General features: G+C 31.9%; 10 protein-coding genes and 1 non-coding gene across 17 annotated transcripts; 4 read left to right on the top strand and 7 right to left on the bottom strand.

Annotated features, from left to right (window-relative positions):
- Positions 1 to 13,104: 13,104 nt before the first annotated feature.
- On the bottom strand, positions 13,105 to 17,716 carry LOC115725728 (vacuolar cation/proton exchanger 5-like). Of its 4 annotated transcripts, none has more exons than XM_061117727.1 (13): positions 17,436 to 17,716; positions 16,929 to 17,075; positions 15,770 to 16,033; positions 15,607 to 15,674; positions 15,480 to 15,508; positions 14,979 to 15,175; positions 14,668 to 14,880; positions 14,431 to 14,565; positions 14,066 to 14,182; positions 13,917 to 13,970; positions 13,723 to 13,839; positions 13,523 to 13,619; positions 13,105 to 13,439 (listed from the first exon to the last, which is right to left on the bottom strand). In XM_061117727.1, exons 2-13 carry the CDS (start codon positions 16,968 to 16,970, stop codon positions 13,417 to 13,419), a joined length of 1,356 nt encoding a protein of 451 aa, XP_060973710.1. In that variant the 5' UTR covers positions 16,971 to 17,075; positions 17,436 to 17,716; the 3' UTR covers positions 13,105 to 13,416. The 4 variants fall into 4 exon arrangements, with proteins under 4 accessions (XP_060973710.1, XP_060973712.1, XP_060973711.1 ...); XM_061117729.1 differs by having other exon boundaries at positions 16,953 to 17,075; positions 17,436 to 17,657; XM_061117728.1 differs by lacking the exon at positions 17,436 to 17,716 and adding an exon at positions 17,286 to 17,305.
- A 2,373-nt stretch (positions 17,717 to 20,089) lies between these two features.
- On the bottom strand, positions 20,090 to 23,460 carry LOC115694833 (high mobility group B protein 10). 2 transcript variants are annotated; one of them, XM_030621927.2, is made up of 6 exons: positions 22,982 to 23,460; positions 21,432 to 21,510; positions 21,196 to 21,358; positions 21,002 to 21,085; positions 20,557 to 20,924; positions 20,090 to 20,484 (listed from the first exon to the last, which is right to left on the bottom strand). In XM_030621927.2, exons 1-6 carry the CDS (start codon positions 23,215 to 23,217, stop codon positions 20,404 to 20,406), a joined length of 1,011 nt encoding a protein of 336 aa, XP_030477787.1. In that variant the 5' UTR covers positions 23,218 to 23,460; the 3' UTR covers positions 20,090 to 20,403. The 2 variants fall into 2 exon arrangements, with proteins under 2 accessions (XP_030477787.1, XP_060973709.1); XM_061117726.1 differs by lacking the exon at positions 22,982 to 23,460 and adding an exon at positions 22,037 to 22,952.
- Positions 23,461 to 28,416: 4,956 nt separating this feature from the next.
- Positions 28,417 to 29,162, bottom strand: LOC115694770 (photosystem I reaction center subunit V, chloroplastic). Its single transcript, XM_030621856.2, has one exon. The coding sequence runs from the start codon at positions 29,082 to 29,084 to the stop codon at positions 28,593 to 28,595; it is 492 nt and encodes a 163-aa protein (XP_030477716.1). The 5' UTR covers positions 29,085 to 29,162; the 3' UTR covers positions 28,417 to 28,592.
- Positions 29,163 to 29,326: 164 nt separating this feature from the next.
- On the top strand, positions 29,327 to 29,398 carry TRNAW-CCA (transfer RNA tryptophan (anticodon CCA)). Its single transcript has one exon. It is a non-coding gene; the product is annotated as a tRNA-Trp (tRNA).
- A 1,605-nt stretch (positions 29,399 to 31,003) lies between these two features.
- LOC115695720 (protein AGENET DOMAIN (AGD)-CONTAINING P1) lies at positions 31,004 to 32,108 on the top strand. Its single transcript, XM_030622790.2, has 2 exons — positions 31,004 to 31,611; positions 31,766 to 32,108. Exons 1-2 carry the CDS (start codon positions 31,192 to 31,194, stop codon positions 31,838 to 31,840), a joined length of 495 nt encoding a protein of 164 aa, XP_030478650.1. The 5' UTR covers positions 31,004 to 31,191; the 3' UTR covers positions 31,841 to 32,108.
- Positions 32,109 to 34,615: 2,507 nt separating this feature from the next.
- LOC115695719 (uncharacterized WD repeat-containing protein C2A9.03) lies at positions 34,616 to 38,774 on the bottom strand. Its single transcript, XM_061117725.1, has 11 exons — positions 38,644 to 38,774; positions 38,040 to 38,133; positions 37,738 to 37,866; positions 37,452 to 37,622; positions 37,266 to 37,352; positions 36,414 to 36,548; positions 36,185 to 36,295; positions 35,847 to 35,938; positions 35,641 to 35,746; positions 35,329 to 35,415; positions 34,616 to 35,244 (listed from the first exon to the last, which is right to left on the bottom strand). The coding sequence occupies exons 3-11, from the start codon at positions 37,831 to 37,833 to the stop codon at positions 34,825 to 34,827; spliced, it is 1,305 nt and encodes a 434-aa protein (XP_060973708.1). The 5' UTR covers positions 37,834 to 37,866; positions 38,040 to 38,133; positions 38,644 to 38,774; the 3' UTR covers positions 34,616 to 34,824.
- A 147-nt stretch (positions 38,775 to 38,921) lies between these two features.
- LOC115695718 (exocyst complex component SEC15A) lies at positions 38,922 to 42,294 on the top strand. The gene is made up of 2 exons (XM_030622787.2): positions 38,922 to 39,062; positions 39,756 to 42,294. The coding sequence occupies exon 2, from the start codon at positions 39,770 to 39,772 to the stop codon at positions 42,137 to 42,139; it is 2,370 nt and encodes a 789-aa protein (XP_030478647.2). The 5' UTR covers positions 38,922 to 39,062; positions 39,756 to 39,769; the 3' UTR covers positions 42,140 to 42,294.
- Positions 42,295 to 45,947: 3,653 nt separating this feature from the next.
- LOC115724611 (actin-related protein 8) lies at positions 45,948 to 51,991 on the top strand. 2 transcript variants are annotated; one of them, XM_030653932.2, is made up of 12 exons: positions 45,948 to 46,527; positions 46,615 to 46,700; positions 47,800 to 47,870; positions 47,956 to 48,023; positions 48,116 to 48,177; positions 48,279 to 48,376; positions 48,699 to 48,780; positions 48,921 to 49,063; positions 49,142 to 49,290; positions 49,594 to 49,727; positions 49,823 to 49,941; positions 50,029 to 51,991. In XM_030653932.2, exons 1-12 carry the CDS (start codon positions 46,166 to 46,168, stop codon positions 50,104 to 50,106), a joined length of 1,452 nt encoding a protein of 483 aa, XP_030509792.2. In that variant the 5' UTR covers positions 45,948 to 46,165; the 3' UTR covers positions 50,107 to 51,991. The 2 variants fall into 2 exon arrangements, with proteins under 2 accessions (XP_030509792.2, XP_060973707.1); XM_061117724.1 differs by lacking the exons at positions 45,948 to 46,527; positions 46,615 to 46,700 and adding an exon at positions 47,329 to 47,346.
- LOC115724610 (pentatricopeptide repeat-containing protein At5g66520-like) lies at positions 50,161 to 51,993 on the bottom strand. Its single transcript, XM_030653930.2, has one exon. It carries the CDS (start codon positions 51,991 to 51,993, stop codon positions 50,317 to 50,319), a length of 1,677 nt encoding a protein of 558 aa, XP_030509790.2. The 3' UTR covers positions 50,161 to 50,316.
- A 339-nt stretch (positions 51,994 to 52,332) lies between these two features.
- On the bottom strand, positions 52,333 to 54,581 carry LOC115724612 (GPI-anchored protein LLG1). Its single transcript, XM_030653934.2, has 3 exons — positions 54,134 to 54,581; positions 53,999 to 54,055; positions 52,333 to 53,018 (listed from the first exon to the last, which is right to left on the bottom strand). Exons 1-3 carry the CDS (start codon positions 54,225 to 54,227, stop codon positions 52,654 to 52,656), a joined length of 516 nt encoding a protein of 171 aa, XP_030509794.1. The 5' UTR covers positions 54,228 to 54,581; the 3' UTR covers positions 52,333 to 52,653.
- Positions 54,582 to 57,507: 2,926 nt separating this feature from the next.
- LOC115725318 (phosphatidylinositol/phosphatidylcholine transfer protein SFH13) lies at positions 57,508 to 62,047 on the bottom strand. 2 transcript variants are annotated; one of them, XM_030654797.2, is made up of 15 exons: positions 61,732 to 62,047; positions 60,805 to 60,915; positions 60,633 to 60,722; positions 60,419 to 60,536; positions 60,240 to 60,339; positions 59,852 to 60,118; positions 59,648 to 59,725; positions 59,468 to 59,572; positions 59,245 to 59,394; positions 59,046 to 59,144; positions 58,844 to 58,957; positions 58,601 to 58,769; positions 58,117 to 58,508; positions 57,955 to 58,029; positions 57,508 to 57,855 (listed from the first exon to the last, which is right to left on the bottom strand). In XM_030654797.2, exons 2-15 carry the CDS (start codon positions 60,818 to 60,820, stop codon positions 57,835 to 57,837), a joined length of 1,794 nt encoding a protein of 597 aa, XP_030510657.2. In that variant the 5' UTR covers positions 60,821 to 60,915; positions 61,732 to 62,047; the 3' UTR covers positions 57,508 to 57,834. The 2 variants fall into 2 exon arrangements, with proteins under 2 accessions (XP_030510657.2, XP_030510656.2); XM_030654796.2 differs by having other exon boundaries at positions 60,419 to 60,722.
- Positions 62,048 to 68,970: the final 6,923 nt, after the last annotated feature.

Genomic DNA, 68,970 nt, shown 5'->3' with positions numbered 1-68,970 from the left:
GAAAATTTTAACAAGTTTTTTTCTTACTCATACACACGTTAGTTTTCTGTTACAATCTCACCCTACACATCACCAAAAATAGTGAAATTTCACGGGGACAAAGCCAAGACCGTTGTGCATCACTTTTCTCTGGGACACGTTGAGAGAAAAATTATTTTTCTTGAACTAACGATCATTTTAATCCAAAATATTGAAAATCTCACATTTCTCATAGTGGTACCCCTTTGTGAAATGTGACCCGGACAAATCTCGGAATATTTTTTTGCCACAAGTCACAACGAATTCGTACTACTAAGACCTGAATATGAAGATTGGTTTTGGGTTAAAATTTGTTGAAATGGCCCCCTAATTTAAAATATTCTTCTTTTTAGGGGAAATTTTAAAAAGTTTTTTCCTTACTCTTACACACGTTAGTTTTCTGTTAAAATCTCACCCTACACATCTCCAAAAATCGTGAAATTTCAAGGGGACCAAGCCAAGACCGTTGTGCATCACTTTTCTTTTGGACACATTGAGAGAAAAATTAGTTTTCTTGCACTAACGATCATTTTAATCGAAATAGTGAAAATCTCACATTTCTGATAGTGGTACCCCTTTGTGAAATGTGGCCCGGACCAATCTCAGATTATTTTTTGCCACTAGTCACAACGAATTTGTACTACTAAGACGTGAATATGAAGATTGGTTTTGGGTTAAAATTTGTTGAAATGGCCCCCTTATTGAAAATATTCTTCTTTTCAGGAAAAATTTTAACAAGTTTTTCTCTTACTCATACACACGTTAGTTTTCTGTTAAAATCTCACCGTACACATCACCAAAAATAGTGAAATTTCACGGGGAAAAACCCAAGACCGTTGTGCATCACTTTTCTCTGTGACACGTTGAGAGAAAAAAAAAATTTCTTGAACTAACGATCATTTTAATCCAAAATAGTGAAAATCTCACATTTCTCATAGTGGTACCCCTTTGTGAAATGTGCCCTGGACCAATCTCGGAATATTTTTTGCCACAAGTCAACCCGAATTCGTACTACTAAGACCTGAATATGAAGATTGGTTTTGGGTTAAAATTTGTTGAAATGGCTCCCTAATTTAAAATATTCTTCTTTTTAGGGGAAATTTTAAAAAGTTTTTTCCTTACTCTTACACACGTTAGTTTTCTGTTAAAATCTCACCCTACACATCTCCAAAAATCGTGAAATTTCACGGGGACCAAGCCAAGACCGTTGTGCATCACTTTTCTTTTGGACACGTTGAGAGAAAAATTAGTTTTCTTGCACTAACGATCATTTTAATCGAAATAGTGGAAATCTCACATTTCTCCCGTTGTAAAATGTGGCCCGGACCAATCTCGGAATATTTTTTGCCACAAGTCACAACGAATTCGTACTACTAAGACGTGAATATGAAGATTTGTTTTTGGTTAAAATTTCTTGAAATGGCCCCCTAATTGAAAATATTCTTCTTTTCAGGGGAAATTTTAACAACTTTTTTCCTTACACTTACAGACGTTAGTTTTCTATTAAAATCTCACACTACACATGTCCAAAAATCGTGAAATTTCACGAGGACTAAGCCAAGACCGTTGTGCATCACTTTTTTCTTGAATACGTTGAGAGAAAAATTCTTTTTCTTGAACTAACGATCATTTTAATCGAAATAGTGAAAATCTCACATTTCTGATAGTGGTACCCCTTTGTGAATTGAGGCCCGGACCAACCTCGAAATATTTTTTGCCACTAGTCACAACGAATTCGTACTACTAAGAGGTGAATATAAAGATTGGTTTTTGGTTAAAATTTGTTGAAATGGCCCCCTAATTGAAAATATTCTTCTTTTCAAGGGAAATTTTAACAAGTTTTTTCGTTACTCTTACATATGTTAGTTTTCTATTAAAATCTCACCCTACACATCTCCAAAAATCGTGAAATTTCAGGGGGGACCAACCCAAGACCGTTGTGCATCACTTTTCTCTTGAACACATTGAGAAAAAAATTAGTTTTCTAGAACTAACGATCATTTTAATCGAAATATTGAAAATCTCACATTTCTGATAGTTGTACCCCTTTGTGAAATGAGGCCCAGACCAATCTCGGAATATTTTTTGCAGCTAGTCACAACGAATTCGTACTACTAAGACGTGAATATGAAGATTGGGTTTGGGTTAAAATTTGTTGAAATGGCACCCTAATTGAAAATATTCTTCTTTTCAGGGGAAATTTTAACAAGTTTTTTTCTTACTCTTACACACGTTAGTTTTCTTTTAAAATCTCACCCTACACATCTCTAAAAATCGTGAAATTTCACGGGGACCAATCCAAGACCGTTGTGCATCACTTTTCTCTTGGACATGTTGAGAGAAAAATTAGTTTTCTTACACTAAGGATCATTTTAATCGAAATAGTGAAAATCTCACATTTCTGTTAGTGGTACCCCTTTGTGAAATGTGGACCAGACCAATCTCGGAATATATTTTTTGCCACTAGTCACATAGAATTTGTACTACTAAGACGTGAATATAAAGATTGGTTTTGGGTTAAAATTCTTTGAAATGGTCCCCTAATTTAATATATTCTTCTTTTCACGGGAAATTTTAACAAGTTTTTTCCTTACTCTTACACACGTTAGTTTTCTATTAAAATCTAACCCTACACATCTCCAAAAATTGTGAAATTTCACGGGGACCAAGCCAACACCGTTGTGCATCACTTTTCTCTTGGACACGTTGAGAGAAAAATTAGTTTTCTTACAAAAACGATCATTTTCATCGAAATAGTAAAAATCTCACCTTTCTCATAGTGGTAACCCTTTGTGAAATGTGGCCCGGACCAATCTCAGAATATTTTTTTCCACTAGTCACAACGAATTCGTACTACTAAGACGTGAATATGAAGATTGGTTTTGTGTTAAAATTCTTTGAAATGGCCCCCTAATTTAAAATATTCTTCTTTTCAAGGGAAATTTTAACAAGTTTTTTCCTTATTCTTATACACGTTAATTTTCTGTTAAAATCTCACCCAACACATCTCTAAAAATCGTAAAATTTCACGGGGAAAAACCCAAGACCGTTGCGCATCACTTTTCTTTTGGACACGTTGAGAGAAAAATTAGTTTTCTTGCACTAACGATCTTTTTAATCGAAATAGTGAAAATCTCACATTTCTCCCGTTGTGAAATGTGGCCCGGACCAATCTCGGAATATTTTTTGCCACAAGTCACAACGAATTCGTACTACTAAGACGTGAATATGAATATTTGTTTTGGGTTAAATTTGTTGAAATGGCCCCCTAATTGAAAATATTCTTCTTTTCAAGGGAAATTTTAACAACTTTTTTCCTTACACTTACAGACGTTAGTTTTCTATTAAAATCTCACACTACACATGTCCAAAAATCGTGAAATTTCACGAGGACTAAGCCAAGACCGTTGTGCATCACTTTTTTCTTGAACACGTTGAGAGAAAAATTATTTTTCTTGAATTAACGATCATTTTAATCGAAATAGTGAAAATCTCACATTTCTGATAGTGGTACCCCTTTGTGAATTGAGGCGCGGACCAACCTCGGAATATTTTTTGACACTAGTCACAACGAATTCGTACTACTAAGAGGTGAATATAAAGATTGGTTTTTGGTTAAAATTTGTTGAAATGGCCCCCTAATTAAAAATATTCTTCTTTTCAAGGGAAATTTTAACAAGTTTTTTCCTTACTCTTACATACGTTAGTTTTCTATAAAAATCTCACCCTACACATCTCCAAAGATCGTGAAATTTCACGGGGACAAATCCAAGACCGTTGTGCATCACTTTTCTCTTGGACACGTTGAGAGAAAAAATAGTTTTCCTTCACTAACGATCATTTTAATCGAAATAGTGAAAATCTCACATTTCTGATAGTGGTACCCCTTTGTGAAATGTGGCCTAGACATATCTCTGAATATTTTTTGCCACTAGTCACAACAAATTCGTACTACTAAGATATGAATATGAAGATTGGTTTTGGGTTAAAATTTGTTGAAATGGCCTCCTAATTGAAAATATTCTTCTTTTCAGGGAAAATTTTAACAAGTTTTTTTCTTACTCATACACACGTTAGTTTTCTGTTACAATCTCACCCTACACATCACCAAAAATAGTGAAATTTCACGGGGACAAAGCCAAGACCGTTGTGCATCACTTTTCTCTGGGACACGTTGAGAGAAAAATTATTTTTCTTGAACTAACGATCATTTTAATCCAAAATATTGAAAATCTCACATTTCTCATAGTGGTACCCCTTTGTGAAATGTGACCCGGACCAATCTCGGAATATTTTTTGCCACAAGTCACAACGAATTCGTACTACTAAGACCTGAATATGAAGATTGGTTTTGGGTTAAAATTTGTTGAAATGGCCCCCTAATTTAAAATATTCTTCTTTTTAGGGGAAATTTTAAAAAGTTTTTTCCTTACTCTTACACACGTTAGTTTTCTGTTAAAATCTCACCCTACACATCTCCAAAAATCGTGAAATTTCAAGGGGACCAAGCCAAGACCGTTGTGCATCACTTTTCTTTTGGACACATTGAGAGAAAAATTAGTTTTCTTGCACTAACGATCATTTTAATCGAAATAGTGAAAATCTCACATTTCTGATAGTGGTACCCCTTTGTGAAATGTGGCCCGGACCAATCTCAGATTATTTTTTGCCACTAGTCACAACGAATTTGTACTACTAAGACGTGAATATGAAGATTGGTTTTGGGTAAAAATTTGTTGAAATGGCCCCCTTATTGAAAATATTCTTCTTTTCAGGGAAAATTTTAACAAGTTTTTCTCTTACTCATACACACGTTAGTTTTCTGTTAAAATCTCACCCTACACATCACCAAAAATAGTGAAATTTCACGGGGACAAAGCCAAGACCGTTGTGCATCACTTTTCTCTGGGACACGTTGAGAGAAAAAAAAAATTTCTTGAACTAACGATCATTTTAATCCAAAATAGTGAAAATCTCACATTTCTCATAGTGGTACCCCTTTGTGAAATGTGCCCTGGACCAATCTCGGAATATTTTTTGCCACAAGTCAACCCGAATTCGTACTACTAAGACCTGAATATGAGATTGGTTTTGGGTTAAAATTTGTTGAAATGGCCCCCTAATTTAAAATATTCTTCTTTTTAGGGGAAATTTTAAAAAGTTTTTTCCTTACTCTTACACACGTTAGTTTTCTGTTAAAATCTCACCCTACACATCTCCAAAAATCGTGAAATTTCACGGGGACCAAGCCAAGACCGTTGTGCATCACTTTTCTTTTGGACACGTTGAGAGAAAAATTAGTTTTCTTGCACTAACGATCATTTTTATCGAAATAGTGAAAATCTCACATTTCTCCCGTTGTAAAATGTGGCCCGGACCAATCTCGGAATATTTTTTGCCACAAGTCACAACGAATTCGTACTACTAAGACGTGAATATGAAGATTTGTTTTTGGTTAAAATTTGTTGAAATGGCCCCCTAATTGAAAATATTCTTCTTTTCAGGGGAAATTTTAACAACTTTTTTCCTTACACTTACAGACGTTAGTTTTCTATTAAAATCTCACACTACACATGTCCAAAAATCGTGAAATTTCACGAGGACTAAGCCAAGACCGTTGTGCATCACTTTTTTCTTGAACACGTTGAGAGAAAAATTCTTTTTCTTGAACTAACGATCATTTTAATCGAAATAGTGAAAATCTCACATTTCTGATAGTGGTACCCCTTTGTGAATTGAGGCCCGGACCAACCTCGGAATATTTTTTGCCACTAGTCACAACGAATTCGTACTACTAAGAGGTGAATATAAAGATTGGTTTTTGGTTAAAATTTGTTGAAATGGCCCCCTAATTGAAAATATTCTTCTTTTCAAGGGAAATTTTAACAAGTTTTTTCGTTACTCTTACATATGTTAGTTTTCTATTAAAATCTCACCCTACACATCTCCAAAAATCGTGAAATTTCACGGGGACAAAGCCAACACCGTTGTGCATCACTTTTCTCTTGGACACGTTGAGAGAAAAATTAGTTTTCTTACACTAACGATCATTTTAATCGAAATAGTGAAAATCTCACATTTCTCATTGTGGTACCCCTTTGTGAAATGTGGCCCAGACCAATCTCGGAATATTTTTTGCCACTAGTCACAACAAATTTGTACTACTAAAACGTGAATATGAATATTGGTTTTGGGTTAAAATTTGTTGAAATGGCCCCCTAATTGAAAATATTCTTCTTTTAAGGGAAAATTTTAACAAGTCTTTTTCTTACTCATACACACGTTTGTTTTCTGTTAAAATCTCACCCTACACATCACCAAACATAGTGAAATTTCACGGGGACAAAGCCAAGACCGTTGTGCATCAATTTTCTCTTGGACATGTTGAGAGAAAAATTATTTTTCTTGAACTAACGATCATTTTAATCGAAATAGTGAAAATCTCTCATTTCTCATAGTGGTACCCCTTTGTGAAATGTGACCCGGACAAATCACGGAATATTTTTTGCCACAAGTCACAACGAATTCGTACTACAAAGACGTGAATATGAAGATTGGTTTTGGGTTAAAATTTGTTGAAATGGCCCCCTAAGTTAAAATATTCTTCTTTTCAGGGGAAATTTTAAAAAGTTTTTTCCTTACTCTTACACAGGTTAGTTTTCTGTTATTATCTCACCCTACAGAGCTCCAAAAATCGTGAAATTTCACGGCGACCAAGCCAAGACCGTTGTGCATCACTTTTCTCTTGGACACGTTGAGAGAAAAAAAAAATTCTTGCACTAACGATCATTTTAATTGAAATAGTGAAAATCTCACATTTCTGATAGTTGTACCCCTTTTTGAAATGTGGCCCAGACCAATCTCGGAATATTTTTTGCCACTAGTCACATTGAATTTGTACTACTAAGACGTGAATATAAAGATTGGTTTTTGGTAAAAATTTGTTTTAATGGTCCCCTAATTTAAAATATTCTTCTTTTTAAGGGAAATTTTAACAAGGTTTTTCCTTACACTTACATACGTTAGTTTTCTATTAAAATCTCACCCTACACATCTCCAAAAATCGTGAAATTTCAGGGGGGACCAACCCAAGACCGTTGTGCATCACTTTTCTCTTGAACACATTGAGAAAAAAATTAGTTTTCTAGAACTAACGATCATTTTAATCGAAATATTGAAAATCTCACATTTCTGATAGTTGTACCCCTTTGTGAAATGAGGCCCAGACCAATCTCGGAATATTTTTTGCAGCTAGTCACAACGAATTCGTACTACTAAGACGTGAATATGAAGATTGGGTTTGGGTTAAAATTTGTTGAAATGGCACCCTAATTGAAAATATTCTTCTTTTCAGGGGAAATTTTAACAAGTTTTTTTCTTACTCTTACACACGTTAGTTTTCTTTTAAAATCTCACCCTACACATCTCTAAAAATCGTGAAATTTCACGGGGACCAACCCAAGACCGTTGTGCATCACTTTTCTCTTGGACATGTTGAGAGAAAAATTAGTTTTCTTACACTAAGGATCATTTTAATCGAAATAGTGAAAATCTCACATTTCTGTTAGTGGTACCCCTTTGTGAAATGTGGACCAGACCAATCTCGGAATATATTTTTTGCCACTAGTCACATAGAATTTGTACTACTAAGACGTGAATATAAAGATTGGTTTTGGGTTAAAATTCTTTGAAATGGTCCCCTAATTTAATATATTCTTCTTTTCACGGGAAATTTTAACAAGTTTTTTCCTTACTCTTACACACGTTAGTTTTATGTTAAAATCTAACCCTGCACATCTCCAAAAATTGTGAAATTTCACTGGGACCAAGCCAACACCGTTGTGCATCACTTTTCTCTTGGACACGTTGAGAGAAAAATTAGTTTTCTTACAAAAACGATCATTTTCATCGAAATAGTAAAAATCTCACCTTTCTCATAGTGGTACCCCTTTGTGAAATGTGGCCCGGACCAATCTCAGAATATTTTTTTCCACTAGTCACAACGAATTCGTACTACTAAGACGTGAATATGAAGATTGGTTTTGTGTTAAAATTCTTTGAAATGGCCCCCTAATTTAAAATATTCTTCTTTTCAAGGGAAATTTTAACAAGTTTTTTCCTTATTCTTATACACGTTAATTTTCTGTTAAAATCTCACCCAACACATCTCTAAAAATCGTAAAATTTCACGTTGAAAAACCCAAGACCGTTGCGCATCACTTTTCTTTTGGACACGTTGAGAGAAAAATTAGTTTTCTTGCACTAACGATCATTTTAATCGAAATAGTGAAAATCTCACATTTCTCCCGTTGTGAAATGTGGCCCGGACCAATCTCGAAATATTTTTTGCCACAAGTCACAACGAATTCGTACTACTAAGACGTGAATATGAATATTTGTTTTGGGTTAAATTTGTTGAAATGGCCCCCTAATTGAAAATATTCTTCTTTTCAGGGGAAATTTTAAAAAGTTTTTTCCTTACTCTTACAGACGTTAGTTTTCTATTAAAATCTCACCCTCCACATGTCCAAAAATCGTGAAATTTCACGGGGACCAAGCCAAGACCATTATGCATCACTTTTATCTTGAACACGTTGAGAGAAAAATTATTTTTCTTGAACTAACGATCATTTTAATCGAAATAGTGAAAATCTCACAGTTCTGATAGTGGTACCCCTTTGTGAAATGTGGCCCGGACCAATCTCAGAATATTTTTCGCCACTAGACACAACGAATTCGTACTACTAAGATGTGAATATAAAGATTGGTTTTTGGTTAAAATTTGTTGAAATGGCCCCCTAATTGAAAATATTCTTCTTTTCAAGGGAAATTTTAACAAGTTTTTTCCTTACTCTTACATACGTTAGTATTCTATTAAAATCTCACCCTACACATCTCCAAAAATCGTGAAATTTCAGGGGGACCAACCCAAGACCGTTGTGCATCTCTTTTCTCTTGGACATGTTGAGAGAAAAATTAGCTTTCTTGCACTAACGATCATTTTAATCGGAATAGTTAAAATCTCACATTTCTGATAGTGGTACCCCTTAGTGAAATGTGGCCCGGACCAATCTCGGAATATTTTTTGCCTGTAGTCACATAGAATTTGTACTACTAAGACGTGAATATGAAGATTTGTTTTGGGTTAAAATTTGTTGAAATGGCCCCCTAATTGAAAATATTCTTCTTTTCAGGGGAAATTTTAACAAGTTTTTTCCTTACTCTTACACGCGTTAGTTTTCTGTTAAAATCTCACCCTACACATCTCCAAAAATCGTGAAATTTCACGGGGACCAACCCAAGACCGTTGTGCATCACTTTTCTCTTGGACATGTTAAGGGAAAAATTAGTTTTCTTGCACCAACGATCATTTTAATCGAAATAGTGAAAATCTCGCATTTCTGATAGTGGTACCCCTTTGTGAAATGTGGCCCGGACCAATCTCGAAATATTTTTTTCCTCTAGTCACATAGAATTTGTACTACTAAGACGTGAATATGAAGATTGGTTTTGGGTTAAAATTTGGTGAAATGGCCCCCTAATTCAAAATATTCTTCTTTTCAGGGGAAATTTTAACAAGTTTTTTCTTTACTCTTAGATACGTTAGTTTTCTCTTAAAATCTCACCCTACACATCTTCAAAAATCGTGAAATTTCACGAGGACCAATACAAGACCGTTGTGCATTACTTTTCTCTTGAACACGTTGGGAAAAAAATTAGTTTTCTAAAACTAACGATCATTTTAATCGAAATAGTGAAAATCTCACATTTCTGATAGTTGTACCCCTTTGTGAAATGAGGCCCGGACCAATCTTGGAATATTTTTTGCCACTATTCACAACGAATTCGTGCTACTAAGACGTGAATATGAAGATTGGGTTTGGGTTAAAATTTGTTGAAATGGCCCCCTAATTGAAAATATTCTTCTTTTCAGGGGAAATTTGAACAAGTTTTTTCCTTACTCTTACACACGTTAGTTTTCTTTTAAAATCTCACCCTACACATCTCCAAAAATCGTGAAATTTCACGGGGACCAACCCAAGACCGTTGTGCATCACTTTTCTCTTCGACATGTTGAGAGAAAAATTAGCTTTCTTGCACTAACGATCATTTTAATCGAAATAGTGAAAATCTCACATTTCTGATAGTGGTACCCCTTAGTGAAATGTGGCCCGGACCAATCTCGGAATATTTTTTGCCTGTAGTCACATAGAATTTGTACTACTAAGACGTGAATATGAAGATTTGTTTTGGGTTAAAATTTGTTGAAATGGCCCCCTAATTGAAAATATTCTTCTTTTCAGGGGAAATTTTAACAAGTTTTTTCCTTACTCTTACACACGTTAGTTTTCTGTTAAAATCTCACCCTACACATCTCCAAAAATCGTGAAATTTCACGGGGACCAACCCAAGACCGTTGTGCATCACTTTTCTCTTGGACATGTTGAGAGAAAAATTAGTTTTCTTGCACCAACAATCATTTTAATCGAAATAGTGAAAATCTGACATTTCTGATAGTGGTACCCCTTTGTGAGATGTTGCCCGCACCAATCTCCAAATATTTTTTGCCTCTAGTCACATAGAATTTGTACTACTAAGACGTGAATATGTAGATTGGGTCAGGGGAAATTTTAACAAGTTTTTTTCTTACTCTTACACACGTTAGTTTTCTTTTAAAATCTCACCCTACACGTCTCCAAAAATCGTGAAATTTCACGGGGACCAACCCAAGACCGTTGTGCATCACTTTTCTCTTGGACATGTTAAGAGAAAAATTAGTTTTCTTGCACTAACGATCATTTTAATCGAAATAGTGAAAATCTCACATTTCTGATAGTGGTACCCCTTTGTGAAATGTGGCCCGTACCAATCTCGAAATATCTTTTGCCTCTAGTCACATAGAATTTGTACTACTAAGACGTGAATATGAAGATTGGTTTTGGGTTAAAATTTGTTGAAATGGCCCCCTAATTGAAAATATTCTTCTTTTCAGGGGAAATTTTAACAAGTTTTTTCATTACTCTTAGATACGTTAGTTTTCTATTAAAATCTCACGCTACACATCTTCAAAAATCGTGAAATTTCACGGGGACCAACCCAAGACCGTTGTGCATCACTTTTCTCTTGAACACGTTGAGAGAAAAATTAGTTTTCTTGCACTAACAATCATTTTAATCGAAATAGTGAAAATCTCACATTTTTGATAGTGGTACCCCTTTGTGAAATGTGGCCCAGACAAATCTCGGAATATTTTTTTCCACTAGGCACAACGAATTCGTACTACTAAGACGTAAATATGAAGATTGGTTTTGGGTTAAAATTTGTTGAAATGGCCCCCTAATTGAAAATATTCTTCTTTTCAGGAGAAATTTTAACAAGTTTTTTCCTTACTCTTACACACGTTAGTTTCCTGTTAAAATCTCACCCTACACATCTCCAAAAATCGTGAAATTTCACGGGGACAAAGCCAAGACCGTTGTGCATCACTTTTCTCTTCAACACGTTGAGAGAAAAATTATTTTTCTTGAACAAACGATCATTTTAATCGAAATAGTGAAAATCTCACATTTCTGATAGTGGTACCCCTTTGTGAAATGTGGCCCAGACCAATCTCGAAATATTTTTTTCCACTAGTCACAACGAATTCGTACTACTAAGACGTAAATATGAAGATTGGTTTTGGGTTAAAATTTGTTGAAATGGCCCCCTAATTGAAAATATTCTTCTTTTCAGGAGAAATTTTAACAAGTTTTTTCCTTACTCTTACACACATTAGTTTTCTGTTACAATCTCACCCTACACATCTCCAAAAATCTTGAAATTTCACGGGGACCAATCCAAGACCGTTGTGCATCAATTTTCTCTTGGACACGTCGAGAGAAAAATTAGTTTTCTTGCACTAACGATCATTTTAATCGAAATAGTGAAAATCTCACATTTCTGATAGTGGTACCCCTTTGTGAAATGTGGCCCGGACAATTCTCGGAATATTTTTTGCCACTAGTCACAACGAATTTGTACTACTAAGACGTGAATATGAAGATTGGTTTTGGGTTAAAATTTGTTGAAATGGCCCCCTAATTGAAAATATTCTTCTTTTCATGGGAAATTTTAACAAGTTTTTTCCTTACTCTTACACACGTTAGTTTTCTGTTAAAATCTCTCCCTACTCATCTTCAAAAATCATGAAATTTCACGGGGACCAAGCCAACACCATTGTGCATCACTTTTCTCTTGAACATGTTGAGAGAAAAATTAGTTTTCTTGCACTAACGATCATTTTAATCGAAATAGTGAAAATCTCACATTTCTGATAGTGGTACCCCTTTGTGAAATGTGACCCGGACCAATCTCGGAATATTTTTTTCCACTAGACACAACAAATTTGTACTACTAAGACGTGAATATGAAGATTAGTTTCTGGTTAAAATTTGTTGAAATGGCCCCCTAATTTAAATTATTCTTCTTTTCACGGAAAATTTTAACTAATTTTTTTCTTACTCTTACACACGTTAGTTTTCTGTTAAAATCTCACCCCTTGAAATCTTTTTTGAACATTACTCTATTCATCAAAGTTGAGTTGTGCTAATGTAACTAACATTTTACTTTTCCAAATCAAATCATTACGATGTTTTCAAATAGACCAGCAAAGCATAATAACTCGAGTTTCCATAACCTACGACCAAAGTTCAAAAGCCACGAAGGTCATCTCATCCACCCCTATCGAAGGAACACCAAAATGCCTCCAATAGTCTTGAACGTAATGGCATCTGACCAACAAATTCAAGGAAATTTCTATATAATTCAATATAATAATTTTTATAAAATATTGCTAACCGATTATAGAATTAGTTTTAGGTAGTACTATATAATATGTACCATTGGTGCTTAATAAGAATACTCGTAATAATAATGCCTCATAATTAATGTTGTTTTCTCATTTTTGATTTCTTTTTCTCTATTTTCTTATGAGTATTAATTACAAATGGTGCCCATTTTGTTTATGGTACATAAATGAAATTAAGGTTCCAAGTTAATGGCCATTGATGAGATTGTTGCAGCATAATGAAGAAAAAATAGAAGACATTTTTAACTAAAATTGCATTATTATGAAAATGACAAGATTTGCATTCTCCTGTAAAAATATACATAACTCAGCTTCTTCTGAGTCAAAAGTGGAAATTTTAACATCCAATCAAAGCAAAGAAAAAACAAAGAGCTCTGCAACATACCTGAACAAGGCACAAAGCAGAAGAAAAAAACAATGGAGAAAATATATACACAATAGAAAGAAAAGATGATCCCGAATTGTGTGTCAATACCGCCCTTCGGTTTTTGTTCTTCTTTTTATATTGTCATCTATAATAACTTTCACCTCGATCAGCACAGGCCTATCGACTACGTTTTCAATTGTGAATCATCTACACAATCAAATCCCGAACAAAGAATTATAAAACGAAGAAGAAATCGAAAGTAACCAAGCTGAAGTTGTTCGAAAACTAACCGTCTGAAGTAGGATCTACATGTACAAAAAAACTTGCAGCAACAATTAGATAACAAAGGATTAGCATTAATCCTTTAAGGTAGTTAGAGGTCCCTTCCTACAACAAAACAAAAACACAATTGGATTAAGATTGGATCCACTCACTTTGAATGGTAAATCAGTTCAACAGGGTACATTTTTCGACTAAAATGGAAACAAACCTGCAGCAAGAAGGCGACAACTAAAACGGTTATAAATAATGTTGCAGTCTCGAAAAGTTGAAAGTTTAAGTCCATCGGACGCCCCATAATCCATCCAACAATTACAGAAAATGGAATCTGCATTGACAACAAAAATAAATAAACAAATAAAACTTCGGGAAAATATAATGCTTCGATCAAAGTTGTGTACATACCCCAAACATGGCTATCTGAGTTGAAGAGCCTATTGCAACTGCCAAAGATATGTCCTGAAGAGAAGATTGATTGATGTGATTAACAGTCGGTCATGATAGGAAAAAAAAAACCTTTGAAGACAAAAGTGAGTAGAAACGTTCGAACTCACAAGCTTGTCCTTCATGGCAAACATTATAGCACTAGCATGCTCGGCAGCATTGCCCACAATCGGTAGCAAAATGACACTGATAAATGCAATAGGAATTTTCAAAGCGACGGACGCCCCCTACACAAACAGTTTTACAACTCACAGATCTGTTAACGGCTCCTTCAAGAAGGGTTTGAACATTCTGTAATAGCAAAACACCGAAAACAAGTGTCCATATATGCCAATCTAATATTTTGTATAATATTCAAAGCGAGCCTTTTTCTTTTGGCGCTGCAAAGAGCGAGAAGATGGTCTTCTAATTCATTACCGAACAAGAAATTATTAAACCAGATTAAGCGAAGCAATCAGGAGCCAAAAGGCAATACCTCTATAGCATTGACTAAATATTCAGATAAGATTGAGATCCAAGCAGTCATAATGGAAAGCCAAATTATTGATTCCCATTTAGATATCTCAGGAGTCTCATCATCATCTGGGCTCTCTCCAGTCTGATTCCCTTCCTGAGTTCACAGAAAATATTCAATTTCATAATCAGAAACATAAATTTCAAAGCTTTAGATATAAAGAACCAAAAATACAGAAGCGGTATAATCGTTAACAACCTCCTCGATAGGTACATATTGATTCCTTTGACTCTTTAATTGGAAAAAAAGGTATGCAGCATATGCCAGAAGCATGATGACACTGCTAAATCTTGAAAGTGCCATCTCTGACTTCCCGAAATGAACCTCAGAATGTGTGTAGTGCAAAACAGCCGGAAAAAGAAGGCCCATGACTGCCATCAAAAGCAATCCCGAGTTCACCACAGCAGTTGCCTATTATGCACATACCAACTTAAATCAGAATGATAATAGTTTTTCGGGGGACAAAGCTGACAATCCCAAAAGAAGAAACAGATATATCAAGTATCAACCTTGTTAAACAATTGCTCCTTCCCATGAAAAGCAAGGCCACCGCAAAAGAATGCACAACCGAGCACCAGCAACATGTTTGATAGGATTGAGCCTAACAATGACTGCTGAACAACACGAGTCATTCCATTTTTCAGAGCATAGATCGATATAATTAGTTCTGTTGCATTTCCGAAAGTAGCATTTAAAAGACCCCCAACTGCAAGTCCAGATTCGATAATGTCAACAAGGTTATATACTAACTAGAATGCCCAAAAGACATAAAACTAGATAAATTTTCCTTATATACTATCCGTCCTCAAAATAATCAATTACTACTGTTCGTAGTTTCCGGTCATTTACTTTTATTTGCTTTCTTAAATGTCTGAAGTTGATGCATCAAAACGCACGGGGACATAAAAAGGTAAACTTTTGCAAAGACTACTATTTATTGAAGATCAAACAACCGAAACTGGTGCAGAAAAGTGGAGACTTAATAAATAATATTGTTACAAGAACGTTACCAGTAGCTCCGGTGTAAAATGCCAACTGCCTATGACAAGAAAAAGTGTATCAATGAAACGAACTACTTAACTTGACAGTGCAAATTCTTAAGACATAATTAAAAGAAAACGAAAGAGAGGTACTTACTCTGTAGCATACCCTAAACGCTCGGCCAAAGGTGTAATACCCAACAAGCTTAGGAAAAAAACCCAACCCTGATATTTCCACAAGAAAATTAGAAAAATATAATCATATAAAAAGAACAGGTATTTGAATTGCAGTAATGCTTAAAGGGAGAGGTTGAACTCACTCCATGGTCGGTAAACTTATTGACGAGAATCGCTAAAGGCCCAAAAAGCATTAGCAAATTCAACTTATTTGAAAAAATTACAATCTTTACGCTCCTATATACAGCATTCCCGAAGATTTTCTTAACAAAATGAGCTTGAGAACATCCAAGACGCAACATTTGTTCTGCTGCTAGAGATGAATGAGGCTTCTGAGATACATTTTCTTGACTGAAAATAGTCTCATCTTCAAAATCATTTGCTGATCCGTTTTCCAATGAACCCATCTAGAACAGCATTTAAAGTCATATTCAAATGGCTCTTCCTCATCCATATAATCATGAATTTTTACTAAGCATGTTAAGTTTCGAAAAAATCTATAGTACACCCCGTAAAAGCCCGTTTTGATAACTCCCTAAAAACAATTTCTTAACGTGTATAAGAAAAAAAAAAGGGACTAAAATTTCACAAAATCATTGATGGAACTAAATGAAAAAAATTCAAAAACTAAAAGAAATTGTCAAACCCAAAAAGGGCTGCAAGACTTTTATGTTATGTTGTAAAGTATGAAAATGAAAATGAAGTTTACTAAGCATATAAAGTTTCGAAAAAATCTATAGTACACTTCCTAAAAATAGTTGAAAAAATGGACTAAAAAGTTTTCCTGGATACCCAAAAATATAAGAGGTGTACCGAAAATACTATAGAATTACCATAAAGTTTCCCAATCATTGATAAAACTAAATGAAAAAATTCATAAACTAAAAGACAATGTCAACCAAAAAAGGGTTGCAAGACTATGTTATGTTCTAAAGTATTAAAATGAAAATGAAGAAGCAACTTACTTCCTCATCCATATAATCATGAATTTTTACTTATAGCAAATAAAAGTTTTAAAAAAAAAATCTATAGTACACCCTGCCATTTCGGTACACTCCCTACAAATAGTTGCTTAACAAAGTTTTCCTGGATGCCAAAACAGATAGGGATATACCGAAACAACCATTTTTAGGGGATGTACTATAGAATTACACTAAAGTTTTCCCAAAATCATTGATGGAACTAAATGAAAAAATTCATAAACTAAAACACAATGTCAACCCAAAATAAGTTGCAAGACTATGTTATGTTAAGTTTTGTTATGTTCTAAAATATCAAAAAGAAAATGAAGATACAACTTACTTCAAGTTGAGATCGGATTCCTACCAATGAATTACACTCCATACACTCAAAAACTATTTCTTGAAAGAAACCCAGCAAAGGGCAATACACCAGATCTCTGATAACATAAGTTCCTCAAAATTGAAAAAAGGAGAGTCTTGAGATAATCTGATACAACAAGAAAACAAACAATTAAGAAACATCAACTCAAGATTCATATACCAAAGTCACAATCTTTCCATAGAGGAAAAAAAAAAGTCTTCTCATCCAATAAAATGAGTACAAAAAAGATTAAATTCTTAAATTTGAAAGATTCAACAGTAATAGGGTCTTAAATCCCAACACCCCAGATCCAAATTCAAAGCTTTTTCACTCTACCTAACAAATGGGTAATCTGGGATCTACTAAAAAACCAGTCTTTCGAAGGTCTAATAAGTCAAATTTCATAACGAATATACAAATACCCAGAAATGAACAACAATAAAGAATACAAAAGCATACAAGTTTGGGATAAAATAAGATACTTACAAGTGAAAAAACATGTAATTTCGAGTAAAGTTCGACTCTTTTCACGATTTTAATGGAGTTGACTGCATAAAAAAGATTACTTGAATCTGACACTACAACACAATCTTGGTATGGAATTTTATCTAATATGAAACTTTGAAGAAGAAGAGTATATGGAGAATTGAATAGTTTGAGAGAAACCGACCCATACTCACATTTATTATTATTTATTAATTTAATTTAATTTTGATTTTGATTTTGTTTTCATATTATTTATTTCTTTATTTATTTATGGACCACTTTTGACATTTGTAATTAATTCATATTTATTTTTATTTAAGAAAATGTTTGTTTATATGATAAATGCAAGAATGACTTTTTGGGAAGAAAAGAACAACATTTAGCATAATTTTTAGGGTTTTATTTATGATAGGTATTTTATTGAAAAAATTGGCACAAAATACTAACAAGAAAATGATTGTTTAGAACATTAATTAAAAGTTTTTTTCCTTGTTTGATTTAATAGCAATAATACTAAATAGTATTACTATGTAATAATGTAAATGTGATTAATTGGTATTGAAGTAAAGGCCAGCCAAATGTGTTAGTTGGATTATTATATTTAGGGTAAATACCATTTTAGACACTGTGTTTTGCAAAAGTTACAGATTAGACCCTGTATTTTGTTAAATGATAAAATGGACCCTGTATTTTCTAAAATAGTAAAAATAGGACCCTGAGCTTAATTTTTGATAACTTTTTTTTTAATACAACCAACTTGAAGGCAATGCTTAATACGAACAGATACAAAAAATGGAAACAGTTTTGTCATATAGCACTTTTAAATCGGATTATAATTAAACTTTATTTTGACAAAAAATCAATTCAGGGTCCTATTTGTACTATTTTAGAAAATGCAGGGTCCATTTTGTCATTTAACAAAACACAGGGTCCAATTGGTAACTTTTGTAAAACAGAGGGTCCAAAATGGTATTTACCCTTATATTTATATTTATTTTGCTAATTTAAATTTTTTTTCTATGGAACTTTAATTAAATTGTATTTTTTGATAAATTGTTGAGATTATTAAATTTAAAGACATCTATTCAATTTCACTAATAGATATTAAATGTGGATGAAAGTTCATGGGACACAATTAAGTACATATTAAAATTTAGGTACATCATTTGTTACTTGTCAGAATTCGGGGCTTGACTTAGTATATAAATAATTGTCACGTTTGCAACATTAAATTGAACGATATCAGGCAGAAGTTCATAAATCTAACAATCTTACTATTTTGAAAAGTTCTGGTGTGAATCTCAGGAACTTCTCAAGTCTGGGGTTTGTTGGGCAATAAGTTCTGGTGTGAAGGTTGATATTTTGCATCAGCCATGACTTTTGGATGATGGGTATCCTTTTGTTACTTCAGATGCCCAATGTTTAGTGTGCCATAAGATGAACTCGTTGATGTGTACAGACAAGAGAGAATGGGATTTAGATATTATTAAAGATCTTTTTAACGAGCGCAATCAACAACATATTTTGGCAGTTCTATTGAGTCTTAGTATAGTTGATGATCGTTTTTTTTTCTAGTCTAAAGAGCATCATGGTTTCTACTCGATGAGTAGTGCATACAAGTTGATGCAAGCTTAGAAAGAAAATTGGATTACAGCTGATTCTTTTGAGTTCTAGCGCAAGCTCTAGAATTTGAAGGTACTACCGAAAGCTCTCAATTTGGCATGGCGAGCTGAAATCATGTGTCTGATTTATCAAAAAGGTGAGGAAATTATTTTTCATGCGCTTATTTTCTATTTATGCGTTGCTCAATGCTACCAGAGGCTTTTGGTTGAGGTTAGGCCGATTGTTGTTGCTAATTTTTGCAGCTGGTTTGATCAAATTTTACAAAAGTGCAGTAAGGACAAGTGTGGGAAGACTGTTATGTTGTGCTAGGGGTTAGAAAGGCTCGAAACTAGTTGGTTTGTAACGGGTCTATGGATCCATTCAACTGCCAATTTCCTATGCCCGCAAACATATGGTATCATCAAAATTCTGTTGTTGGAAGTAATAGAATTATATACTTCCAATAAGGATTTTGGGCATTTGAAGGTATTGTTGCGTTGAATATTTATTCGCAGCAATTTCGTTTGATTAGTTTGCTTAGAGGGTTTACTCCCAATACCGAAACTCGAATGGGAGTTATTCGAGGGAGATTGCAGTTGGCATACTGTCATGATTGGGAAGATGAAACTAAGAAATCATATGCTTTAGTTGTATGGGAATTGGTTGATGAGAATAGAGATGACAAAGTGATAACTTGGAAATATGTGCATTTTCATAAGAAAATAGTTTTGAAGTTTGAATGTAGTATACTCACTATGCATCTTGATGATGGAGATGCGTTCTTCTTCTCAAATTATGATGAGGAGAATACTATTGAGATTTTCCAATGTGGAATTCTTGGCAAGAATCATATTCATGTTGAAACTCTTGGTCATATGAATGTTTTCAAGCTTGGCAAGATGATATAAGTGTTAAGAGCCCTTCCTCTTATACATCCTTGGTGGCCTACAAAAATTTCAGCTATTTAATTTATTAATTTTGTTGAATAATAATCACTTTTTTTTTCTTTTCTCATTTTATTTTATGCTTATAATTATGTATTTTGTAGTTGATTTTATTTGCACATAATCCATCTCATTCATTTCAAATCTTTCAAATCAAAAGTTAAATACAAGATCCTATAATTCCTATCTGAAATCAGAATATGAGTTTTCCTTAAAAAGAAAAACTTGATTTTGTTCAATAGTAAACAAACAAGCAAACAAACTCATTAGTTGACATAACAAACTTAACAGAAACTGCATTAAACAGCCCGAAACCGAGCTAAAAATTAACACCCGAAACCTTCGAAACAGCTACAACAAAGCATACATTCTACTACTCACTAATGTCATTGTCTAATGTCACTACACGCTCTCTCTCTCGCCTATTGAGGAGTCGAAGACTTGTATTCGAGCATTTCGTTCTTGTATCTCTCCTTGTCTTTTACCCCTTTCTCTTGATAAACCTGTTTAGGTATAAAATAAGTGAGAAAAGATTTTAATTGAAGAGAGTCGTGAGTTGAGCTAAGCTAACATACTTGTTTTTCAGCTTCGGTTAGGTTATTCCACAAAGCCCCGATCTTCTTGCTAATCGCCTTTTCTTGCCCGAAGTAGGTAGGTTTAAGCCTTGTGTAATGCTCAGCAAAGAAGAAGTTGTAACCGCTCCTGTTTGATTTGGGCCGAGATGGATCTTTTAACGACAACTTGGATTTCTTTCTGTTTCGGTGATGATTATGGTGATGATGAGTGTCTGAAGAATAAGAACTTTGAGATGTGCGGTTAGGGACGTGATATAAGACACCGTTAAGCTGTTCAGAACCTAATTTAATGGTAACAAGATATCCGTTGTCAAATTTTCCATCAATGACTCCGGTAACTGAGCAACCGAGCTGCAATTCCATATTCTCTGCAAATAAATCAAAATAAGACAACGGGCGATCTAAAAGTTTCAAGCTTTTTAAACAAACTAATCGAAACACTTACCTTGACCGACTTGTAACTGGTTTCTATTAGCATCATCTTCATCAGGGGTTCTGAATTCATTGACAAGATTCCTACTTGCAGGGTCTACAACATCAAACAACAGAAAAGAAAAAGCACACACATTATTTATACCATCTTTACCGAAGAGATTGTGAAACGAAGAAGAACCCAAGAAACATGTTTCGAATGATTACCATTCGTTGTGATTGAAGGGGCTTTTTTATGGAAATAATACACCTGCTCAAAGTGATAAAGCAAGGAAATATAGTACTTCCTTAACACATATGAAGCGCTTGTAATTGTTGCCGGGAAATTAAAAGCTACAACAACTTCCTTCCATTTTCGATCTGTAATAACCTATATAACAATAGAAGAATCAAAAGTGAGTAACCAATTGGAATTAAAACAAATTCTAATCGAAGAAACAAACCTTTTCAAGACCACCTCGGCTTGTTACTTCAACAAAAAGGAGATGTAAATCAAGAGCCTTTCCTCCAACAGTGGGAATCCTATTATGAGGAAAAACAGCCAAAGAATGTAAATTTATGTTTCAATCCATGTTTTCGTAAAATTTGACTATAATGGTAACAGAAAAAGGTTCATTCTCCAACTCAAAAATTACAACCCAGAAACATTTTCTTATGCTCTATGAACATGATAAACAACAATTAATGGAAATGATTTGAAAAGTGACACTAAAATTCATCTGAATGAAAATCAAGCTTATGTAGTTATTTTTCAAGACTGAAACTTTCCCATTCAATCTGATATCAGAAGACGAAAAAAACTAATAAGATTTGAAGAAAAGGTCTATGCTCATTGCTCAATCAATTATGAGAATGAACAAAGGGTTTTTGTAATAAAATTGACTATAATGGTAACCGAAAAACTTCATTCCCGCAACTCGAAAAATTACACCCGAATTCCCCAATTTTCTTATTCTCTATGAGTCTATGGACATGTTAACCAAATAATCAGAAAGAAGACATGCATGTATGAAAAGTAACACTGAAAATCATCTAAATGAAAATCTACCTCATGTAGTTATTTTTCAAGGCTGAAAATTTTCCCATTCAATCAATTATGAGAATGGGACAAAGTGTTTTTGTAAACAGAAAAGTTCATTCCTGCAACTCAAAAATTACACCCAAAAACATTTTCTTATGCTCTATAAGTCTATGGACATGTTAAACAATAATTAATAAAAATGATTTGGAGAAGAATCCAAAAGAACACATGCATGTATGAAAAGTGACACTAAAGATCATCTGAGTGAAAATCTAGCTCATGTAATTATTTTTCAACCCTAATAAGATTTGAAAAAAAAAAGGTCTAAACTCAATCAATTATGAGAATGAACAAAGTGGGAAAAGCTTAAATTCAAATGTTTTTGTAAAAGAAAATTGACAAAGTTCATTCCTGCAACTCAAAAATTACACCCCAAAACCATTTTTTGTCACTAGTTAACAAATTCCCCTATTTTCTTATTCTCTTTAAACATGTTAAACAACAATTAATGGAAATAATTTGGAAAAGGAATTAATAAGAAGAGATTAGTAAATAAAATGACATGCATGTTTGAAAAATGAAAATCTAACTAAAATACTTATTTTCAACCCTCATTAAAAGGCCTATCTAAGCTCAATCAATTATGAGAATGAACAAAGTGTAAAAACCTTAAACTTGAAAGAAGAACAAAAAGAGAGAGAGAGAAAGACTTAAGTTAATAAGATTTGAAGAAAAAGTCTAAGCTTAAATTCTGTAATTAGAGAACAAATTCCCCTATTTTCTTATGCACTATAAAGTATAAACATGTTAAAAATGAATCAAAAAGAAGAGATTAGTAAATAAAATGACATGCATGTATCAAAAATGAAAATCCAACTTAAACACTTAATTTCAACCCTAAAATAAGATTTGAAGAATAAACAAAGTGTAAAAACCTTAAATTCAAATGAATAAAAAGAGAGAGAGACTTACGTGAACTTGGTACCAAATGAAGTGTGAAAAAGGGTAAGCTTGTCCAAGAAAAGATCAGGGTTTTGAATGATTTGGTCAAAGGTGGCAGTTGGAGTCGGATAAGAGGATGACCCATTAGAAGCTTCAGCTCGAATTTGTTGATGAAGAGCTGAAATGGAAGATGGGTTGTTGTTGTTGGTATTAATGTTTTCTGGAAGCTGTGAGCTTGAGCGGCTATGGTGATTATTACCAGCCATTTTGAGCTGAGTTAAGAGTTGTTCAAAACTCGGGTGACTCAGTAACTCGGTTGGTGGGGTTGATGGGGTTTAAGAAAACGATGGTAAATGCTAATTACATCGAAATTGGTAGCACAGAACACAGAACAAAGAACCCTTTTTTGTTCTAATCGATTTGGTTTGAAACTGTTGTTAAAGTTTTAATCTTTAATCTTAAAAATCTAATCTTTATTACCTTAACCACACCAAAGTAACAGCTTCTTGTTCAATACAATAATTAATAATAATAAGTTATTATTTTCTATGATTTATTTTACTTTTATAAGGGTTTAGAGAAAGATACGATTTTGATGAGATTTGAGAATACTGAATTTAGTTTTTTATTTTTTGAGATTTTAATAAATGAAAAATCAACCCAATAAAATAAAAAATAAAGAAAGAAATCTTCATTCAAAAAAAAATCTTTCAAAAATATAGATCCTAATTGTTAGATTTTCTTTTGTTTCAATAATAATGCAAAAGTGATATTTTTGTAAATTATATCTAGTTAATGTTATTTTTGAAAGAGAGCCAACCCCCTAATTCGTAGGCTATTTTCTATTAAGGCTATAATCAACCAACAAAGTTCAACCCCTATTGCAAGAATAAAGCTACATTGGAGTTGCTTTTAAGTGTGATATAAATTTCTATTGTGAAAGAGTAAAACTTAGTTGTTTTGCTAATAAATTTGCAAGGATTATTAATAGTTATAATGGAGAATGTAAATTAAGATGAACGTTAAAGATTTATAAGTATTAGAAGAGAGAAATTGAATTGGAAGTAAAATATAGTGAATTGGAAGTAGATTCTAATAATGCAGGTACTAAAAGTAAGTTCAATTTAAAAACAGGAACATAGAGAACATTGGAAAGTATCAGTTGGGAGTTAAGTCCAACTGTGCCAACTTTTTTGATTTTAACAGAGGTACCATTTGGTAAATTGATAGTTTTTACATTATGGTTATGATTAATTGTTTGAAAATATTGTAAATGAGCACAAATGTGGTGAATTGCACCAATTATCCAAGAATTAAAGGAAAAAAAAGTCAAAATTACCCGTAAAATTATTGGCAGTAAGTGTGTCAACAGAGGTGGATGCATCTGTTGTAGGTTGGAGCTGTTGTGTCAACATAGAAATGATCTGTTGGCATTGAGAATTAGTGAAATGGGATTGGGAGATATAAGTGTTGTGAGTGGAAATTTGCATGCTTTGAGGATTGCGACTGAATGAATTATTGTATGGTTTTCTTGTGTTTGTTGCATCTGCTAGTTTTCTATTTCCATAACTTGGGGGAAAGCTATGTAAGAAATAACATTTATCTTTGTAGTGGCTTGAATTCTGGCAATGGGAGATTTTTTTATTTCTTGAAGCTTGATTTGCAGCAGGTGCACGGTCAGAGGCTTGTGCTGTTGGTGTAGAAGTTGCACCAACAGCAAGGGTGGGAATGGTGAGATGGCCAATGGTTCTTTGGCGTTCTTGGTGAACAGTCATGGAAAATAATTTGTTAAGAGGGGGACAAGGGTCAAGAAGGAGTATTTGGTCACGGACAGCATGGTATCTTTCATTGAGGCCTTTAAGAAATTGAAGAACTTGATCATGGTTGAGATGATCATGATATTGTGTTGCTGCAGCACAGGTGCAGGGGAGTTTTGGTCTTAATTGGTTATTTTCATCCCAAATCGTTGTGAGCTTGGTGAAATAGGAGCTAACAGAATCTTCCCATTGATGAAGATAAGTGAGTGTTTCATTGAGTTCAAAGATTCTTGGCCCATTCCCTTGGTTAAACGATTGTGTAACACAGTCCACATATGGACAGTAGTGTCAAGATACATAATGCTACTCTTGATCTTAGGAAAGACCGAATGTAAAATTCAAGGCATAACTATTTGGTTACATCAGATTCAAGAACCGAAAAGAGAATCGTTAGGAGGGAGTTGAGGGAGTGTACCTTCAAGAAATGGTGTTTTATTGCGGGCTCCAATTAAGATCTTGAAGTCGCGTCGCCATAGTATGAAATTTCGATCTGTGAGGATCGGAGTGGCAAGAATTAAGCTTGGATGATCAACATTACTCAGATAATAGGGAGTTCAAATGTCCTCGTATGCAGGGCGATCAGTTTGAGGTTGCTAAACTGGTGGTGGAGCTAGTAACGGAGCTCGAGTGTTGTTGTCAGCGGAAGTCTGAGATGGGAGGGGATCGATCAGAGCAGGGGCATCGACCACGGGATCGTTAGTGGTAGCAGAATTCGTTGCTCGTGTCCTCACCATTGATGAAAGCTTGTAAAGCTTGAAGATTTACTGGTTTTCTTCTAATACCATATTAGAAGAGAAAAATTGAAATTTTGGTTTTGTTATTTTGTGTAAGATTCCTTGAATTGATACAGAAAGAAGCATTATATATGAACAGAAAGACTAACTAACATAACATAATTATAACAACGTTAACTAACTTAATAATAAGTATTATCTGTCCTCAAAACACATTTTAGGCGGCAAGTGCTTAAGTTATCTGAACTAGAATAAAATAACTCCACTATAAAATTAAGGTTATATACCATTTTCAATTTTGAAATCAAATCAACATATTACATGCATAGAGATTACAATTTACCTTAATACTTGTATACCCACTCAAGAATATTAGTTCAACTCCCTTGAAACCAGAGAATCAAATTATTTAACTCTTCACTCAAGATGCCTTTAGAAATACAACCTCAAATCCCTCCACCTATGAATATGAACTCCCTTCAAATTAAACATCCTCAATTTTCACTTCTACACAGAAGCTTGAACTTTTCAATCAATGAAGAACCTACAACAACAAAGAAAAAGTAGAGAAAAAAATTTTTTGTCCTAGCAAAGAAATATCTATATCAAAGAATCTAAATGAATGAAAGTTGGTTAGAATCCGTTAAAATAAAAAATATATAGAATAACTTTCCAAACAACCGACTTAATATTAGAATGGCAGCTCATAACAACTGACATAGATATTTTCAAATTAAATGTTGAATTGGCAAACTAAATGTATAAACCCAAAAAAAAAAAATCAAAATGCACCAATCTAACAACAAGTAAATAGATGATACTAACACATAATTTACCACACTGAAAAAATATGGCACTTACAATTTCTCCTTTAGCAAATTATAGTTAATGAATAAACCATAATGCATGAAAGATTACTAACAAAAATTCAACCAACAAAAATAACATACACTCAGTAGGACCATAGTATGATCATATAAGCAACTAATGAGACACATACATAATTTGCCACATACTAAGTTATGGTTCTTACATATTGGATTTAAGGAGCTCAATCCTGGGCATAGGCGGGCTAGGCATATGCCTAGGGCCCACCTAGCCCAGGGGCCCAACAAATTTTTTTTTTTTTTAATTATACAATTTTTTTTATTGATTTTGAAAAATATCACATTTTCTTTTAAATAAGGGTCTATTTTTTTTTCTATGAACTATTATATTTCAAGGTCGATCCTAAATTTAAAGAAAATCATGTAATATATTGTTCCAATTATCGAAATCTTCAATGACAAATACAATTGACTTTAATTTACAAAATAATATTTTATTTAAGAAAATCACAATGTAATCGAAATTGAGTTAATTAGTTTAATGTAATTATTAAATTAGTTTAGAGGGTGATAATCGTATAGTGAAGCACTCGGAGGGTTGCATGGTGGAGCACTTGCATGAGGCTTTCTTCTTAGGTGCTCAAATTAGGTAAGTACATTAAAGAGATTTTTGTGAGTTCTCGAAATGTATTAATATGGGAAAGAATCTTTATTCAAACATTGATTAATTGTGTATTAGTAGACGATATAAATATAAGACCAATTCATATTATCATTCGAAATTAAGATATTAATATTGGACTTGTGAGTTCACCCTTTCTCTAAAGTAGTGCTTGCAAGGCTAGTGAGTACCTATCACAAGGTTGGTCTTGGAGAAGCCTTGGCAAGAGCCTCGATGGTGCAGTCACAAATGGTACAAACAGTACTCGCATGAAATTATGAAGAACATAGGTTGAAAGGTGCCTTTGGTACGCTCTCAGACTTATGTATAGATGCACTTCGTATGTTTGGATGTGTCAAGTGTTAGCAAGCCCGACTACTAGTCTAAGGGCTTAAAATTTTTTCTTTTATTAAAAATATATATTTTTTTTACTGATTTTTAAAAAATACTATATTTTTTGTTCAAGGGCCCAAAAATACTTTTTTCCTATAACTCACTAAATTTTAAGGTCAGTTAGCTCTAACACTTCACTTGACTTGAATAAAAAATTGACCTCGATGTATGTTTGATTTGGTAATTTTATAGTGATAAGTGAACATTTGAAGACCATCCTATAATTTGAAATGATGGAATTCAAAGCAATTATTAAGAATGTGTCTATGATTCAAACTAAATCATGTTTTAGTAAGTCTAGAAATTATTAAGTAAGGTGCTATATTTAAAATATTTCAAAATATAAGATCTATTTTAATTTGAGGTGCTAATTAATTATGAATTTCTATTATCTTAATAATTACATAGAGAAATAGTATATATTTTGGTTAATTAAAATTTTTACCTTCGAATTTTGACATGTATTAAATTATGTCCTCTGGACTTTTAAGGTCGTTAAAAATGCCTCTGAACTATTGAGATTGTTGGATTTAAGGAATTTTGTCTAATTTTAGTAAAAAAAAGTCTAACACTGATGAAACTTTAGGAGGCATGATTTAATACATGTGAAAGTTCGAGGGACATGATTTGGTAGATATCAAAATTTGGAGAGCATGTTTTAGTACATAAACAATCACTGAAATAGTAAAATTGAATGAAATTAGACAAAAGTCCTTAAATCTAACAATATCAATAGTTCAAGGAAAATTTTTAACGGACAGAAAAGTTCAAAAGCATAATTTGGTATATGTTAAAATTTAAGGGGCAAAAATGCTAATTAGCCATATATTTTTTAAAATTAATATTTAAAATAAATTTTTTTAGTAATTATATACCATCCTCATATCATTATACCATGTAATTATATAGTCTAAAAAAATTGAATAATTAATTAAAATTACAATTGGACTAATTTAACAAAAATTTATTCTTGTCTCACCAATAATTAATATGAATGAATTATAAACAAAATAAAAGAAGCACAAAGGGCCAATAATAATAATAAGTAATTAAAATTCCATCAAACTATACATTACAAACAAATTACAAAAACACAATAAGGATAATTAATCAATTAAAACACATCCAACAACAACAGCAATTACAAGTACTCGAACTCAAACTAGTTCGATTCATACTAGAATGTTTTTTTGTTTCTTAAACATTAAATTAAAAGAACTTAGGATCATATCCATTGCTAGAAGTAGCCAAGATATAATAAGCAACAATATGACCAATAGAACCCCAAGCCAAAACATCAACAATATTAAACCCAACAGGATCATTTGACTTAAGCAAACTCACATACTCTTTTGCCCTAACATCACCAGCCTCAAAATGGGTCACTCCATTCTGCTCCGGCAAACCTTGTTTAGCCACATTCTCTCTCTGAAAATTGAAGAACACAAATCTACCCAAGAACAGAGATAAACCTGTGCTTAAACTTATAACCACAGATGGGTTAAGAACCTCAGATTTTATGGTGGTCAACCTCAAACCACTTGGTCTTGTTCTTGTGTTGGCCATGATGGGTTTGAGCTTTGGGAGAGCTCTGAGGCCTTGGAATGAGATGGTGGTTGGTGATATCAGTTGGGTTGGGTTAGCCCTTTGGAGGGTCGCCGGTGAAATGGCTGAGAATGATGATGATGATGAGACTGCCATTGTTGAAGATGAGTAAAGATTGGATTTTTAATTTGTGTGATAATGTAAAGAGTGGATTTTTATTTTTTTGTTTATATGAGATTGTGAGGATGTGAGTGGATTTTGGGTTGGTGATGTGGAGGGTTGTGATTGGTTGAGATTTGGATTAGAGTTTTTTTTATGAGATAAGAGAAGAAAGTGTGGTTTGTTTTATGGAATTGGAATATGATATGATTTAAAAAGGGTTGATTGTTTTCAAAAAGGGATCCGTGGCGCAATGGTAGCGCGTCTGACTCCAGATCAGAAGGTTGCGTGTTCGATTCACGTCGGGTTCAAAACCCAAATTCATTATCCCAATCTTTTTATTTTAAGTAATTTTTTTCTTAAAAAAATTATATTAGTATAATTGCTTCAAATAAATAAATAAATAAAATTATAAAAAATTAATTTTGCTTTTTTTTATATAGTGGTCAAAATTTAAAATATAGATTTTGAAAATATAATTGAGTCTTTTATTTTAATAAAATATTAAATTTAGTATTATAAAAAATTAAATTGGGTATTTTTTTTTAATAAGTAATAGTTAAAATACAAAATATGGTATTTTAAAAAACATAAATTTGGGGACTTTTTGTTAAAAGGGTTTTTTTGGTCGAAGAGTAAAAAAAACCTGCATAGGTCCGAGTCCAACTCGAAATTCGATCATTTAAAAAATCAAACCCAACACCTGCTTGAAAGGTATATTGGGTTGAACCCGACTTGCCCAAATTGAACAAGTTTCTTTAAATTTTTGGATTGGTCGGGTTGAGTCTGAGGGTTGGTCGAGTCCGGGTCAAACCCGATAAAAATGTTTAGTCCTATCATTGATAGGTGTAATTTGTCACATGTTCATTTTAGTTGGAGATTTAACATTTTTCGTGTTTTTTTAATACTTTAACAATAACAGTTTATCGGTATATTAGTTGAAAGTGCTATTAAGATTTTTATTTATATTTTTGTAAAAGACATAATTTGTTTATATTATTGATTTAGTTCTACTTTTTGAGTGATATATCATCATGTAATTACATGGACTATTATTTTATTTGCATATTAATGAAGTTTCCATTGTCTAAAAAAAATATAAATGAATATAAAAATAAGAATAGGATTGGGATCCAGGGATTGAATCAAATTTGAAGTGCATATTGATAAAAAAAAAAATCATTAATTTTTATTGGTCTTTCTTTTCTAATAAAATAATCATTTTGTCAAAATAATAGAACCAAACAAATGAATGAGATGAATATTATTTCATTTTTTTTTTGAAAATGAATATTATTTCATTTCTATTATATTCTATTTCATTACTTCTAACCAAACGTTACCTTAATGTGGGATATACTAGTACATTTTTATTTGTCTCGATATTTAAGAGAATTTTTTAGTTTAATTTTTTTTTTCATAGTGATGCACATTATAGTTATTTAAGACATCTTATAAAATTTTAAAAAATTCGAAATAATTTACAATATATAAAGTGATGTTCAAATAATCTATTTTACACGAATGTAAAATAAAAAAATTACGCATGCAACACACTATTTAAAATGTCTTAAATAACTATAATATACAAAACTATTAAAAAGAACATTAGACTAAAAAAATTCCCTAAATGCGGAATTTAACTTGTTACTTTTATAAGAAAAATTAATTTAAATTAATTCTTTGTATAACTATAGTTTTTTTTTAGGTTCTTTACTGTTAAAATTAATTTGGGATGTATTTGAGTTTATTATACCTTTAAAGATAAAATTAAAACGAAATTGGTTGATGGCAACTTTTATAATATAAAAGTTAAAAAAAAAATCATCTTTATTATTAATTAATAATTAATTCCTAGATGAATTATAATTTCCACTTACTTTAAAACCAAAGTTTCCATTTTTATTGCTCATTTAAAAATATTGTTTTTCTTTAAAAATAAAAATAAAAATCATATCTTTACATATCTCATTACTTAAAATATTAAATTTCAACGGTTCTTTTAATTCTTCTTAATCAAGAAATGTTTCTTTATAAATAAAAAACCCCCTAAACTCTTTTTCCCAAATTCACAGTCAATTCTCAAAATTGGAACCCTAAAAAAATGTATAGCAGAGGCGATTTGGTGGAAGTTTGCAGCAAAGAATCTGGGTTCGTGGGATCATACTATGAAGCTTCAATCGTATCTCAATTGAGGAAAGATCTGTTCGTTGTTATGTACAAGAATCTGGTGGAAGGGGTTGTAAATACTCAACCTTTAGTCGAAACAGTGAGACTCGATGAACTCCGACCGGTGCCGCCGCCGGCACCGGAGAATGATGAGAAAGAGTATGGGTATCTTGATTTGGTGGATGCTTGGGATAATGATGGTTGGTGGGTTGGAAGAATTTCTGGGAGGAAAGAGAATGGTGATTACTTTGTTTACTTCGAAATCTGTGGTGATGAGATTGCTTATCCTGTTTCCAGATTGAGAGTTCATCTTGATTGGGTTAAGAAGAAGTGGGTTTCTTCTGATAATAAAAAGGTAATTAAAAATTCAAATTTTGATGATTTTGGGCTTAATTTAGATGATTTTATTTATTGATTGATTTTTTGAATTGAAGATTCAAACTTTAATGATTTTTTTTTTGTTTTTTGGGTTTAATTTAGATGATTTTATTTATTGATTGATTTTACAGGGAAGGAAGCAGAAAAGGAGGAGATTGAATACAAGTGAAAACAACAACAACATCAACTGCAGCAGTGTTAATTAGTTTGATTATTATTATAACTATGTAAATGATAGTATAGTATACAGTTGAAGAGATTTGTTTGGTGGTGTTTTAATCTTTAGTTAAAATCTATTGGGCATATCAGAATAGTGTGTAATTTGTTTTTTTTTTTTTGAGTTGTTAATAGAATGAAGGTGTTTTTTTGTTTTTATGGTTGTGAAATGTTTCTTAAAGAAAGCTAATAAGAGAAACTTTTATTGTAGTGAAAACAACAAAAGTCAATATAAGTAAAGAGAATGGTTGATTTCAATGATTGTGTGTCTTTTTCTTCACAGCTCATAGAATTTAGACCCAAAGGCCAAAGTCTTGTTTCTTTAAGACAGTGCAGAATAAGGCGGGTTTTACGGATTTCGGGTAACCCGCCCATATTTTTCTACACCCAAACTCGGTCCAATGTGTAGCCGGGTTGCACCTGAACCCACCCAAGAATTTCTAAAACCCAAATTTTCTATGTTTTTTGGGTTTGGATCGGCCGGGTTTCTCAAGTGAACGGGTTTTCGGGTACAAATATGCTGTCCCAAATTTCATATTACTATTCAAAACTAAAGGGAAATTTACACCCACTACTATTTTTTCCCCATTTATTACATTTTTACTGTTGCACGGAAATTGCAACATTTATACTGTCTTTTTTTTTTTTTTTTTTTGGCAGTTTACTGCCTTTAAAACTTTAGCTTATTTATTTATTTTTTTTTATTTTAAGTGATAAAAAAAATGATGTGATGGGAATTGTCACATTTGTGGCGGCTTTTTTTTTTTTTCTTTTCTTTTAATTCAATTTAATCATTATATCAATAAAAAAAATGATGTGATGGGAATTGTCACATTTGTGGCAGCTTTTTTTTTTTTTTCTTTTCTTTTAATTCAATTTAATCATTATATCAATACAATTACTCTCTTTCACACCACGTTTTTATACCTACTATCCCATTTAATTATTCATCTTCTTCTTCTTATGTTCTTCTTCTTCTTCTTCTTCTTTTTTTTTTAAAAAAAAAAACAAATCCAGTTATTGTCTTTGGGTCAAATTTTTTGTGGTTATTCTCTCTTCTTATGTGTTTACTAATCTATCTACTATTCACCTTCTTCTTCTTCTTTTTTTCTTTTTTTTTTCCCAAATCTATAATATTACCCAAATAAAAGCTATGTTTTTATGCATTTGAGATGATGAGGGAAGGAAGACCATGAAGGTGATAGTTCTTAGTTCTTCTTCTTCATCTTCTTTTCTTTTCTTCTTCTTTTTTTTTAATTTTTTGAAGTTCTTAGTTATGTTTTTTTTTAAAATATAAGATTTAGTGTGGTTTTTTTTTGTTCTAATTTTCTAGAACTTTTCTTGCAAATATAGTGCATTTAGTATTGAGGATGTGCACAACATAGTTAATTTTTGATCATTTTTTTTTATTGTTTTTTTTGTTTTAGTATTGTTTTAGTATTGTTTTACTGTTGTTTTTCATGATTTATTTATTTGAATTAATAGGTATTTTCTGGGTGTTCTCGTGTTGTTGTGATGGTTATGTCTGTGAGTGTGGAAGATGGAGGTGTGTGTTTCTTTTATATTTTTCTAAGTAGTTATTTTTGCTTCATTTGTTTTTGTGTTGTTTTAGTATTGTTTTAGTATTGTTTTAGTATTGTTTTACTGTTGTTTTTCATGATCAATATATTTGACGAGCTCACTCACAAGAGAGTTTTGAGGTGTGTGTTTCTTTTATCTTTTTCTAAGTAGTTATATTTTGCTTCATTTGTTTTTGTGTTGTTTCAGTGTTGTTTTAGTAGTTTTTTTTTTTATAATTTTCTAGGTATAGACTTGCAAATATAGTTGATTTTGCATCTGGTGTGGAGGTTGTGCAGCAGATTGTTTGTTTTTTTTTAATCATTTTTTTCTTTTGTTTTGTTTGATTGTTTTAGTGTTGTTTTACTGTTGTTTTGCCATGATTATTTATTGACGTCGATTTTACTGCTTTTGTTTATTCTTGTCGGAATTAATGGTTATTTTCCGGTGTCCTGGTGTTGTTGTGGTGGTTATGTCTGTGATTGTCAAAGATGGAGGCCTCATACTTTTGTTTTGTTGTTGACAGTATAAAAGAAAAAAAAAAGGGGAGGACAGTATAAATATGTAATATGCAATGAAAAAAAAAATCTGGGAAATTAATAAATCATTATTTTGTAAAAATTCAAGTAATATATATGTTAGTGTATATATATAATGAAGTGCATGTTGTTGCTTTCAGTGATGTGTTCCTATCTTTTAATAAGAAGTTAGACCACAAAAATAAAATAAAACTATATATAATATATCAGTATAAATGAAATGAAATGATGTTGGGCTTGGGCGATAAAAGTAATGATGTTGGGCTTGGGCAGTACAAAAGTAATGAAATTGGGCTTGGGCAGTACAAAAGTTGTTTTTGCCGTGTCCCAGTAAAAATGTAAAGTTTTGGTCAAAAAGCAGTATTTTTGTAAAATTCCCAAACTAAATCATAAAAGGAAAAGAGAGAAAGTTAGAGTTTTGTTCCATGGATTAAACCATAAAAGAAAAAAGAGAGATAAAGTTGGAGTCTTTATTGGATTCCATGGATTTGTTTGAACACATTATTGATAATCAAAGTTAAAGTCTTTATCTTCATCCCCAACATCAAATGTTGGATTAATTACGCCTTTATATCTTCTCTCAAAATCTGATGTTTGTTACACTCAAAAAAAAAAAAAAAAAAAAAAATCTGATGTTAGTTTGTTGTGAGACCAATAAAACACACAAAAAGATAAAAACTTGTCCAGTTAGTACTAATAGTATTGTATATGAGTAAACACTCTCCTAATTTCTATTTTCTGAACTACATATAAATCTATCATCAAAGTCAAACCCTTTGACTTCAGCCCTTTCTGTTCTGTATTTACATTAGCATAACTCTAAAAACTCACTCACTTAAACCAACCAAACCAGCAAACACAAGTTTTTAGATCCAAACTCAAATCAAAGAGTCTAGATATGTGTAGTTCCTGTGTCGGCCATACTCTAGGAGACTTCCATAAGTACGATCCCATATCCCGATGAAGAGTGTTTCTGTGTCGGGACTGAATGATATGCCAGAGATCTCACCGAACAAATCAATTTCATGTTCCTTTTCGTAGCCACTCCCACTTTTCACATCATAGATGTGGACAAAATCTGCAGCCTCCGCCATTGCCATGTACTGACCATCTGATGTGTAACGAATAGACCGAATCGCTCCAAGGTTACCCTTTAGTACTGCAATCGATTTTGAGAGGTTGCGAACATCCCATAACCTGCAAGTCTTATCTTGGTTTCCAGTTGCAAATGTGATACCATCCGGGTGCCAGGCTGATGCGAAAGAGAAATCTAAGTGGCCACGCAAGTGTTTCACTGTCTGCATTATGCAAAGTTTTCAGCTTTCGGATTTGGATATATTGCTATTAATATTAGCATAAAGTTAGATATGAAAATTGAGTACCTTTCCAGTTTGGGAGTCAACTAACATACCCTGCTGATTGTCCCCGACGACTACAAGAAGTTCACCATCAGGGCTCAAACTAGTATGCTGCAAATAAAGACACAACAACACAACACACAAGTCAGGCTTTCAAGTCTCGCCCAATCATCTCAGTCGAGCATGGTGACCGATGTAGTAAAGACTTCCTCTGTGTTTTCAGTGATTACATCGGCTCCTAGAGACCAAAAAGATTAGCAAAAATATTATATTTTCAAGATTATTGTAGCAGTGGGTTTAGAGTTTAGACACAATGCAAAGGGATTCGAATCTCACATTCACTGCCCAAGGAAAGACGAAAGACTTAGAAAGATGAAATCTTTCCATATCGAAATCTCTGACTCCACAATCATTATTTGCTGATGTGAAGTGAGCTGCACCACTAAAAATTGAAGACACCAATAGTTATATAGTCAGCATTATGAGTTGGTTTTTGGTGTTGTTGGTGGGCGAAAAAAGAAGAAAAGGGTTAAAATATTTACCTCGGACTTGTATAGATCTCAATGGCATTTGTTATGGCATTATCAGAGGTGACAGTCTTGGCGCAGTAGCTAACTCCAGGTCGATCAAGATGCTGTATTTCCAAACGAAAATCTAACCATTCTTAAGAGTGTTCAAACATGTCTTTTTAATTGATTATAGACTCAAATGAAATTCAAAATCTTCAAAGACTCAGTCAATGCATAAAATTATAACCGAGATCATTTTCACCTTGCAAATAAACTAAAAAAACGGTTTATTATTTTTACTGAAAAGGTATATTTGTAAATAAAATAAATTCAAAGCGTAAAATTGAAATTATAATCAAGATCATTTTCACCTTGCAAATAAGTTCTCCTTGAAGTCCTCCAGCAACTAAAAGATTGTCTTTTACAGCGAAAGTACTGATTTGAGGTTGTTTAAATCCTTCTAGCCGACTTCCGGGATGATTCTACATGGCAAAACTTAGTAAGTGAATTTGACAACAATAATGAATAAGCTTTTAGATTAATTTAATTATAAGGGAAATTAAATAAAATAAATAAACCCAACACAAAACAAAGAATGACCTCAAAGGGTGCTACATGTCCTGAAAGATTGAGAACTTCAAACATGGTGGAAGTTAATGGTGACCAATGAATTATGAGATGATTCCAAAAAAGGTAAACATCATGTTTTGAAGTAGTCCACACTAGATTCCTCAACTGCATCACCAAAACAACAAAAATAATTGTGTTGTTGTTGTTTTACTTCGGAATGAATTGACTAACACCATTCTGGACCTTGTATTTTATCAAAGTTACCGATCAACCCCTAATATTATATTAAATGACAATTTAGAGTCCGTGTGCAAAAAAGAACATAATAATACAATGAGCTCGATTTTGGTTTTCCTAAACTTAAAAGATTCTTTTCCCTAACTCTAACAATCGTGATTCAATTTCTATTCTACTCTGTTAGGCCTTAATATTAGTCTGATTAGCATAACTCATTAGAAGTATGGAGGCTAAGTTATCAAGTCCTTAGCCGCTGTGTTCAGTGTTTCTAAATTTGTGTCTTCTAATTTGGTTGGGTAGTTAGGATTATTTGTTAGTCTTGTGAGAGGGGAGGAATCTTTTGGTGTGAAATATTTAGAGTAAAATATTACTCGGGCAGTCTACCAAGTTTCTTGAATAACTTGAAATTTTGTATTTGTTCTTCCTCTTATCAATAAACTACATTTCTTTCAAGAATTAATAATTGAGCACAAGTGTGTATCATATTCCTAACTTGAAAAAAGTTTGACCAAAATCAAATTTGAGGTAACATTACATTCCATTTTGTAAAACACAAGGTCTAAATTGTCTAAAACAAAACAGAAGGTCTAATCGGTAAGTTTTGCAAAACACGGGATCCAAAATACAAAATTTTGTATAGCAAACCTGAAAATGAAGTATGGTTGATTTCACTGATCGAGTATTTCTTCTGAAATCATAGAATGTAGACCCTTTCTTGGTAATTTTACAGTCCTGTTAGAGAGTATAGATAGTATTAAATAGTCTATACTATGAAGCAAGCAAGCTATACACATAGCTATAATGTTAAGACATAATAACAATATTTAATACCATTGAAGAGGTGTGTCCAGAAAAAGGCATATTTTCATAGTTGTTGTATTGTTCCAACCTAGTCTGTCTATATTGGTCTCTGCTAAAAGTAAGTCCCTCCCAAGGAATACCTTGGATATCTTTTCCTGCTCTAGCTTGCTTAGCAGTTATATCAGTTGATTTAGTATTTTGCTGCAATAATAATAATAATAATAAAAACAAATACAAACAAACCCAATCAAACCAAAAGAGAGATTAAAGTTAAAATCTTTAATCTTTAACTATTAGTTAAGTTAAGATGACTCACCACAAAATCGAAGTCAAAGTCACCATCAGAATCTGAGAAGTCATAATATGCTTCTTCTTCTTCTTCTTCTTCTTCTTCTCTTTGAAAATGGGACATAGTTTGGTCTGTCTTAAAAGGGTCTTGAAAAGCCTATCATAACATGCAAATGCAAACCCAATAATAAGCATATCATCACAATCGTATAATAACAAACAACATATAAAGATTACGATATGCCCATAAAAAAAAAAAAAAAACATTTCTTGTCTCTGATTCAATTGAAAAAAAAAAAAAAAAAGAAAGAAAGAAAATGAAAAAGTTACCTCTTCTTCGTGTTTGAACTTCGAAGAAACGATTTTTATGAAATTGGGTCTCTGCAAAAGTAATTAGTAATTGATTAAAACGGTGACTGAATCCCTATGTTGTTGGACACCACAACACGTAAAAACGTAATTACTTTATTATTGTAAAAGCAATTACACCAAGACTTGAATACTTTAACTTGACCACAATACGCACTAAGCACTCACTCTTTTATTTTATCACTAGACACCTTTACTACACACTTGTGTATAACTCACACTTTTGGGATACTTTGTCTTTAGACACTTATTAAGAACTCACACACTTTAGACTCTTTTTTCTCACACTTGAACTCTCTTGCTCAAACTTGCATCTCAAGCACACACCTCACCTATATTTATAGGCTACAAAAGATGTATCTAAAGATTTCTAGATTTTTCTAATTTACTAGCTAATTAATTACTTCTTACTATTTTCTAAACAACTCTAGAATTATCTAATCTTAGTTCTAGTGATTTTAAGTTTTCTCTAAAACTTTCTAGATTGTTCTTGATTTTTCTTACAAATTTCTTAGAACATTGTAAAACATTCTAACATATTCTAGATTTGATAATGATTTTTAACATATGTCTCAGGGAAGAAGATGAATACGTGTCAATCAATCATCTAATACAAATTTTGCTTTTTTTTAATAAAAAAACCGTTTTCGCTAACAAAAACATAATAAAAAATGTTTTTTTTTTCTTAATTTTTTTTTTTCAGGGGAGTTTTGTTTATATATTCCTTATAATTAGCCTTCTTCTCCTCCTTACTTTACTTTTCTACCCTTTATATACATAAGCTTTATGAAGGGCATTATTGTAAATTCACAATCTCCCTTTCTCTCATAGGAACTCTCACCATTCTCCTTCTCCTTCTCCTCGAATATGTCTCTCATTGATCATACTATTACCTCTTCCTTCCTTCTCTTCTTTCGTTTATATTAGCTTTTTGGTTAATTTCGCTTACCACCACAACACTTTCCTTTCTTAAAAGGAATAAAGGTACAATCTTTCCTATAATCTCATTCTAAACTCTATTAAAGTTTCACTCTTTTCTTGCTTTTTTCCCAAATTGAGATGTGAGTTTTGGTTTTTATTCCATTTCCACAAATGGGTTCGAAGGAATTTTGTTAAGAGAATGCTTCTCTCTGAGCTGTGATTTTTTTTTTGTTTGGGGGGCTGAGCTTCTTATGTGGTTTTTTTTTGGTGTTATGTTAAAATTGCATCCACTATGTAATCATGCAACTATGCAATTTTACATGTATTTAATGTAAAAATTAGTTTTTTTTATCTTTTGTTGTATGAACTTTCTTATGTTGTTTGATGACATATATTCTATTTATGTTTTCTTTTGATAGAATTTTATTATTATTATTTAACTAAAACTATAATTATTGTGTTTGAAGGGGAGATATAGGTCAGTGAATTGATTCAATGTGATATCTATTTTGTTTTGTTTTATAATTGCAAATTGAATTTTGGTTATAAAATCTGCATTAGATTTGCTATTTAATGCAGAATTTTTAGTTTTTATTGATTTTATTTTAGGTTTATATTATGTTTTTTCTGCTCAGAACAAAAATCCTTGTTTTTGGCATAAATTGATAAATTGTTAAGAAGAATTATACTATTGGAATTTGAAGCTGTTGTTTATTTGATTATTTTATCTTATATTTGAATGTTGTTTTTGGATAGGATATTTGGGAATAATGGATGTGAAACCAAAGAGAAAAATTGTTACTGAGAATGGTGATACAGGAGAAGATTTGGTTCTTGCAACTTTGATTTCGAATGGTGATGATGTTGGTCCTCTTGTTAGGCATGCCTTCGAAATGGGGAGGCCCGAATCACTTCTTCACCAGCTCAAGAATGTGGTGAAGAAGAAGGAAACCGAGATTGAAGAACTCTGCAAAACACATTATGAGGAATTCATTCTTGCTGTCGATGAGCTTCGGGGGGTTTTGGTTGATGCTGAAGAGCTTAAATGTGATCTGTCAAGTGATAATTTTCGGTTGCAAGAAGTTGGGAGTGTTCTTTTGATTAAACTTGAGGAGCTTCTTGAGTCTTATGCTATTAAGAAGAATGTGACTGAAGCTGTTAAAATGTCGAAAAATTGTGTAATGGTGTTAGAGCTTTGTGTAAAGTGTAACAGTCATGTTTCTGAGGGCCGATTTTATCCAGCATTGAAGACGATCGATTTGATTGAGAAGAATTACTTGGAGAAGATTCCTGTCAAGGCTTTGAGAATGGTTATTGAGCAGAGAATTCCTGTTATTAAATCGCATGTTGAGAAGAGAGTTTGTAGTAAGTTCAATGAGTGGCTTGTGCACATAAGGAGTTCTGCTAAGGATATCGGTCAAACAGCGATAGGTCATGCTGCATCGGTTCGTCAGAGGGACGAGGAAATGCTGGAACGTCAAAGGAAAGCTGAGGAGCAAAATGTCATGGGGTTAGAAGAGTTTTCGTTTAATTTAGAGGTGGAAGAAGTAGATGAGGAATCGGTTTTGAAAATCGATCTTACACCTCTTTATCGAGCATACCACATTCACAATTGCTTAGGAATTCCTGAGCAGTTTCGGGATTATTACTATAAGAATCGAATGCTGCAGCTTAACTCGGATTTACAAATCTCTTCGGTGCAGCCTTTTGTTGAGTCTTATCAAACATTTTTAGCTCAAATTGCAGGGTTCTTCATAGTGGAGGATCGGGTTCTCAGGACTGCTGGGGGTTTGCTTTTAGCTGAACAAGTTGAAATAATGTGGGAAACAGCTTTAGCTAAGATGATATCGGTTTTGGATGAACAATTCTCACATATGGATTCAACAACACACCTTCTTTTGGTGAAAGATTATGTCACACTTCTTGGTTCAACTCTTAGACAGTACGGGTATGAAGTTGGTCCACTCCTTGAGGCTTTGGACAATTGCAGAGACAAGTACCATAAACTTCTTTTAGAAGAGTGTCGGGAACAGATTGTAAACGTTCTTGCTCACGATTCGTACGAGCAAATGGTTTTGAAGAAAGACTCTGATTACGAAACCAATGTGTTGCTATTCAATCTCCAAAACTCGGATATTATGCCTGCATTTCCTTATGTAGCGCCTTTTTCTTCGATGGTGCCTGATTCATGTCGAATTGTTCGATCCTTTATCAAAGGTTCGGTTGATTACTTGTCTCATGGTGTCTATGCTAATTTCTATGATGTAGTGAAAAAGTACACAGACAAGCTTCTAATCGATGTGTTGAACGAGATCTTACTCAACACGATTCAAAGCAACAACATCGGTGTATCTCAAGCAATGCAGATCGCTGCAAACATATCTGTTCTCGAAAGAGCTTGCGATTTCTTTGTTCGAAATGCAGCTCAGCTATGTGGGATCCCAGTTCGATCGGTTGAGAGGACTCAAGCTTGTTTAACTGCAAAGGTAGTTCTAAAAACTTCAAGAGATGCTGCTTATCTTGCTCTGTTGAATTTGGTTAACAATAAGTTGGATGAGTATATGGCACTAACCGAAAACATAAAATGGACTTCAGAGGAGATAGCAGAGAATGGGAACGACTATATCAACGAAGTCATCGTTTACCTTGACACGATTATGTCCACGGCTCAGCAAATTTTGCCGTTGGATTCGTTGTACAAGATTGGATGTGGAGCTCTAGAGCACATTTCCAACTCGATAGTGTCTGCCTTCCTTAGTGATAGCGTCAAGAGGTTTAGTCCGGCTGCTGTTATTGGCATCAACACCGATCTAAAGATGTTAGAGAATTTCGCGGAAGAAAGATTTCATGGTATGGGATTAAGCGAAGTGTACAAGGAAGGTAGTTTTAGAGGCTGTTTGATCGAAGCACGCCAACTAATCAACCTTTTATCGAGCAGTCAACCCGAGAACTTCATGAATCCTGTGATTCGCGAGCGAAACTACAATGCCTTGGATTACAAGAAAGTTAGTACGGTTTGTGAGAAGTTTAAGGATGCACCTGATGGGATCTTTGGAAGCCTTGCAACGAGGAACACGAAGCAAAGCGCGAAGAAGAAATCGATGGACATGCTGAAGAAAAGATTGAAGGATTTCAACTGATATCTATCAAAAGGTCCCTTCTTTACTCTTATTAGTTTAGTATAGTTTTGTTTTGGTTTTTCTATTGAGTTTGAGAATGTATGGGAATCATTAACATTTCCTAATGATATATGTCCATACAATAAATATGCAATTTGATTTCTTTTTTCTCTTGATCTCTTATTGTACATTGAAAATTGTTCTCTTTCATTCATATATAAATTTTTGGTTTTGAGAAGAGAAATGGAAGAGGATTGAGTCCGATTATATTGAGTAGGGGTGTTCATCAAACCGTTCACACCACACAAACTGCCTGTACCGTATTACATTGCATAAAAAATACGATTTGAATGGTGCGGTTGTGGTTTATATATTTGGCTAAACCGCGCGATATAGTTTACGGTTTTGAATTTAATAATTACGGTTCAAATTACACCGCACTATATTTTACAAAGTTACTATTTTAACAAAATGATTTTTCTTTCATATAAGAATAAATATATATAATATATATGTATATTATATTATTTTCTTAGAGATAATTTAATATAATAATTTGATCATTATTATATATGCTATATTATTAATATTTAATAAGATTTTTTTTGTTTGAATTGTTAAAATTTTATTAGATTAATTTTTGAATTTTTATTATAATGTTTGATAATAATGATAGTGTGAATTACTTAAATTACACTATATTGTATTTTCGTGGTGTAATTTTTACGGTTTTAAAATCTCGCAGTGCGGTTGCAGTTTGAGAAATTACAAAAATTACATATGCAGTTTGGTTTGAGAAAAAAGTTACAACCCGCACCACTTTTACCGCGAACATGTGTGAAATATCAAAATGGGGGCTATTTGTTTATTTTATAATTTAATTTGAAGGTTATATATTAAAAATCTGAAAATTGATGTGTCATTGTGAAACAAAGCATACATTTTTCTATGTTATGGAAAAGATTACAATAATGATAACAACTAGAACCTTTTGACTGGTTTCTTTCCATGGATTTGTTTCAACACATTATTAGTTGTTTAAAGTTAAGATGACCCAGAAAAATCAAAGTCAAGGTCATTTGAGAAGTCCAAGTCTTCATCTGCAACTTCACTCTTTTTATCTTCTTTCCCTTGGAAATGGGACATAGATGAGATGCTTAATGAATAAGACTCAAATGTTTTATTATAACATGCAATGTAAACCTGTTAATAAGCACATCATTTCAAACATAAAGCTCAAAGCTTTTTTGGGTTTAGTAATAAGAAAATGAAATGTAAAGTGACCTCTTTTGTGTATGAAGAAATGATTGTGAATGTGATAGGATAGGGTCTTTGCAAAAAAACAATTAGAATGGTGTGACTCTCTACATCAAGAGTCAAGAGCAATGTTGTTGCTTCTCTAGCCTAAAAATAATGATCATTATTATTAGGCATCAGTAGTGTTTAGTATTATTATGAGGTAGTGTCTTGTGAATGATTAACGATATTTTATAAAAAGTTATTAGATTAAATTATTTGAGACTCAATATTTAATTACTAATAGTAATATGATACATCGAGTGGTGCTAGACCCTCAATTTTATAAGTTATCGACTAATTTAATAATTTCACACAAATTATTAAACTAAGAAATTTTTACATGAAAAATATAAATTAACACTTTATTTACAAAAATATCTCCATAAGGTGTGGGTAACAATTTTGTCTTTAATGAGCTTTTATTTACCAAAATATCACTTATACATGTCCATTCATGTCAGCCCAAACCATCTTCCAGCCATTACGCTTTCAAAACTCACGTTCAAAACCCACGAAAACTACCTTCCAGCCATAACCTTCACCATCTTCTTCTTTCAACTGCCTCCTTCATTAGTTTTTTTTATACATATCTTTCATTTCGTATATATAATGGCTATTACTTGTGGTTCTGCTTCTCCATTTCTATTGCCAAAAAAAAGCTTCAAAAATAGGTCATAAATCAGTTGCTAACAAGGCTAAAGAGAAACGCCCAGTCGTCGACGATGATGACTCTGATTTCGCTCCCCCCATGGCTAAAGGTGGTCGTCATCCAGTGAAGAAGAAGTCGAAGGCGTCCTTACTTGAAATTTTTTTTAACTTTGACGGCCAGAATAGAAAGAAGAAGTCAACTTTAAGATAACTGTGATGAAACTGTAATGCAACAATTATATATGTTGCGAGTCAACTAACATAAAAGCACAAAATAACTAATAATTCCACATATTTAATACAAATGAATATTACAACAATCATGTTTTATCTGTTCAGATTGCGTATTTGACAATTTTGAGCCTTATTTTTATAATATTATGATATTGTAGTAGAAAAACTATTATTCAACTAACGTGCAACTTAATTGCAACTAAAAATATTAAATGTTAATGTGCATCTATAAGAAACTATTTGTTAGTATTTTTTTTGTCACTGATCGATAATTAGTTGTACCTTAATAGTAATATGTGGAGAATCAACTGTTAGCAAAATATTTATACAACTATAATGCAACTGTTATGAAACATTAAAAATTAGAACAGTGTTTACATGTACGTAACTCTATTTACATGTCTATTTGTGATTTAATAAAAATAAATTCACCATTAGAAATCTAGAAAATAACAAAAATGCATCGGGATAAATATTTAACTATAGTATTGGTGTAATTTTTTTTGGATTATACTTTAATTGGATTGTTTCGGAACTTTAGTTCAACCTTTTGATATCTGCATTTCATGGATCTGGAAATTGAAGTCAAGACATTAGTTTTATTCGAATTAAACCGGATTTTTGGTTGAATATTAGTTTCGTAGTAGTTTTTTTTCATGAATTCGAAACAACCACTGTTTTGATTGATTTCGATCGTTTTCTCGGGTGAAATCGTTGAAATTAACGGTGGTTCTCTTTCTGGTTGGGTTTTGTTTTGATTATGTTGGGTTGCTGGGTTGGTCGATTGAAGGTTGTGTGCGTGAGTTTGTTCTTCTTCTCAAGTGACGTCGTCAGAATTAATGGTACTTTCTCTTTTTATCATTACCGACCTAATTGCATCACACGAAGGTTTTAATCTCACAAAGCGTGGATCGTGTGGGTTGAAAGTGTGTGTAAGAGGTATTTATGTAATTTTTTTTTTATCAAGTTGTATATTTTTTTATTTGATCGACTGAAAGTTTGTTTGTAATATTATTATCTGTTTTTGGTTAAAATTGAAAAAAAAGCTCTTAAACTAATTCCAATTAAATATTTTTATGTTTGAACTTTTATATTAAAAGGAGAGAAAATATAACAAGTAACTTATACTTTTCATATTGTTTCAAAAAAAAAAAAAAAAAACTTATACTTTTCATACCACAAGAAAAAAATAGTTATTTATCTCAAATTAGAATTAAGCAGTCCATACCAAACCGATAAAACCCTTAATCTTATTCTGTAGTTGTTGTGAACTCTGATCATTTCTTTTTCTTAGTGGGATTGTTTTTTAGACTAATTAGGTTTTTATTTTCAATTTTTTACAATGTATGTCTTTAATAGAAATATTGCTGCATATATTAAATATGTTATGTAGTAATTTCTTAATTTAAAAAATTTCCTCTAATAATCAATATATTCTTTGACTTTGAAGAATAAAATAAAAAAGATTGTACTTTTAAAATAAATTTTCCAACATAATAAAAATGAGATTTTTTTCCTTGGGGAATTAAAAAAGGAAAAAAAAAAAAACTCTATTATTTTTAATACTAAAATTAGCAACGTGATTCAATGATTATCAACTGACGATTAAATATTTAAATGTAAAAAAAAAAAAAAAAAAAACCGTCAGAAGTGTAAGAAAGAAAGGTAAAACAGAAACTGTGTTGTTTATGACATTGATAATCATAGTAATAATCAAAGTTTGCTCCTTTACACACGTGTGAACTCAAAGTCTGAGCCTTTAGTTTTCAATTACACCAAATTCAACAACTTTCTTTCTCCTCTCTTATCTCTCTCTTTCTGGTTCTAATGGCTATGTCAAACTTTGAATAACCCTTTCATCCTTCCATGGCTACCCTTCTTAAAAAAGTATGGGATTCAGTCTCAAAACGCTCCTCTTCCAATTCCAAACCAGACTCATCATCATCCATGGCTACCCATCTGTCTCCCCCTTCTCATCATCATCATCATCATCATCATCTCTCTCCTTCTTTTCTGGAAATACCTTCTGATGTTTTGCTACAAATCCTCAAACTTTTGGGACCCAAAGAAGTTGCAAAGATGAGTGTGGTTTGTAAGTACTTAAAGTCTTTAGCTTTAGATGAAAAGCTTTGGGTTTTCTTTTTACAGAATCAGAATGCTTCTCTTCCTCACTCTTGGGATTCTCTTGTTTTTGCTGAAACATATTTGAGATCTGCTTATCCTCTTCAGTAAGTTCCCAACTTTCAATTTGTGATTTTTGTTTGGTTTTTTTTTAGTTTCAAGATCAGTACTTTTTTGGGTTTTGGTTATTGCAGAACACTCACTACTCAACCTACTCAATTGTGTTTTATGAGAATTTATGGTCAACGTGTGCAAGTTCCTGGCTCAATTATCATTGATGGTAATATTTATATGATATAAAGATATGATCTTTATAGTAATATAAGAACAATAACTAGTCAATAGTAATAATAACTAGTAAGTTTTTGGTTGGTAGTTCATTTTGTTGTACTTATGTAAATTTTGTAAATTTTTTGCTACTACGTAGTCATTTTGTTACAATATTAGTTCTTATGTTGTTAACATCAATGATAATTGATGGTATGGTAATATTTGTATGATATAGAGATAGGGAAATTGGCAGCAAAATTTTGTTTGTAGTTCACTTTGTTGTATTTAATTATTTATGTAAATTTTTTGGTGGTAAAAATCTTTATGTAAGTTCATTTTGTTGTACTTAAATTTCTATGTAAATTTTTTACTAGTATGTAGTCATTTTATTACAATATTAGTTCCTATGTTGTTACCATCAATAATAATTGATGGTAATATTTATATGATATAGAGATAGAAAAATTTGCAGCAAAATTTTTTATGTATTTCACTTTTTGCACTTAAATATTTATGTTAATTTTTTAGTAGTAAAAATCCTTATGTAGTTTATTTTATTGTACTTAAATCCCTATGTAAATTTTTTGCTACTATGAGTATGTAGTCATTTTGTTATCATATTAGTTTTTTGTTGTTACTCTCAATTATCATTGATGGTAATATCTACATGATATAAAGAAGATAGGGAAATTTGGAGCAAAAATTATCATGTAGTTTATTTTGTTACACTTAAATACTTATATGTTAATTTTTTGGTGATAAAAATCATATGTAGTTCATTTTGTTGCACTTAAATTCTTAAATAAATTTTTTGTTAGTAGACATTTTGTTACAATATTAGTCTCTTTGTTGTTACCAACTCAAGGACTAATGTTACATTAAATATGTAATCGTTGGGAGTTTTGCTGCTAAAAAATTTACACAAGAATTTAAGTGCAACAAAATGAACTACATAGGAATTTTCACCACCAAAAAATTTACATAAATATTTAAGTGCAACAAAATAAATTGCATAAGAAATTTTGCCGCGCAAATATCCCTATAAAGATATTGATCTTTGTAGTATTATAAGAACACTATTGAATACCCAATTTCTGTTCTTTGTTCAGGTGGTTCTGGTTATTGCAAATATGGTTGGAGCAAGTATGCTGCTCCATCTGTGCGCTCTGCTACTTTCTTGGTCACATTTTAAACTCCCCAACTTCATAGTTTCATCATTCATTTCATTCATTCACTAATCCCAATTGTTAATTTTTCTTATGCAGGAATTTGGTAACATTGAATCTCCAATGTATTCAAGACTTAGGCAGTTCTTTTCCACTATTTATGGAAGGTAGCTCCTCTCTTTCTCTTTGTTTTGTTATGTCACCAATAAGTATTTAGTTAATATATAATTTGATGTGTGTGTTGTTTTGAATTTTGTAGAATGCAGGTAAGAGCAGCATCACAGCCTGTGGTTGTGTCTATACCAATCTTGCATTATGATGGTCAGTGAGCACCATCTTCTATAATTTGATATGTCTGTTGTTTTTCTTGTTTGAGAGACACTTTATGTTCATATGATATGGTTTCTGTCTTCTAATTGCAGATACCGAATCTGCAAAAGCATCAAGACGACAACTCAAGGAAGCCATCTATACAACACTCTTTGACATGAATGTTCCTGCTGTTTGTGCAATTAATCAGGTGAATTTCTCTATGCCTTAATACTAGTAGTATTTCAGGACGAGGATCGTGCAAGTTTTGAAATGAATAGAAAGATTTATTAGATAATCGAAAACAGAAGATCTTATAGATTATTCGAAATTCAGAAGAACTATGCAGAAGGGCCCTAGAACAACTGGAAAACTATAGGAGCTTGACTATTTGAGCCGTCACCCCTTGATCCAATTTTCACTCTTCATTACCCTTTTATAAACCAAGCTTGTGTGATTTGAGTGGTTGGCAATCCTGAACTTACTTATTATTTGTAAAATCTTATCTCCATTATCTGTTTTTGAAAATGTAGGCAACTTTAGCTTTGTATGCTGCTAGAAGAACTTCAGGAATTGTTGTAAATATCGGGTTTCAAGTCACATCGGTTGTTCCCAGTAAGGATTGCTAGTTTCTACAGTTCATGCTTCCTTATTAGTTTTCATTCCCTGGATTTTCCACTGCTTTCTTTTATGCTGGTGTCACTTCTTTTTTGGGGTCTGAAATATAATCTTTCCTTTTCTTTTTCGGCTTCTAGTTTTACATGGTAAAGTAATGCGCAAAGTTGGTGTGGAGGTTGTTGGATTGGGAGCTCTAAAACTTACCGGGTTTCTTAAGGAGTTGATGCAGCAGAACAATATTAGTTTCGAATCGTTGTACACCGTTCGCACTTTGAAAGAGGTACAAACTCTTTACTTGTTATTCGAATGTTTCGATCTTGTTTAGGCTGAGTTCTGTTTATGGCCGATTTCTATACAGAATCTCTGTTATGTTGCTTATGATTATGAAGCTGAGCTACTCAAAGATACACAGGCATCATGTGATGCCACAGGAGAAGGTCTGTTCACACTTTCTAAAGAGCGGTTTCAAACAGGCGAGATCTTATTCCAGCCACGAATGGCAGGAGTGTAAGTTCTCCAACTTCGTTAATAATATTTAATAGGGTAAATAGTGGTAAAAGTACCTAATGTTTGTTAAACTATAATTTTCTTCCAGTTTCGTCAGTACAAACTTCATTTTGAATTTATGAATAGAAAATTTGAAGATAACTAGTATTACATGTTTCTGTCCAGACCAAATGATCTAGAATCTGGGTGTTATATGTGCCATATTATAAAATTAGAAAACAATTACAGTTTTACAAACATTGGGTACTTATTGATTCATCGAAAAAGATGTCTAGAAACGCTTTATGGTATGTTTTTTTACAGGCGAGCGATGGGTTTGCACCAGGCTATAGCACTCTGTATGGACCATTGTGATGCTGCAGAACTAACAAGTGACAATGCTTGGTTCAAGACTATCATACTATCAGGAGGCACGGCGTGTTTACCCGGATTGGCAGGTGTATGCAGTTCACTTTCATGTGGAAAAAAGCATAAAATTGGTGAAAATTGACACACTGATGTGTTGTGGTATGCATTTTGGTTGTTGTTTCAGATCGGCTAGAAAAGGAACTGCATGAAATACTCTCTCCATCTATGTCGAGCGGAGTTAAGGTCATTCCTCCTCCCTACGGCCAAGACACAGCGTGGTTCGGGGCTAAGCTAATCGGCAATGTAAGCTGCATAACTTACCATAAACATTTGGACTTATACAACTCTTTGGAAATGGTTGCTGTATGATTTCTGTTGTTGTTTGTACAGTTGAGCACATTCCCCGGTCCTTGGTGCGTGACAAAGAAGCAGTTTCGACAGAAACCTAGGATCAACCGCCTATGGTGAATCCTTCCTTATCGAAATCAGTTGTATACTTGTAGAAAAACTCAAGATCAGATCTGTTTAACTTATAAAATTTATACAAAATGAAAAAGGATATGACAGTCAAGACTATAGCTTGTTTTTGATATAGTCTTTTGACTTGTATATTGTTGTAAACATTATGAAAATAATGATGTAATGCTATGACATTTGTGTTTACTACATTAATAATAATCACACACACAAAGAAAGGTTTTGTTTGTCAGTTTCAGATTTTGCTGTCTTAAGTAATCTGTTTACTCTTTCCCACATTGTATAGAGTTCTTCATTCCTGTCATGATTAACTATGCCTGATACAAACTCATTCACCACACCATCGATTTCAATGAAGCTCACTCCGCGAGTTGTCTCCAAATCATTTTCGTCGATGAACTTTCTAATCGCGTTGGCAATTTCCTTTTCGCCAGTGTTGTGAAACATAAGCCTTGCAAGCTTGTACCGATCACCAGACATTGGCTCTAACTCGGTCAAGTGCTTGAATGCTACATTCCCTCTTTTTGTGTCCTTGTATGTTCTACAAGCGCTGAGAAACGCACCCCAAATGATCGAGTTAGGCTCTTTTGGCATTCTCGAAATGAAATCTTCTGCTTCTGCTAACCTCCCTGCACGGCCAAGGAGGTCTACCATGCATCCATAGTGTTCAATTGAAGGTACAATTCCGAACTCATTAACCATTCTATTGAAATAACGATGTCCCAATTCAACGAATCCAGCATGAGAGCAAGCTGTTAAAATCGCCACAAAAACAACTCCATTCGGTTGGAATAATCCTTGTGAAACCATCTCATCAAACAGTTGAAAACACTCTTGGGGCTTCCCATGTATTGCAAAACCAGATAGCATAGCTCCCCATGTAACTACATCTCTATGAGATAACTCCTTAAAGACTTGATAACCACATTCAAGGCAACCACACTTAACATACATATCTACCAAAGCAGTACCAAGAGTAACACTCACTTCACCACCACAATTCTTATCCACATAGCCATGAATCCATCTTCCTTTGTCTAGCGCTCCCAGATGAGCGCAGGCAGACAAAGAGCTCACGAGCGTGGATTCATTTGGCAAAACCCGAGAAGCCATCATCTCTTCAAAGATGCTCAAGGCTTCAGCATACATAGCATTGTGATTGTACCCTGATATCATGGCACTCCAAGTAGCAACATCTTTAGCTTCCATTTCGTCGAACATTGTTCTGGCCTTATCGACATGACCCTGCTGAGTCTGACTTAGGTACCCGGATATCATAGCATTCTTGGCAATAATAACACTACTAGCATTGCTTTCATTTGTAGAGATTAACTCAGCAAGAACAAGCTCAGCACAATCCATACTACCTGCGCTTGCATACATTCGTATGAGCGAGCTGTGAGTGTAACTATTGACTGATATGCCAGCCTTGATCATCATGCAATGGACTTGCATACCTTGACAAAGAGCTTTAAGTTGAGAACAAGCTTTGAGGACAAAGGTGTAAGTATAATTGTCCGGGATGAAGCCATTCAGCAACAGTTTATTAAGCATTAAGAGCGAGCTATAAGAGTCTTTGATGAGCATGAATCCTCTGATGATGTTGTTGTAGGCAAACACATCAGGAGATTGAATTGTGTCAAAGACAGACATGGCATAGTTCATGTTTGAGACTCTTACATAAGACTCGACAAGTCTTCCACCGTTGGGAGGGCGATTTAGGAGTCCTGAGATTACCAACTGTGCATGAACTTGTCTTACCTCATGAAAGTTGCAGCACATTTGAAGCAAAGCCACAGTGGGAGGAATCTTATGGTTCACAACAATGGATGGAGGCCTTGTTGTTAAAGAAGCCATTATGTATGTTTCTGGTTTCATCTCAAATAAGATTTAGTCTGTGATTTTGAACTTTTTCCTGGTTGGGACAATCACAGCCACAAGATACCAAAATCCAAAATAAGTTAGTGGAAAACTTAGATAATTGCATTTGAGACCCTTTATTTATAGAAATATTACATTTTTTTCCTGGCAGCAAGACTCCATTATGTTTTAACTCCCTTATCTTTTCTTAACTTAACTAGAATGACCACTGTATATACGTGACAGTAAAACTTCAAAGTTAATAAAAATATGTCACATAATATTTAACGGTACTATTTAATTGGTGTCTTAAATGTACAAACAAAAGTAAGTTATGAGGGTTTTGCAACAAAAGAATGAAAATAAATATGAAAGAATCTTTAACATTATGTAGTTGTGAAGGTAATACAACACAAATCCATGTCTAGTACAAGAGATGCCTTAACTCCCTTTAGTTTGGAAGGCCACAAAGCCATAATAAACTCAAACCAATACATAAGTGGAGACAATTACAACTAAGGAGAAGAATATTACATAGTACATACAATAAGGCCTCTATATATATTTATATAGCATATAGCTATGGTGAAACTGAAACATGACTGAAAAATTGAAATTGCCCAAAGGGTAAGTGAACAACCAATAATTTTTTTAGGGGGAAAACAAATGGTGTTTTGCTCAAAATAACTTGAGTAACAAGACAACAATGGCTGCTGTTAGCAAGCTCATCGGTGGAGATGAGTAAGCCATGGCATGAGATGAATTTACATCTTTGGATACAGATGGTGGCAGTGCAGGACACTCCAAACCTTGCTTCCCTTCTCTGCACTCGCTTGAGAAAAGACCGGGAGGGTATCTTCCGTAGAGGTTTATGTAGCTGAACATGGTCGAAGCGCAATCGTTTTTCAGTTCATTTATCATATCTGCATATGGACAAGCAAATTCCTTGAATGATTCACAACACTGCTTAGCAGGGTAATGAGGTCCTTTGCATTGGCTGGTGATGATGGTGTAGTTCATAAACTCAAAGTTCACAGGGCAACCTACATAATAATACCACATGACATATTATAATCTCTTTAGATGATGACACTAATGGAATATAAAGCAATAATCTGTTATTCTAACACCGCCACGAGGTTGCGTCTTAATAATAGTTAGCGACATTCTATAAAAATTATTATATTAAAGAGTAATTGGTGGCAAAACCCTCTTATGTTTTAATTTTTATACAATTAACTCCATTATATTTACTTTTCTTTGCAAATATAAGGTAACTAGATGACTACTGTGTATATGTGAGAGTAAAACTTCAAAGTCAATACAGTAATAATTCAGTTGGTATTTAACGATGATATCCAGCTGACACCTCAAATTTATAAAGAAAAGTAAACATAAAAGAATTTTACCACAAAAAAAAATAAGGGAGTTCAGTGTAAAAAATGAAAACATGAGAGAGTTTCGCTGCAACTAACCCTATATTAAATCACGTGAGAAGAGACAATAATTAATTATACCAATAGCGATATATCACATCTTAGGTGGGTGCTAACACCAATTGTGCCAATTAGCATTTCTCTCATTTCCTTTTAATGTATAAAAAGACTTAGGTTCATTTCAAAAACATATGTAGGTTTTTCTTGAATCTCCCAAGTGGAATAAGTCTTAGTATCATAGAAATTGTTCTTGTTGCAGCAAACAAAATTGAGCAAAAAAATTTATGATAATCTATTTCTAGCAAAAGAATTATTATAAACAAAGACTTTAACCACCATCCATTCCAATAAGACAAGGTGATTCTTAAAGCTATAGACTTTGCTTTCTTACAATCTATTAAGCTAAGATGATCCTATTTGAAAAGTAAGCATGGTCAAAGAAAAGCTTATAATTTTTCTCATCTTATGATGAACTTCTAGATCTCTTAATCTTAAAAACAATTCTTTTCAAGAGAAAGATTAGATTAAATGGGAAAATCTTAAATGTAAACAAAAATTAAAGTAAGAAACTTTGAAATGAAACAGACCTTGCTTAGCTTGAAGGAGATTACGACCAGAAGAAGCATGAAAGTCAAAGATTGAATCTGCAATTAAAGACACAAACTTTAATTCAAAAATTGCAAAAATAAGTAAAGAAAAACATCAAAGTTAAGAAAATGAACCTGAGATATGAGAAGAAGATGAAGATGAAACTAAAGCAAGAAAACCCATCAAAAAGAAAGATAATATAAGTGGAGAGCTTCGATCCAACTTCATTGTTTCTGGGTTCAGCTTCTAAGTCTTAGATTTTTATGAAGAAAAAAAAAACAATTTTTAAAACAAAAAATGGTAAAGCTTGAATCTTTATTTGAGTATTAAGATCTATGAATAAGAAACATAAGAAATAAGCAAATGAAAATCAATAAAAGAGAAGAGAAGAGGTGAAGAGGAGTAGGAGCAATAGGGGAGTTAGGGGCAAATAGATGGGTTACAGTAAAGGACAGCAAAGCAAAGGTGAGAACTTGGATTTTTAACTAAAACCAAACCGCGTTTATTTCTTATTATAAATTTATGTTTTTGTCTCAAATTGCCTTTTCTTTGAACTAATTATAATACTTAACAATGACACAAACTAACTAATCAAAAAAAAAAAAACAATGACGCAAACTAAAACATTGAATTTTGTTTAGTGTAATTCGTTGTATAAATAGTTCAGTGTAATTTTTTCATACTTAAATTTAATTTTTTTATGATAATAATATTTAAATATTTTGTTGAATTTTTTAGAGAATTTAATTTTAAAAAAAATAGGGTTTTTTGTTCTTAAGTTATTGGAGGTTATCTCTTTTTTTTTTTTTTTTCAGACTCGCGGGCTTTTTTTGGGCTTAGGTGCAGCTTGGTCAGGATTATGTTTTGTTATTGCGATTAGTCTTGTTTCTGTGACATGATTTTAAATATTTTAGTTTTGTCTTTGTAACATGGTTTTGAGTGTTTTAATCTTGACTGCGTGAGATAGTTTTATTTTGTTTCGTTGTTGGTTCTTCTTTGTTCTTCGACGGCTTGCCATCAAATCGTTGTTAGTGGTTGGGAATAATAAATTCTCTGCGACTAAATGAGCTGTTAGTAGTTCGATTACGTACCTTGAACAATAATTGAGTGCTTAAGCTACGAGGTTGAAAGAACCTGGTGCAATAGTTTCTGTTGTTGCGTCTTCTGAGAAATGGATGAAATTGAATATAGATGTTCTTAAGGTTAACTGTGATGTTACAATCTTTTTCATATGATTTTTTTTTGTTTTTTTTTTTTTTGTCAAGCGATTTGAGAATTAAGCAGATGATTATTTGAGTCGTTTTTTTTTTCAAATTTTAATCCTAGTTGTGTCTTCTACTGGGGAGATGTCCCGATTGAATTGCAAACTATTATTTTAGTTGATTGTTATTAATAAAATTGCATGAATTATTCAAAAAAAAGAAAAAAGAAAAAAAAAAAGTTTGTAAATATTTAATTGTTAAGTGTCAAGTCAAAAGTCACGTGGTAGTCCTTGATTGGTCTAGGTCATTAAATTTTTATTTTTTATTTAAATATACTAATAGAAAATAACACGAATAAAAACTTAACACTTAATAGTCAGGTACTTACAAAAGTTCTATAAATTTAACTTAGGTATTATTACTATAAAAAATTAAACTTAAATATTTATCCGTAATCGATAATTAAAATTAACTATTTACGCCACAAATTATCTTTTTTAATCAAATTCTCAACTTTTTTTTTTTGGCTTTTTATTGATATGGATGTTTTAAAATTATAACCTCATATTGTGTCAAGTTAATGTCTTTTCTTAATATTAAATAAATAAACAATGACCCAACCAAAAAAAAAAAGAACTTTTTCTTACCAAGTCTAGTGCATTAAATTAAGTACTACATTGTTATAAATGAGTGTGACTAAAATATGTAATGTTTTTCTCCCAAATTGTCTTTTTTTTTATTAATAATAATAATATTAACAATGACCCAACAAAAAAGTAATTTTTTTCACAAAGTTTAAATTTTTGGCTTCAAAGTGGGTGGTAGTGCATTAAATTAAAGTACATGGCAATTTCTATATCTCTTGATCAAATGAATGTGACAAAACCTCATATTTCCTACTCTTTCAAATTGTTATTTTTAGGTTTTAATAACATCTCACATTATTCAAAATTATTTTCTTTTCTCTTCTAAACACTAATAATCTTTACAATGACCCAACAAGAAGAGAAAAGCTTTTTTTTATTCAAACCAAGACTTGTGTCATTATTTGTTGTAGCTAGTGCATTAAATTAGGTAATTATATTTATATAAATGAGTTTGACAAACCCTATTTAATTACAATATCTTATTACAATTTTTGAATCAATCTCTACGTAATCATATATCAGAATATTTTTCTCAATTTTTTTCTATAACTATAGGCGGACCCACATTGTACCGAGGGGGGGCAGTCGCCCCCCCTGAAAAAAAAAATCGAGAAAAAAATGTATATGTATTTTAATTAGTTACAACATATATTTGTATTAAAAGATGATATTTATAGACATAATAGTAACCTTGGTGTAATGGTTAAGGTAGTTGGTAAATAGGTTAGAGGGTAAAGGTTCAAACCCCACTAACTACACTTTATATTTTCTTTTTAAATTTATTTACGCCCCCCCTCACTTCAAATTTTGGGTCCGCCACTACTATAACGATATTCGATATAGTCACAATATTATCCTTATAAATTTAAAAAAAAAAATCCAAATAATTTACAGTACTGAAAAATCGAGTTCGTGAGATACCAATCTACCTTGCATGTTCAAAAACTTCAAACTTATTTTTTGTATACTATTCGAAATTTTTCAAAAATTTACAAAAATAATATTGTAACTATAACAAACACTGTCATAACAAAAATATTTTAACATATATTTTTAAACACAAAAATTAACTAAGATTATAATACTCCTCTTTTTCCACTTCCCCTACAAGTATGCTGAAGTTTTCAACAATACTAATTTCTTTTATTAATAACAACATTGAATGGTACATTTAGTTTTAGTTTAAGCTTTTGGAGAGCACGTTCTAAGTCTTATTGTCCAAATAAAAAACAAAACAAAGGCTAATGTATTTGACATCACACTCCAACCAAATCTTGCTGTCATCACCCAAAACCAGGTCCACATTAAATTATTTAGTACTGTTATTATTTGGTGTTGTGTTGGTTCACACCAAAAAAAATGCTAAAAGTCGATGTGTCAATATCATTATTGGTACAATTAAGTATTAAATCTCATATAATTTAATTAACCAATTACAAAGTAACACGTCTAAAAAGTACTAGACACTAATGATACCCAATAACAATGCTCAAAATAAAACTGAACAATGCTATTGAACACTAAATATGAAACCTGATACTTAATTACACCAATATAAACTTTCTAACCCCACATTCACTACACCTTAAATCCTAGTTTGACAATCCAATGATAATAATAATAATTAACAAATGAAATGCTTTGAAGAAAAAACAAAGGTAAGGAAGAAAAGGAGAGATTTTCAAATTCAAAGTGTTGGATTTGCTTTTTGCTGTACATTACAATTACATAGCCATGAAAGACAACACAAAGAAGCTCAATTGAAACAACAACAACAAACATGCCGCAATTCTCTCTCTTTCTTTCTCTTTCTCTCTACAATCTGTGCCATGTTACAACAACCCTTTTCAGAGGAAATTTTAAGACCCCCCCAAAAAAATTAAATTATGTTTTTTTTATTATATAATTATCTATTTATGTTTTTAGTGTCTTCTCTTTCTTCCCCCACCAATCCCATTAGATCATTGTACTATGTATACCCTTCATTCAACAAAACAATCTTCTTTGCTGCAATTAACAAATAAAGATGTCTCTTTTCAGTTTCAGACACAAACACTTGGCTCATCAGATCATATCAAGTTTTTAAAAGAAAAAAAGTTGACTTACTCGACAACTCGACTGTTGTAGATTGTCCAGAAATTCAGCAATCTCGATTTGCCTCACCACCGTAGCATGGACTAGCTGTGATGCGACGAAACAGATGGTTATTAGCCAAACCAACAAACAAATCATTGGTTTAATTATCAGATGTGATCAAGTAAAACATACCCTCTTTGTTTTCTCGAGATCAATCTCGACGTTTTTTATCCTATCCATAGATTCCATTAGAATTTTTTCCTTCTCTATAGGAATTGTAGCGGGCTTGTTACTGATTTCGCTAAATACTTTTTCTAGTCTCTGAAGACGCTCTATACATGGAAGGACACGATCTTCTTCATTCGATGTTTCAGCTTCAACAGCTTCTGAATGGCTACTCGTGTTGTGTTCGATCAAGTTAGAGGGGTGAATGTTGTTCTGTCTTCTCCAGAATTCAAACCTTTCGCTGCGGAAAATTGTGAATAGTCTGAACAAAAAAGATAAAAACATTCCAGCCACACGATGGAATTCCCTTTTGTCGAATTTTTCCCTAATATTTTTGAACCAATGCAAAATTGAACTACCTGAAAATAGATGAAAATTAAACACTTTATATTTGACACATCCAAGAGGTGGGGAAATCGGTAGCCACAACAATATTCTAATTGAAAGTTACCTTCCGAATGAAGTGTCCGATGAGAAATATTCCTAATATCATTGCAATTGTTATTTAGTAATTGATGATCCTGGACATGCGCTGCCTCATCATCATTTCCATTTGTATTCTCAACCGAAGGAAAATGATCATCGCAGCTAAAGTATACATTTGAATCTGATGCCCTGACCTGCACACAAAACGGAAGTTAAGTCTTATGCGAAAAACATAAACACAAACCATATTATAATCTAAAAGACCCACTTCTTCATGTACTGGTGCCAAACGAGGTACTGCAGAACTACTTCGCCTTAATGGGGAACAAGGATCGTCAATATCTGACCCTGATTCTGCATTCGAAGTATCACTGCTCCGTCCCTGCATAAAAGTTTTAAAATTATATCGAGTTATATTTCTATATGCTAGTTACAAACCAACATTATGTCAATAGTGAAATGGAACTTACCTTCATCGGGCGTATCTGTACAAAAGAGTCGAGTTTCAGTTGATCATGTGACACTCTAGTGATTTGTCGCACAAAAGTTGCCTCGACATCATGTACGAGCTACAAATAAGACACCTATGTTAATCTTAGATATTAGTTCCACAAAAGTTTTAAACTTTAGCAGATTCTTTTCCTGCTTAAGTTATAGAGTACCATATACCTTCATAATGTCAGGATCATTCCATGGTCCTTTGTTAGACCTAAGACAACCTCCCTCGGTGGAGCATGTACATGATCCACCCAGGAAGTCAGGCAACTCACTCGGGTCAATGACTTCAAAAAGTTTGGACAAGGATTTCGGTTCCAGAACCTGACAAAATAAAATGGGCTTTAACTCAACAGCACTAAGGAAAAGAAAAACACACTCAAAGAAATTTATGAACCTGTATCTTTGCAATTGTCTTAGCATCAAGAAACTTCTGTGCAGCAGGCCAAAGCATTTTCTTAAAGCCAGGACCAGCATTGACGATGTACATTCGATGTAGTGTCTGAATTCATTACAAAAACAATTACGCACTGATTTAGCAGCAAAAATACAATAATCACCGAAATGATTCAAATACCTCGGGGTAATAACTATTGTCTATCTTTGTCATGGCTGCCAGAAGATTTGCAGCAGTTCGAGTGAAGTTCTTTATTCCCTACATTTCATCGAAAAATCGATTCCCATTAAAAAGGGTCGCAGTAAAAACGCTAAATAACAAACCTTTTAAGGTGATATGGACTAAATTCAACTTAAAAAAAGGCATTGATAAAAGGTCACTTACTAAGCCATTCACATCTAATATAGTAGTGGTTGAACAGATTTGTTTCTTGGCCGCAATTGAACAAGCTGGGAATTTCTCATGTATTGCTCTCTCAAATTCTTGGACATGGTACTTTAAGTATCGTTCGATTGTGGTTATACGCATGAGTTTACTAGGATGAGCTTTACCCAACCTTTCAATGTACACTGGTCTGCCTTCTTTATCAACCCCATGATACCCTTGAGGATAATACTGCAACACTTCTTCAAGCTCTTCAAATTCAAAATCCTATGTATGGATCAATAAAAAAAAAATGAGCTCAGAAATAACAAATCTATATTGCATTTCAGCTACACCGATTTTACTCGCAAGCATACATTTACAGAGTTGTAAAACGTTGACATCTAACCTCCAAAATAGTGTCTGTTCCGTACTCTTTTCTCCAGTTTAGCATTTCTTCCCACATTTGGATCGTTTTTTCAATGTTAAAGTCCCGAGCTTTCAAAAATCTGCAAAATAAGAGGTAATCATAAGCAATCGCAACATTAACAAAAAAATGCTGCAGTATAGTACAAAATTTAGACAAACCTTAACAGAGTATAGTAATCATCGTGCCTAGACGGTAACAAATCCCTGTCGAGGAGTCTTTGGCGCAAATCTTGTACAGCACTCTCCTCTTTTTCATCCCGAACATCCTCTATCGACACTGAGGGAACCCTGTAGTCAATTTTTCTTTTCCCTCTTTTTTTAAGTGAATGAGTGAATTTATTAGAAGCATTTATGGCTTTCTTCTTGAGGTTACCGATTTTCGAACGCCTCCTCTCATCTTCAGAGTTTTCAAAATCTGATCTTCTATCTCTAATGTCTTCATGAGTACTCATTCCTTCCAAGCCTTCAATAACAAATATGAATAATGATCAATTTTTTTCCCAATAAATCTTAGCAACAAAGGTCTTCAATGAAGTAAACAGTACCTGGCAATGAATTCATCTTGAAAAGACAAGACTTTGAACCAGTTGACTAATCTTCCAAAGGAAAAAACAAATTGACAGAAGAAGATTCTTTCACGTACATGTCTCCATATGCTGTCAAGAACAGAACAAACAAACATCTTAGAACCGGACCACACATGATTAAGACCCCAAACCAAGACCAAAAAAATATCAAAATAATAAAATGAATATTCATAGTATCTGTTGAAATGGTAATCTAATAAAGGATTAGGATTCTCTAATACTGTTGACTAACATTTCAGTGAGCAGCTAGCTACTCCAACTGTATATGCAAACAAGTTTTAAGTTCCAACCTCCCTAAAGAGAAAGGGGTTAAGTATATTAAAATAATCAAACATAAATAAATAAAAAAATCCCATTTTCATTAGCTATTGAATGAAGTGAGAGAAGAGTAAAACTTCTCATAATTTGATTGCTGTACCATTGAAATGATGGAAAAAACATACCAAAAATATATAAAACTTATTAATTAGAAAGAAACCAAAAACAAAAACAAAATCTAAAAAAGCACATTTTTTTCACCATAACCCCAAAAAACCAATGCTATCCCACAAACCAAATTGCCACCTTTTTGCCAGTTTCTCTAATCTGGGTTTCTTTATTATTGTAAATGTGTTCTAGACAGAATCAAATTGAGCTGAAAAAAGGGCCAAAAACCCATAAATAAAAATGCAAACTTTAAAGCGTTAGAAGAAGAAGAAGAATAATGAATTTGATGAAATGATATTATTGAATTCGTATTCGTATTGGTAACAATGGCGATTAAGACAAACAATGGCGGAAAAGAAGTGGTATCTCACATTCAATCCAAGAAAAAAAAACCCAAAAACTAATAAATAAAGCATAAAGCTTAAAGCTTTGAGCGATGAATGAATATAATAACAATACCTTTGAAACCCTAGAGGCAGAAATGGAAGATGGGATTGAGAATTGAGTCTCGAAGAAAGGAAATCAGCTGGTGTGGTCTGAGACGACGAAGATCTGCTTTTTGGTGTAATCGTATTATTATCAATATATAATATCAATGAATCGAAATGGGTTATGCCTTTTTTGTTGTATTGTATTGTATCTATATGTTATATATATATATATACACACATATACACATATAGATACAGATTGGTGTCTGCCTCAGTGGCTCTGCCTCCTCTTCTCTCTTCCTTTTCTTTCTCTCTCTCTCTTTCTTGGCTTTGCTTATTCACTTTCTCTCTCTATATATATGTGTGTAATAATAATAAAAAAAATTAAATAAATAAAATAATAAATGGGTTTTTTTTTATAATTGATTTTTAGATATTTATTTTATGTATGAAGGTTCGAGTGTCTCATTCCTTTATCTTATTTAATTTTTTTTTCTTTTTTTTCTGAAGAATTATCTTATTTAATTTGGATTATGTCTTTTAATTATTTATCTTTCAATATAAATGGAAAAATATTATTTTAAATTATGTGTTTTTATAAAAATTATTTGATTGGATTATTTAAATAATAAAATAAATTTTATATTTTTTAAAATAGCACAAATTATAAAATAATACTTGAAGTGATATTTTGTTAAAATAAAATTTAATAGTAATTTTATCTAAAAGTGATGATAACACTTATTGTATTTGTCAGTGCTATAAATTATCATCAAGTTGGTTATAATAAAAAACTGTCAGCTCGAAGTATTATTTTGTACCAATTTGAAAAATACATGATTCAATTTGTTAATTAATAAAATAGAGAGTCTAATTAATAATTTTTGTAAAATACAAGATACAAAATGATAATAATTGCAAATTGAAAAAAAAAAATATATTTTTTATTAATTTTAATTACTTAAAAAAAATTAAAATATTTTATTGTATTTTCTAAATAATTAGAAGGTAGAATATTATAAAAATAAATTGAATTAACAAAACGCACCTAAACATCTAAATAGATAGGGGTGTAAAAAAAATAGATTGTACCAAAATAACCTTTTTAAAAGTGCATTGTAAATTTTTCTATAATTATATTCAAAAATATTTTAAACAAAAAAATGGAAATTAATGTCTATTTAGTTAATTTTTTAACATATAAAATTCAAATAAACAATTCTAAAAAAATACAAGATTCAATTTAAAATAACATAGTATGCCATTTTATTATAAGAAAGTTCTTTATTTTATTTTTGACCACATAGTCATAGGAAATATATTGCAAATATTATGTGAAAATATATATCACAAATATAAAAATAATGTAACTTATGAGAAGGAAAAATGGTACGGCCAAATAGGAGTTGGAAAGTGATCTTTGAGGTTAAGTGTGTGTTATATATATGTATATAATATAATTAAATTATTTGTATAAATAATATCCAAAAAGAATGGGTCTAGTCTTTAATCCAAAATTGATATTATCATTATTGTTGTTGTTGTTAGATTATGAAGGATTTCAACTTACAACAACTATTAGCTTATACCAATTAAATAGGAAAGAGGGTAGGGTTTTTGTAATTAATTAATATAATTAACCTTATAATTAATTATAAAATATTTCTATTATATGTATTTACAGAAAGATTATTATTATTTGAATGTTGACTCATTCACATTATTATAATGAAATACAAAATCTTAGTTATATAATAATGATAATGATGTGTGGATGTGGATGGGTCATACTCATAATATAATATATATACATGTATGTAAAATAGTACAAAAAATTCCTAATTTTAATGGCACATCATATAACTCAACTCTACATACATTTACTTCTCAAAATTATGTAGAAAATTTATGTACTAGATTTCTTAAAGGGTGGTTTAATATACTCATTATCTGCTTGGGTTTTTTTTTAAAACCTTTTTAGTTGATTTTTTTTCATAATTACATACATTGTAATTATTGAAGTGATGTAAATTTTTAAAAAAAATTGCCGAAAATAAAATTTAAATAATTACTTACTACTTGTATAAAATATATAAATTTTATGTTGACATTGTAAATTATTTGAAATTTTTTAAAAATTTATAGATTGTTCTAATTAATTATAATGTACACGATAATGAAAAAATAAATAAACTAAAAAAATCTCCTATATGTTAAAACAGAAAAAGGAGTCTACTAAAACACCCATTTAATGGGTGCATTGTAGACCTTTCCAATAATGTATACCTTTTAGTTATATATACAGTAGAACCTCTATTTAAGAATACTCTAGTCAAGAATAACCTCTAATTTGTTATAAAAAAAATTAAGTCCCAATTTGGGCCAGTTATAAATAAGAATAACCTCTAAATTGTAATTAGTTATACATTTTTGAAGTCCCGTATTAACAAAGTATACCTCTATATAAGAATAATTACATCTTAATAAAATATATACATATGTTTTGTAAATTTATTTACATAAAATTAATAATTTTATTCTAAATTGTAATATATGTATTAACATTATATAACTCTAAAATAATTCTATTATAATATAGTATTAATAATTATTTATTGTTATTATTATTACATTGATATTTTTTGGTATTTTATTTTTTTTTTCTAGTGTAACTCCATTTAGTTATAACCTCTCAAGTAGAATATAATTTGTTTGGTCCCAAGTGTATTCTTGAATAGAGGTTCTACTGTATATGGCTAATTAGGATTTTATCCCTTAAAATTTTAAGGTCGTTAAAAATTCCTCCTGAACCATTGAGATTGTTAGATTTAAGATTTTTTTTTTAATTTTAGTAAGGAAAGTCTAACATAGATAAAAGTTCAGAGGGCTTGATTTAGTACACGTTAAAGATCAAGAGGTATAATTTGGTAGATATCAAAGTCTAATAAACATGATTTAGTACATGCACAATCACAGAATAAGTAAAATTGAATTAAACTAGATAACTATCCTTAAATCCAACAATCTTAATAGTACATGAGGAATTTTTAATGACTAAAAACGTTCACGGAATATGATTTGGTACATGTTAAAGTTTAAGGAGTAAAAATTCCAATAACCTATATATAAATTAGCATTATTCTAAATAATGCATTAAAAAAATAATTTGTACAAAAAATTATTAAATTATGAAAAATAGTAATTCATACCCAACACCACAAAAATAATATTACTATTGTTTGTTGATGTAATTTAATATTAAATTTTATATATTTTAATTTAATAATTTATGTAAAAAACTGTTAACTACTCGTACAGCCAGGGTTAATCTTAAGCTATTTAGAGCCTAAGGTAAAATAATTTTTTGCGATCCCTATCCAAATATTTTTTCTACTCACTTAATGTTAATTAAATATGGTATATAATTTGGTGAAATGGTAAAATTTATTTGAATGAAAAGCTAAGGGATTAAAAGTTTGAGACACCATGTAATTAAAGAATTAATTATTTGGCCAAAGTACGAGCTTAATCTCTCACAGGATCTGCTCTGAGTTGAAATAGGCTTAACGAAAAAAATAAAGTAGGCCCTTATTATATGAATAAATAGTATTTTTATAAACTTATTAAAAAATATGTATATTTTTTTATTGAGGCCCTAAGATGGTGGATCCTAAGCACGGGCTTAGTTCACCTGAGCCTAGGGCCGACCTTGATCTGCCTTAGTCTACAACCAGTCTGCGTAAAGTATATATTAGGCACCATTAGTGTAACAAAACTCTTGAATTATATGCTATAATAATAGTATGATATGTAATTAATTTTAAATATTGATATTTTTAAGAGATAATTACATAAAATACCAATTTTTGTAAAATTTTATATTTTTGCGTTTAAAGTTTTTTTTTAATATATTTTATGGTATTTTATAAAAATACAAAAAAAAAATCACATGAAAGTAACAAGAAATAACATCAAAACAGCATAAAAAAATAATATACAAATAACAAAAAATTATCAACAAAAGAATAAAAATGTAACATAAAAATACATAAAAAAATATGTAAATAAAATTTAAAAAAAAAATTGTAAAAATATTAATTTTTTTTTATACAAATTGTATTTTTGTTTTTGTTTTTTTTTTAAAGTATGGGACAACAACATATTTAATTGTGTGGTATAAATTTAAAGCATGTATATCATTATGTGAAATGTACCTTATTATATATACATATATATACACACATTTATTTACATAATGTCAAATATTGAAATGAGTTAGATATCACATGGATTTTGTGGTTTGGTAATGGTCACCCAACTACTTATTAGTATTAATGCAACACACATACATATTTACATCTATTAATTTAATATATATTAATTCTCCACCACATTTAATTTCATATAAATATTTTCACACATTTTCACTCTTTTTAGTTATTATAATTTCTCAATTTATAAAAATAAACAAAACAAAATAACTAGAATATAATTATAGGAAAGGAAAGGATAATGAAGAAAGTTAATTGTTTGAATATAATTAGAATAAAAATAATAATAATGTGTGTGTGTGGTAGCTAATCAATTTTGAAACCTAAAAGAAGAAAATAAATATAAAAAGCATATATTATTATATATATACATATATAGATATAGATATGTGATGTGAATTATAATGATATATACTCCCAAACCGGCCTTAACCCAATTAAGTCATTATCTAATCACATCAAGTAATATCCATATAAATCAATTAAACACATTAATGTGAAAAAAATAACGAAAGAATATAGAAATTAAGAAAGAAAATAAAGGGGTAATATAAGATATATAGATTTGGTTATCTAATATTCCAAAAGGGGGCAATAAGAATTTTTCATTGACAGCTGCACTTATTATTGTGTGGTCATTGTTTTATAATTATTATTTTTTTAGGAAAAAATTAATTAATGTGGTTGTGAATTGTGATGAAGTAGAAGTGTGTATATATATATATAAATTATATTATATGATATGAAATGTGTACGTAAGTATTTATGTGTAAGTCAGCGTAAGAATCAAGTTTAATATTTACATTTGTTGCATGAAATGAATGGTCAACTCTCTCTCTTGGGGTAAGGTTTTTTTTTTTTTTTTGAAACTGAGAAATTCCATGTTAAAAGATCCGGATATAAAAGATAGGCAATTTAAACAGCTAAATCAACGAAGAAGCCCGGCCACCACATCCGGACTTCATCTAAATCTAATGCTCGTTTTGTTAAAGAATGAGCAACATAGTTTTTTGACCGATTACAATGCGACAGAAATATGCTACTGAAAGAATTCCTAATATGATTAATATCATTGATAACAATGATTAAATTTATCATTTTAGTAGATTTTTTATCTCTATTGATATTTGTAAGAGTTTTTCAATCTAAATATTTTCTATAATGCGTACATTGCAGATCACTTTTATAAATTTTTAAAATATTTGAAATAGCTGATCGTGTCAAAAAAAAATATTTAAATGTTATGTTGCACATTTAGCTATTTTTTCTTATACCTATGATAAGTAACTTTTAAAGTTTATTTTTAGTAATGTAAATTATTTATAATTTTTTTAAAAATTTATAAATAATTATACATAATAAAAATTAAAAAACTCTATTTTCAAATGAGAAAGAAAGTGTACCAAAATAATTCTTTAGGAATGTATTACTCATATTTCTTATATATTTCACATTAACAAAGGAAAATTTGATATTATATGCTTAAAATTAATTTATCCACCAAAAATATGGTAGCATATTTTGCATTATGCAAAATATACTTATACCATTTTTCTTATCCAATTTTTACCCCTAAACAAATAAAAACCAAACATCCATCTCTCTCTCTCTCTCTCTCTCTCTCTCTCTCTCTCTCTCTCTCTCTCTCTCTCTCTCTCTCTCTCTCTCTCTCTCTCTCTCTCTCTCTCTCTCTCTAGGATACTCACACCACACACACGCACACACTCTACCAGTCGAACGACCCATCACCAGAGCTAGTGTTGTTCGGCTGCCTTACATTTCCTCTTGTTTTTTGCGTTTTTTTCTTCTGGTTTACCAGTTTTTTGCGATTTTTTACGATATTTAATAATGTATTTGCAATGATAGATTAATCTAAAGTCAGGAATGAAGTTTAGTGATGATTTGCGATCTTTAGCGATATTTCGCGATGATGTTCGCGATGTGTTTCGCGATGTTGTGAATTGGAGACATTTAGAGATGTTTTCATGATTTCGTGATGTTTCGCGACATCGTCAAAAAATCAGAAAAAAAAAAATGCAGAAAACAAGCATTGTTGTGAATTGAAGACATTTAGAGATATTTCAAGATTTCGCGATGTTTCGCGACATCGTCAAAAACCAGAAAAAAAAATGCAGAAAACAAGCGCTAGATGGGTCAGAAACCAGAAAAAAATGCGGTGGTCGTGGGTTGTCTTGGGTGCTTCTTATGGGTCGTCGCGAGTCGTTATGGGTCTTCTCGGTCGCGGGTCGTCTTGGTTGATCGAAGCTCGTGAACAGGGGCTGGAAGGGAATAATAGAGAGAGAGAGAGGAGGAAGTTAGACAGAGAGAGTGGGAGAAGAGAGCTTTTGAATTGTAAGGGTAATTTTGGGGTTTTAGGGTGTTTGGAGAATATTTAGAGTATTTATTTAAAGGTGGTATATTAAAAGAATAATCTAAATTTTTAAGTATATTTTAACAAATTTCCCAAAAACAAATTGTAATCATTCATTTATCTTGCCAAAAGAAAAAAAGCATTCATTTCTTGACAAAATAATAATAATATTATATTAATCATTGACTAACTTCTTTTGAACAATGAACCTAATTTTTATGATTTCTCTTTATTTATTTTTACATAATAACTTGTGGGTTTAAAAGAGTTAGGTGTTGGGTGACAAAACAATACATAAGGTGGTGTAGAACTCTCTTCAAATTATATAGGGTAAGTGAATAGTACATTCTTAAATTTAGAATTATAAATTATATATATATTTTTTTATAGAAATAACAAACTCATTTTACAAATTTCTGGAACTAGTATTCAATTAGTTCGGACTTATTTATTATTAAATTGAGATCAAGACAACAAAAATCCTTCTAGTGAAGAAGGTGAGTCAAGGCCTAAAATCAGACCGAAAGGCATAATTGATGGACATGTGAATATTCATGTACTACCCTTTATTAGTCCCGAGGAACCAAGGAGGCTAGATTAACTGAAAGATGATTATCAGTTTGAT

This window comes from Cannabis sativa, chromosome 6 (assembly GCF_029168945.1).
Source record: "Cannabis sativa cultivar Pink pepper isolate KNU-18-1 chromosome 6, ASM2916894v1, whole genome shotgun sequence".
NCBI classification, from domain to species: Eukaryota; Viridiplantae; Streptophyta; class Magnoliopsida; order Rosales; family Cannabaceae; genus Cannabis; species Cannabis sativa.
This window is presented reverse-complemented; position numbering and strand designations above follow the sequence as displayed.

Coding starts and splice junctions, on each gene's coding strand:
- LOC115724610 (XM_030653930.2), bottom strand. CDS start 51,993: ATGAAACCAGAAACATACATAATGGCTTCTTTAACAACAAGGCCTCCA.
- LOC115724611 (XM_030653932.2), top strand. CDS start 46,166: ATGGCTACCCTTCTTAAAAAAGTATGGGATTCAGTCTCAAAACGCTCC. Junction 47,871..47,955: donor TGCGCTCTGCTACTTTCTTG/GTCACATTTTAA, acceptor TTTCTTATGCAG/GAATTTGGTAACATTGAATC. Junction 48,178..48,278: donor ACCAATCTTGCATTATGATG/GTCAGTGAGCAC, acceptor TTCTAATTGCAG/ATACCGAATCTGCAAAAGCA.
- LOC115694770 (XM_030621856.2), bottom strand. CDS start 29,084: ATGGCAGTCTCATCATCATCATCATTCTCAGCCATTTCACCGGCGACC.
- LOC115694833 (XM_030621927.2), bottom strand. CDS start 23,217: ATGGCTGGTAATAATCACCATAGCCGCTCAAGCTCACAGCTTCCAGAA. Junction 20,925..21,001: donor CCAGTTACAAGTCGGTCAAG/GTAAGTGTTTCG, acceptor ATTTATTTGCAG/AGAATATGGAATTGCAGCTC. Junction 20,485..20,556: donor TAACCGAAGCTGAAAAACAA/GTATGTTAGCTT, acceptor ATACCTAAACAG/GTTTATCAAGAGAAAGGGGT.
- LOC115725728 (XM_061117727.1), bottom strand. CDS start 16,970: ATGGAGTGTAATTCATTGGTAGGAATCCGATCTCAACTTGAA. Junction 15,176..15,479: donor ATTTTACACCGGAGCTACTG/GTAACGTTCTTG, acceptor CTGGACTTGCAG/TTGGGGGTCTTTTAAATGCT. Junction 13,620..13,722: donor TTGTCGCCTTCTTGCTGCAG/GTTTGTTTCCAT, acceptor GTTTTGTTGTAG/GAAGGGACCTCTAACTACCT.
- LOC115695719 (XM_061117725.1), bottom strand. CDS start 37,833: ATGTCCCATTTTCAAAGAGAAGAAGAAGAAGAAGAAGAAGAAGAAGCA. Junction 37,353..37,451: donor CTGGACACACCTCTTCAATG/GTATTAAATATT, acceptor ACTCTCTAACAG/GACTGTAAAATTACCAAGAA. Junction 35,416..35,640: donor TCTTTCCTTGGGCAGTGAAT/GTGAGATTCGAA, acceptor CTTTATTTGCAG/CATACTAGTTTGAGCCCTGA.
- LOC115725318 (XM_030654796.2), bottom strand. Junction 59,573..59,647: donor ACAATAGTTATTACCCCGAG/GTATTTGAATCA, acceptor TAATGAATTCAG/ACACTACATCGAATGTACAT. Junction 57,856..57,954: donor TACAACAGTCGAGTTGTCGA/GTAAGTCAACTT, acceptor TGTTAATTGCAG/CAAAGAAGATTGTTTTGTTG.
- LOC115695718 (XM_030622787.2), top strand. CDS start 39,770: ATGGATGTGAAACCAAAGAGAAAAATTGTTACTGAGAATGGTGATACA.
- LOC115724612 (XM_030653934.2), bottom strand. CDS start 54,227: ATGAAGTTGGATCGAAGCTCTCCACTTATATTATCTTTCTTTTTGATG. Junction 54,056..54,133: donor ATCTTCTTCTCATATCTCAG/GTTCATTTTCTT, acceptor CTTTAATTGCAG/ATTCAATCTTTGACTTTCAT. Junction 53,019..53,998: donor TCTCCTTCAAGCTAAGCAAG/GTCTGTTTCATT, acceptor ATTATTATGTAG/GTTGCCCTGTGAACTTTGAG.
- LOC115695720 (XM_030622790.2), top strand. CDS start 31,192: ATGTATAGCAGAGGCGATTTGGTGGAAGTTTGCAGCAAAGAATCTGGG. Junction 31,612..31,765: donor TTTCTTCTGATAATAAAAAG/GTAATTAAAAAT, acceptor TTGATTTTACAG/GGAAGGAAGCAGAAAAGGAG.